Consider the following 68775-nt stretch of genomic DNA (forward strand, 5'->3'; position numbering starts at 1 on the left):
CTGGTGATAAATAATGGAGAAACATGCCTTGTTTTGCATTTTAATCTTGATCGAGTCTTAACAGTTCTGAAAACTCCACACATTGAAAAAAATATATAAAAAATTACTGTAAATTGCAGTGAGAGATTCCTGAATTGAAGTTCAGCTTTCTGGTGCCAGAGCCCCTTGGCTTTGTCAGTACGAGCCACATTTGCTGCATTTCAGCCCTTTTCTCCCATCAAACACTACAGAAACAGCATCCAAAGGGTTATTCCGTGAGAGAATCCACAGGAAGTATCCCAACCCCACTTTTCTGTTGCTATTAAATGCTCAGTGCCAGATTAAACCAAAACCAGCAGCCACATTCCAGGCCGATTCTTAATTTGCTCTCAGCTGGAGTCTTCATCCAAAGCTGTTTGATAGAGCTGGGTGCCTTTCAAATGCCTTCTTGCATCTCTGGAAATGTTTTGAAATGTTAAATTTTGTGATGTTCGCCTGCATGCTTGTTCAGTGAGTATAATGACCATGGAGCTGCCTCTTGTACACTTTAAAGTTTGACTTTGCTTTCCCAAACAATTTGTAACTGTTGTCTCCATTGAAAGTTTTTAGGAGAGGAACACTCCACTACATAAGATCAGCTATCATTAATTTTGTTCTTTTGCATTTATTTATTTTAATTTTTATTATCTTCAAAAAGCCAGATGATACAGCTTCACATGCATTCCCATTCCAAAATGTCCATTTTATTTTCTCCAGCAATGCTACTTTCAGTTAACAAGTAAAGTGTAAATGAGATGAGCTCAAAAACAATTGAGAAAAGTTACTGCTGTGCTCAAAATATTAAAAACTTTATAGAAGGCAATAAAGGTCCCGCCAAAGCAAAAATATGCAACTCTGATAAATTTCTTTGTACAAAGTATCTCATATATATATGTATATGTACACAAACACAAAGATCTTGCCTGAAGCTACTTATTTCCATTGTTAATTACAAAACTTACTGTGGAAAGCAAGGAATGGTATCTGTCTCATAAAAATGCTTAGTAATTATAAAGAATTAAGAAAAGAACTCATCTAATTTAAGATATATCTCTCAATTAGTGCTGTGTTATTTTTGTGCATTATGTTTACTGTGCAGAATTTCTCCACAAGGAATCAGATAATACACATCAGTTATCATTTTGCTTTGCTACATGGACATGACAGAGTTAAATTATGAAGGAACAAGTAGACCCTTGCAGCTCCAGGAGAAAATGAGAGCAATCAATTAAAAATAAAAGTGAAGGAAGACAACATCTGCTGGGCTGGGTTGGATTGGCTTGGATTGGATTGGATTGGATTGGGTTGGATTGGGTTGGATTGGATTGGATTGGATTGGATTGGATTGGATTGGATTGGATTGGGTTGGATTGGGTTGGGTTGGGTTGGAATGGGTTGGATTGGGTTGGGTTGGGTTGGATTGGATTGGATTGGGTTGGATTGGATTGGATTGGATTGGATTGGATTGGATTGGGTTGGATTGGGTTGGATTGGGTTGGGTTGGGTTGGAATGGGTTGGATTGGTCTGGTGGGGATGCCGATGCCCACCTGGGGCAGGTCAGGGCATCAAGACCCGCCAGGGCTTTCAAACCCCCCAGGGATCCTGAATTTCCCAAGGCAGAGCAGCGTCCCCGTGCCACGCCAGCACGGCTCCAGCTGAGGTTTGCATTCGGTTCTGGCTGCAGCCCCCAGGAAAGGCACTGCAGCAAAACCCACCCTGGGAGGGCGAGATTAGAGATGAAAACACACGATCTCTTGCCAGAGCAGATGAAAGAAAAATAATGTTCTGTGGTCATGTCACAGCATTGAAAGCCAGGCGGGGATAAACAGTACTAAGAAATTACAAAATGAGTTAGAAAATAGAAGCTGGAGAAGGGATAGCTATTAGCTCTGGCATTAAATTAATTGGCTCTTCCCCCACCCACTGATCATATCCAGGTTGTAGAGAGTCAATTTACTCTCCTCCAAAGACCAGTCTCAACCAAATTTCTTAATAATAAGAATAGGAGAACGAGAAGAGGGAAGTAAGTAAAATCAAAATGATGCTACTTAAAAATAAGCAGTATGATTTTTTTTTTTTAAATAATTCAGAATTGGAATTCTCTGTCTTAAAACTTAAACCAAGAAATAGGAACAGTTCAAAAAAATAATTAGATGTTTCAAAGAATGAGACTATCTCCATAATTACATAATATTTTCCCTTTATCTTAAAAAGGAGTGAGGATTATATTACAAGGTATAGGTCAACAACTAATGAACAAGATGAAGGATAAATGTTTTTAGAGAGACTCAGGCAGCCATCTGCAAGAGGAGAAGAAAGGAAATGGCAAGCCTCTTAACCTTTACTGTTTTAGCTCACAATTAATCTGGTAGGAGATAAGAGGCCCATAATCCTTTTATGAGTTTTATCAGAAATAATAAGCCAACAAATTTACAAAACGCATATGCAAACCAGTGTATCCTAAGCTTATTAAGGATGAAGCAATCCCAAAAAAGAAGGTCATAACTGAAGCATCCTGTCACAGATGCTTAGAGAAAGGATGTGAGAAACAGGGCAAGTAAAGAACAACCCTTTCCTTGTTCATCCCTCCCAGGTACAATCCATAATTTCAGAACTCCTGTGCTAGAGGTTGCATTTAGAAAATTATTTTCAGCTGCTCCCTCTGGACCATTCTTCCATAAGGGCTGTATATAATTTTTTTTGAACCCATTTATAATTTGGCCTCTGCAGTGCCCAGTGTAAAGTCTTCCATCATTTATTTACACACTGTATGAAAAAAAAAAAACAACAAACTTGTGTTTTCTTAAGCTTCCACATGACAAATTTATTGAGGTAGAGATTAGCTCTTAAAACAGAGGATAGTTTAAATGGCAAAAGTGCTGGGGACAAGAATACTTAGGAATAATCAATACCACCTGTGCCAAAAGAATAATTGAATTGCAGTAGTTTGCCTAAAGACAGAAAAATGAGACAACATTATAGCAGTCATCAGGAAAATAAAAGGCTGTTGCAAAGAGGAAAGGAATTATCTGTTCCTCATGGCCACAGTGAATAAGCAATAGGTTTAAATGGCATAAGGAAGCTCAAAGCTGGATATTAGAGGAAAAAAACATCATCCTAATAATAGCAAGGACTAATAATAATCCAAAGGACTGCTCTGATAGTTTCTCTGCTAGCAAACTGGGGGAGAACCTTTCTGAAAGGACACAGATCATCTGTTCAGCCCAGAATCCATGGTGGGCTTTGCAGAGTTCTCTTGTTTGTTTGTTAACAGTTCAGGAACTGTTGCCTCTGCTTTAACACATAACTACTCTACTCCCTGAATTCCAAATTCAAGTTTGAGAGCAGAAATCTGGCTTTCTGCAGGGAGGAAAGCTTTTCCTTCTGGGCAGCATCACACTGGGCATCATAAAAGCTACAGTTCTCAGGGGAAAATCATCTAAAACTAAAGATTCAGTGGTCATCTAAATCAAAATTCCACATTTTCCTGCAAGGAATTTGCTGAAACCATGTCTGTGGATAGAACATGCAATAAGAACGTAGCTCTGGAGTCTAGCCTCTCTAACTACATATAGTGAAGAGATCAGATAATTCTGTGTAAAACAGAATTCAGTTTAAGTGGATAAATATAGGTAAAGTTGCTTGTTCATAATAAAAGAATATGTTTAATCCAAACACTTTGTTTTGCTGTTCCTTCCTGACCATATTTCACATCAAGGTATCTCAGAGGACAAAATTATTTACAGAGTTAGTTAACTGTAAATATCTTACCTTGTTGGTATAAATCAGGGATATAATGAAACATCAGCTGCTACTTAAAGTGCTTGGCAGGACAGCTCATCTCATATTTATGTGCAAACATAAACTTGGTGTGTCCTGATGTATAATTGCAGTAACAATTCTATTGAATTTATCACTGCAAAGCTGCAGATAGAAGTGTGCAGCAAATCTCATTGTTTCCATCATAAATGTTTTATATGTTTTCCAAATTGTTTGTATTTTTTCCAAATCTTCCAAGCTTGGAAAACACATTTTTAAAAATTGTTATGAGAATCTTGAAAGGATTGAAATATGAGTTGAAGAAATTAGAATAATCTGATTAATAAACCTTTAAATAGAGTGTGTTCTGAGAACAGTTTTTCTTACTGAGAGAGAAAAAACAGATGCTGAGAGGGCTGGAGCATCTCTGCTGTGACAATAGGCTGAGAGGGGAGGCTGTTCATGCTGGGAAGAGAAAACCCCAGGGAGGGCTCAGAGCCCAGAGGAGCTCCAGGAGAGCTGGGGAGGGACTGGGGACAGGGCAGGGGTGACAGGACACAGGGAATGGCTTCAGACTGAAAAGGGGCAGGGTTGGACAGGATCTGGGAGGAAAACCTTCCCCTGGAGCTTGTGAGAGGCTCTGGTGGCCCAGAGCAGCTGGGGATGTCCCAGGTGGAGGGCACTGAGTGACCTGATCAGACAGAAGAGGTGAAAGGGAGCTTGAAAAGGCCATTGAGGCCAGTTCCTAAACCTGCTCGTGGTGCCTGTGACAGAGGCAATCCCACCTTCTCCTGGAGTGAGCTGCCTGTTCCAGCCCTGATGTACAACACGAAATAACTCACACAGAGGCAGAAGAGGGAAGAAAAGAACTACAAAAGAGGAGTTTATTTTCTGACTTTGCAATATATAGAATCTCAAAAGTGACAGTGGACTGGAGGGTGAAATTGCCACCTCTCCAACCACACTTGGTCAAACCAACAGTCCATTAAGTCCCTCCTCCCACAAAGAAGAATGCAAAACAACCATTATTTACATGAACATGTGTGAGAACTCCTGTAGAAATATGCAAACATCAGAAGGCATAAAAATCTTTTAGAAGAACTCTGAAACTTAAAAGAACAAGGACACACAGCCTTGTCCTGCTACCTTCCTCCTGCCGGCACAAGAATTGGTCGGACATTCCCCCATCTCCTCCCAGTCCTGCACCAGGAAACAAATCCAGGTTAAAGCATCCCAACGACCCCCCCTGGCCTTCCTCCTGTCCCAGAAGAGCAGAGGCTGATTGTCCTCACACCCAGTCCAGCCTGGCTCCCCAGCCCCACGTCTGTGCCCCACAGCAGGGAGGAACAGCCCAGCCTGCAGCAGGGAAATGCTGGTGGGCAGAAATCACCTTCTGCACACCCAGGTGTTGATATCTGCTGGGGTTCTGAGGTCAGGGTGACCCCGAGATGGAAAAGAGTCTTTGCTTCCCTGGCCCCACAGCCAGAGAAGGAGCCTGGAATGTTCCCATTGTGTTTTCAAGGTTGTTTATTTCTTATTTCTGATTCTTATATCATTCTTTCTCTGACCTGCCCAGCTCTGGCTGGCAAGGAGGCCATGGCGTTCTGCCCAAGCCTTGGGTGCCTCCCACCTTATATACTCAAAACTATGTCTGTTTACAAATTATTGCCAATTCCCATCACCTATGTTAGACTCTGAATCTCTACCTTAAGCCAACAGAAAAGTGTCACCATCACAGCAAGACATGGAGGGCAAGAGAAGGAGAAGAAGGTCAGGACACGCCCAAATTCCTTCATCTTGTACCTTATTGAACCCCATTCTAAAAATCCCAAATTTCTACTTTTCCACCCTGTGTTAGTTCAAATATCACACTTCTCTAACCCTTGTGGTTTGTAATTCCTCATACAAAATTGACAGCACAAAATTGAAACCACAGGTGTTTGTGACTCTGTGCCCCTGGAGGCAGCCAGGGCAGCCAGAGGGATGTGCTGGACTCACAGGAACCCCAAAGCCTGACCCTGGGCAAAGCTGCTGCACAAGTGGGAGCCCTGAGACAATGAATATCCCTTCACTTCTGCAATGCCCTCAATATCTCCTTGTCTACCAGCTGGGTGTTTATTCATTCCACATTGCTTCATTTGTTATTTTCCTTTATTCCATTTCCTATTTCAGTCTCCTCATTAATTTTTATGCACTTTTATTTTCATTTGTATACTTTTCATCACTTCAATATCCTAATATTTCAGCAGTCCAATTAGCTACTTCCATATCTTAATCACACCGAGACTCCTTATTCAGCTATAAATATAATTTTATTACTGCTGCTTTAATGACTAAGTGTTATAATAACTATTCCATATAAAACAATTTCTCTTAAAACTTTCCCCATTTCCTTCACTTGTCTATAATTCATTTCATCTCTCATCATACTTTCTATTTTGTTCAGTAGATCCTAGAGAATCCCAAAATATTTCCTGTATTGGAAGCTAATTACCTGGGGAGGTGGTAAACTTTCACTGCTTCACCATAAACTTAAGGAGCAAACATTGAAACATTCTCCCCACACTTATCAGTGTCCTAAACTTGCTGAATGAACCAAGTCTGAAGACAGGGAGCATCCCCATGTTAAGAGGAATCATTTTTTAATTAACATGCAAGCACAACCCAGATGGGCATTATGAATATAATACACAGCTCTGTTCTGAATATCAGCATCATTAATAAAATATATCTCAGTAATATATGAAACCATTACTTCTGAGCTGAAAATCCAGCATTATTCTCAGCTTTATTTTTCAGAAAGACCATATACTTGCAATGAAATGGTTAATATTTATTATATTTATTAATTTAGTAACATTCCATCTTCTAAAATCCCCATTATTTCAGGCAGATCATTAACTTCTGAGATGCTGATGCTTCTAACTATCAAATAAACTGCAATGAAAGGCTCCAAGTCAAACCATAAAAATTTCTTCCTTTCTAATTATCCCGTTCTGTGAGCTGGAAGATTTGTCTGTGGCAGGAAGGTGCAGGTGAGAGCAAGGTCTTCTGCAGGAAACATGGACAGAAATGTTCACTCCATCTCATCCTGAAGGTGGAAACAAAGAAGATTTAGGTCATTTCAGAATCAAAATCACATTCTTCAGTATAAATTCCTCTTCAATTTCTACACTTTCTAACTTTAATTTGATTTTATGAAGGAAGAATTAAAAGCATTGAAGGAAGTACAAAGCTATGCAGCTTTAACAGTCTGCATCCAAGTAGCCACATTTATTTATAAAGCCCCATCACCCTGAACTCCTTCACAGGGGGTTGCAGGAGCTTTTTGTATTTTTAAAATTTATATTTAAATTTACATTTAAATTTATATTTAAATTTCTATTTAGATTAATTCCCAGCCCACTGGTGCTGTGTGCTGAGGTGGCTGTGCTTGCTCAGTGTCCCACTTTCAGCAGTTTATTCCCTGCAGAAGGTGAACCCAACCCCTTGTGACTCTGTACTGGTGCAGCCTCCTGTCCCTGCTTATAAAACAAATCCTCCTGTGCACAGACTTTCACTTCTTCTTGATATTTTGTCATCTTTCATCAATATTTCATCAATAGAGGCCTATTTTTGTAGGGGAGAGTATCTTTATATATCTTATTACCCAAAATGGAGACCTAAATCTGTTATTTTAGAATACTATTAAACATTATTATTATTATTATTATTATTATTATTATTATCAATGAGTGTGTTATATATTATATAATATATAATATATAATATATAATATATAATATATAATATATAATATATAATATATAATATATAATATATAATATATAATATATAATATATAATATATAATATATAATATATAATATATTATATATTATATATTATATATTATATATTATATATTATATATTATATATTATATATTATATATTATATAATATATTATTATATATTATATATTACATTAATATATAATATATCATAATATACATAATAATAATAATAATTGCTAGTAGTAGTAGTAGTAGTACTAGTAGTAGTAGTACTAGAAGTAGTAGTATTATATTTTAAGACAAGCCAGGTGGACATTAGACTTACTGATGCATTTTAGACCCAGAAACAGAAAATCTTGACAAACCAGATGGAATTGCATTAATATCAGTGCCAATTTCTATCAGCTGGACATGTGATTGTGTTTTACAAACCCAAAACTCTGTTGCCATCCCCAAAGGATCCCAGAGCAATGGTCTTGTCAAGTGTATGTTTCCTAAAATCAGATTCAGTAAATCCTATCAGAGATTTAAGATAGAAATTGATAATGCAGTGCTCTGTATCTGATAGCTGGTGTAACAAATCACCTGCAGGTCTGGTAGCCATGGAACAGTTCCCTTTCAGTGGCAAAGAAAGAAACTTTATCCCTGCTGAGACAGTTTGATTTAATTTCACAGAAATACATGAGCTCATGCTTGTTTACACTGCTAATTGACATTGCTAATCACTACTGATGTCTGCTTTTAAAAATGCTCTTCTACTTTCCACTAAGTTAAATATTTTAATTTAGAAATTCATGGTATACAAGGTTTGCTGCCTACTGCAAAAAAATGTAGCACTACTATCAAGATATGATACTTAAAAGTTGCTCCAATCTGTTTCAATAATAATTTTTAAAACAGCTGTTAGAAAATGAGAAATGCATTATTTTACAGATTTTTTTTCCTTCACTTTGGGGGTCCTCTCATCCATCAGAAAGAAGTCTCCTCCTCCAGCCTTATTAGAAAACTTTACTGTCTTAACCAAACTTATTATCAGCACAATAACATTTGTCTTGATTTGATACCTACCATTACTCCTGCATGTTTGGATAGGTCTTGTTTTTTAACAATACACAATCCATTTCCTTCTGACTATCATCGCTCTTCCTGTATTCTCTAGAGACTCTTCTCATGTTTCAAATTCAAGTAGCTGGCAAGATGCTGTCAAAAACTGGATGTTTTAGTATTTTCTCAAAACCTTTCAAGACATAAAGATATGATTTTTTTTCATGCTGTTTTGAACTGTGAAGTATTACAAGTCAAAATTTAAAATTTCCTGAGTGAAATGTTTGTTCTGTTAATCAAAGTTTCTCTGTTTCAGTGTGGTCTCTTTAATTTCAGAGTGCAAAAGGCAGGGCACAGGTCAGCTGAGAAGATGAGAAAACTCTACCAAAAGGTGATCAAAACCATTTAAAAGGAGAATAAATTAGCATTTTACAGTAGGTCACATCCACATTCGACATGTGAGGGTAGGAGACCATGTCCAGAAAAATCTGAATGACTGAAAGGCCTAGGTGCACCTCTGAAAAAACCCCAAAAGAGCAATTTGAGTGGAGCTAACTAATACTTTGGAATATTTTTCCTTCTTTTCCTGGAAACTCTGCAAGTATTATCCTTCAGATAATACATCTCACAGACAAATTTCAACAGACATTCTAACCACACTCATCAAACTTACTCCTGATTACTCTTCTCCCCACAAGGAATGTCTGTGCCTGCATTTTGTCTGTATTTTGTGATTATAACTCTGCAATAATTGGTTACACTTCCCATCACACAGAGTTAGAACAATTATAATTATTTTATAAATGGGCTTGGAGGAGGCACTGCTGCAGTGCTTACAGAGAACCTTTGTCTCTCTGCGCACGTTCCTCAGAGGATAATAAGCTTTTGGACTGAGAGTGTGTTTGTATTCCTGGGTCAACAGAAGTACAGTATAAAACTGAAAGAATGGAAATGTATTAATACTGATTTAGGGATGAAACGCTGGCAGTGCTGAGATATTTACTGAGAAAGGCAACGAGATGTTGGCAGGAATGAAAATTGATGCAGGTTTGCTTCTCAGCTTTCTGCAATTCCAACAGCAACGAACTTTAGCGTCCCCTAAATCTGCCACTCCACCAAACCCAAACATCTCGTGCATTCAGGACAACAAAAGCAATGATAAAGAGCATTATTCCCACATTCTCTATTATTTTTTTCGCCGTGGATTCCCTAAACAACATCCCTGCCTCTGCTCTGGAGCTCTGCAGGAGCTTTGGGGCTGCAGGCTGCAGGGCTGATTCCTCTTTGCAGGAAACAGTTGTCACCAACAATGACAACAGAAAATACTCGCAGCATTCTTGCTCCAGCCGTGTCTTATTTCGGACTGCAGCGAGTCATTTTCTCCACGAGATTGTCTTGCAGTGTTTACAAGATAACAGCCAATAACTGCTCAGTGCTGCTTAGGTGGAAAGAAAAGGGTTATAGAAATTTCAAGGCCAAGTCTAGGTAAATATGATCCTTGTATTTCCACTACAGACATCTAGACACTTCCAGCTGTTGAAATTATTGCTAAATATATTTACAGTCTTTGTACAATAAAAAGCTTTATTACTTTTACTACAGGCAGAAGAAAGAAGCTTTAAATCTTTAGTTGTGAAGCAGTATCTCCTGTCTTAAAGGCAATGAAGCCTTTCAAGGGGAAAAACCAGCACACTCTAAAAAAGGTGGTTTATGATGTTGTATCTTTGTTGCAATTTTGGTTCATATATTTTTATTAAGTGTAACCTTTATATGTAAATGAAATGATTATCCAACACAAAGTATGTTTTCATAAAGTAAGAATAGGTTTTATGTCCTCAAAGATAAAGCAGCATAAAGCAGTCAGGCAGCTCAGCATGTACTTGATGGCTGTGAAATGAACTATTTGATTTCCTATTACAGCCTTAACACTCTGCACTGTGCCACAGCCCCCAAACCCACACCATCAGACAGCCAGCCTTTCATCAGGGAGCCCAGCACAGAAATCTGTATTTCTGATAGGCAGAATTCCTCATTTTAAAAGGCTTGGAAATAAACCCTACATGGGGAAATGCAGGGAGAGGGAAATGAGGATCATGTCCTAAAAACCCAGGGAGAGACGAATGTCCTCGGCACAAGCAAAAGGGCTGGGACCCACTGTGCTCTTGATGCGTTTGAGTTTTTGCTCTCTGCTTTTTTTTCCAGGAGTGGAAGAGAATCTCAGGACAGTTCTGCTCCCTCTCCCTGAGCCCCAGAGGGGTTTCCAGCATCCCGGGGAATAAGGGGATCAAAATTCACATTTCAGGTCTGTGTACAGCTCACACGCTATGAAGAAAAGAACCAAAGCCATCAGTTCCATCCACAGCATGACGTTCTTTTGAAGGAGAGAATAGAGTGGTTTTTAAGATTAGTTTTTCTAACACTCACCATAACAAAAAGCACAGCAAGCTTGGCATGAGGCTTCCCCACTTCGATTTGAGTGCAGCATAAAGGCCGCCAAGGAATGCTCTGGACAAGAACCTCACCAATACTGCATCTATTGAGAGATAGGAACAAAATTATAAAATCACAAATCTACATCATGCATGCCTTTATTTTTCTCTAAAACTCCTCTTTGGTTCAGAGGATAAAGTCTAATTCACCGTGGGATCACCTGGAAAGCCTGAGGATGTGTCTCCTTTTAACAGGAGTGAAAGTGGCTAAAAGCCAAAGAATTCGGGGCACTCCAGTCCCAGATGGCAAATTAAACCTGTCACTGAACAGCTTTTTGGGTAAGCAGCTGTCATAAAAATCTTTATTAATAAATTGATGAATAAAATTGTTCTGCTCCTAAGCAAGGTTGTTTATTCCTGAATCAACAACTCCACAAAGGGTTTATACAGAAAGCCTTGCCACTTGTTATATAAATCTGGATCTTCACAGTCCATCTATTTATTAGCTCTTTATTTTCTTGTTCAGCAGGTGTACAGTGCTGAGCACAATGACTCCTCATTAGATGCTGTAAATGCTACAAGAACAAAAAAATAAAACTGACATGCAGTTTAAAAACAACCTACTGGGTCAGTCCTGTATTTTTTCTGATTTTACATTTTTTGTGGTCTTGGGCATTCCTTTAATCTATCATCACAAGAGAATCTGTCAATGGAGAGAGTTACGGAAATAAGATAGGATTGGAGAAAAAAATATAGATTTTTTTTTTACTTTGGGTGATTAAATTCTCGCTGACATTAACATATGACAACCTGTTAGAATGATTTGTTAAGTCTTTACAGTTTTATAAATAGCTTTATCTCTCCATTCCACATGAGGAAAAAGAGAAATATTATTTATTGTACCTTTCTACCTCCACAGCACGGAATATTTCAAAGACTCATTTTAAGTTTTGTGCAAGTCTCTTGATATTAAAGTGCTGCAGATAGAGGATGATGAAACCTCCTTTGTGTCTGCTGGCCCCCCGCTGCACACGTTGTTGCACAGTGTTCTGGGCGAGCTGCCTCTAATCCACACAAAGGAGCATTTCCCTTGCACTGGAGAGCAGTTGGGAAGCCAAGGCAAGCCATCACCATTCCATTAAATCCTGCTGAGTGCCTCAGAAATGCTGGGGATGACTGGAAATATGTAATGTTTGCTTCACAGATGGACTGAATATTTATAATATTTCGTTTACACGGGGTTTTGGTTGTTTTTTTTTCCCTCTTAGAAAATGAAATATTTGGTTTTGTTCTCTTAGTGCAGCACAAGGCAAATTATATTAATTAGTCTATTTACACGATTTCCTAACTTGGAGCAGTGAAAGTTGCCTTTAGCTAGCAAATAATTGAAATTACAATTGCTGGAGATATCACAAGTTTGTTTTTTTTAATGATATCAAGCCCTATCAAGCTCTGATAGGACATTAATAGCTACTTCCCTTCCCTGCTGTTGTTTTTTCTCCCCACTAAGCCATTCCAGTGTACTCAACACCATAAAACAGAAATACATGACAAGAAACAGTAATCTTCCAATTTTATTCCCCAGACTTCAGTTTTACTGGTACATCCCTTTGGGAACATAATGACAGAGCTTTGCTTTCATAAAGGCACTGGAAATAGATTGTAGTCTAAAAGTTATGATAAGATTTTGGGGAAGCAACCAGTTTTCTTAGAAACAAAAGAGAAGAACAAAAAAACACAGAAAAGCCAACACAGCAGAAATATATTTTAGTACTGTAGGAAATTCTTGCCAGCATGAATATTGTTCTTTTCTTTGCTTTTGGAAATCAGAGGGGAAGAAAAAGCTCATTAATTCAACATTTAAATTCTAGAATAGAGGGAAAACTCAGTCAAACACAACGGTTTCTATGATAAGAGAATTGGAGACCATCTCTTATCAGGCAGATGCAATCTGGGCTTCTATCAGGATGGATTTTAATTAAGTAATTGGCATTACAGATGTGAATAAAGCTGTGAATAACATTTCTTCCTCCCAGCCTAACAGTGTTACTCCAAGAACTTCAGACAAAGCACCAAGCAAACTTTGGAGGGAGAACGTGAAGCTGGGTCCAAATGAAACTTTATTTTCTCACTTCAGATTTACCACACAGGGCCCTACCTTGACCCTATGGTTTGCACTGACCATAGATGAAGAGAGAGCACAGAAAAATAGCTGTGATTTTAAAAAAGAGGCAAGAGTTGATTATTTTTTTCAGAGGGGATTATTTTTTTCTGAGTGGATTTTTTTTTCCAACAAAATATTTTCTAGAAATTTCCAGAAGCAACATTCAACAGGTTTCTGTGAACAATCTTTTAAACTCACTAGATCCTGATGAATGCAGAGAAAAACACTTATGCAGTTCCTACAGAATGTTCAGAAGTTTTCTATCTCTCAGAGCCTGGCAGCTGTTTAAAACTTGACATCGGGCTGAACTATTTCAGAAAATCCATGAAACATGAGAAAAACTGAGCAAAACTCCAGTAAACATTATAAGGACTTCTGTTTGGTGAACTGAAAATTCAGTTAACCTCTCAGGAGAGAATGTGCCCAATTTGGAGATTAAAGTCAGTTATAGAGTGAAATGGGCATTTTTATTTCTGCTTCGAGTGCAAGTTGCAGCACATTGCTGAAAATGAAGCTGCTTCCAAAGCCTCCATTACAGTTTTAAGGAGAGGAATTAGGGCTGAACTTTTGTGTGCCTGTTGCCCATTAATAATGTGGTGGCTCAGAGGGAGGTGACAGAACAGGGGCTGGATATGGGGCAGGTCACCAAGACATGAATGCTCAGCAGCTAAACTCATTTTAGCCTCTCAAGCCCACAGTAAATCCAAACCTGTCCATTTAGAGACAATAAATCCCTTCTAAAGAGCAGAGCTTCATTTTCTACAATAGACTATACAAATTGGAATGTTCCAAACAGACACTGGCAGTGACTTTTTTTTCTTGCTGCAGTAACACCAATGTTCTTTTTTCTCTCTGTGCTTTCACTTGTCTGCTCTGTGCCTCTGTCACTAACTCTGTGCTGAGGAAAAGCTCTGCACAGACTAAAAGGGAGCCTTGGAAGGCAGCTGACAACATAACCTTGAACTGGAGGAGCAGTGCTGAGCAGGAGTGCAAGTGGGCAGTGCAGCTTCCAGAAGGTCACTCCGAGCAGAGGAGGGACTCTTAACTCCAGGCACTTTGCTGGAGACACCAGACATTTCTTATCATTCCGAGCCCATCAGCAATTGCTTTGTTTTTAAGGTTGCAGACACTGCTTAACACAAACCTCTGGATTTTCTCCAGCAGTCTGCCTCCAGAGCCACGAAAGCATTAGCACAGAAATATTTCTGTGAGACAGCATCCCACAAGTGCAGCCTCACCAAGGCAAGAGCCCAAGATGTGTGCCCAGCTTTCCACAAGTGTGGAAGCACAAAATGTAGGATATTCCAAAGGCTGAGCTCCTTGTTTCCAGCTCAAAACAGGATTATACACTACTGCTTACCTCTTAATCAGAAATTCTTTTTAAAGATATTTTATATTATTGTATTATTTTATATTCTTTCAACTGGGAAATCAAAACTGAAAATGATATTTCATCACTCATCTGCATGTTTCACCCTCATTAAGTGAATTCTGCTGTATTCTATGCATTAATCTTGCACAAATTAGAGTATGAGGAGCTCTGACCTTTGTTTCCCTTATCCTTGGGAAGAAAATCGATGTGCTTTCTGCCTTCATGCACACATGCATACATGCAAAGTTCAGCTCTGGGTATTCTGATGTAGTCATTCCACAACGAGCTGAAAGTCTTGAATCAAGAGACCATTCATTTTGATAAACAAAATTGAGTGAAGAAATAAAGAAAAAACACATTCAATAAACAATTCAACATGCATTGAGGGAGCCCAGTGATCTAAACTCGCAGAAGACAGCAAAACACTCAGCATTTTTGTGAGGGTGACATTCCAGTTTGAAAATTTTACCCTGAACGAGCTGACTTAACAGCATGAAAAATTTAGAGAAAATGTAGCAGTAAACTTTTTGGACTCATTTCAGTGTAAAAACATCATCAGCAAAGCAGAGGCAGAGCCGAGCCCCAGGTAAGGGAATAAACAAGAACAATATTTGAATGACACAATAGCAAGAATAAAGAAGTGCTTCAGTAGGGGCAGCTGTATAAAAACCCAGTTTGGTAACCATGATGTGAGCCAGGCTTCAGGAGGGAAAAACCCCTGAGACCTTCCCAGTTTTACTGAAGGGTCTGCAGAAAGCTGCAGGCACCACGTTTCTCTGTGCCCCAAACACACCTGGAAAACAAGCACAGCCCTTCACAGCCACAGGAGCTGTTAGGAAGGGAGCAATCAATGGTTCCAGCTTTAGGGAGACACAAGAACAAGGAATGGACAAGCCAAAAGAGGGAAAAAAAAACCCAAATTCTGACTAGAAGTCTTAAGTGTAACAATTTATAGCATGAGTAGGCAATAAAACATGTAGGAAGGGAATATATTAAATAAGGGGAGAAAGTTTATTTTGACTGGCATGTTCCTCTGCTGTAAGAAATAAATCTGGTTTTGTGAGAACTAATCCTGCTACACTGTATTTTTTGCCTCCGCTGCCAGTCTGATGTTCCTTCCCTGATATAATTAAAGAGGTGTCACAGGACCTACTTGCTTTCATACTGGGAATAAGGAATAACTGCTGATACAAGCTAACAGCTGGAAGCATGTAAAATAAACATAAGCTAAGCTGCTGAAATCAGAGATCCTTTTCAAGAAAAATATCTGTCTGCCAATCACAATTTAAACTCACACACCACATGGCCCTAAAATAGCACTTAGGAGGAATAATCAGGGCTCTATGTTACTTTGGGAAGGTAATGGATTAGAAAGATGCATTGTTTTAAATCAGTCATCAGCTGAAGGAGTGGCAAATCTTTAATAAAGCTAAGATTGGTTTTGTAAGTGAACAAACCAGCAAAAAGCTGGCTGGGTGTTAGTAATCTTCAAAGCTTGATTGCTTTTTCTGATAGCTTTAGAAAATTAGTGGATGAAAGCATGTGTAATATATCTGGTCTGAGTAAAACACTTGATGTAGTGTCTTACAAAATCTCTACTTGCAAAATTAATTCAAATTGGCTTGGACATGGAGTACTGTCACTTGGATTTAAAAATGGCTGGCTGAGTGCAAATAAAGGGTAATGAAAAATGGCAATGCATCAAGCTGGTGGGAGGTGTCTGGTGGAGCTCTGCAGGGATCACTGTTTGGTCCTGTTTATTTAACATCTTCATTAACAGTCTGCAAGAGGGAGTGAAACAGCATGTTAATTAAAGTGACACATAATAATAAATCAGGAATTGCTCCTAATGCCAGCACTAATACTTCACAGAAACGCAGAGCACTACCAGGGTTTCTGGAGAGGTTAAACGTGGCACTACGAAGACTCAGCTGAGATGCTCTAATTGCATTCCACCTTTTTGAGAGAGTGGTCCAAAACACACTCTAAGTGGGAGTCAGAAGCCTGCTGGCAACCCAGGAATTTAGAGCATGATTGCCCAGTGTATACAAACTCAGGTAACTGGAAACTTCCATGGAAAGACACGATTTCCTTTTTCCCCCGACGCTGTCAGTGCAGCACATTCAGTGTGAGAAATTAAGCCAGTTCAGCTCACTCATCTGATGGAAAACCAGTGTGGGGGGGGAGTTTTTAAATCGGTTTCCAGTTGTTTCTACATTTCATATTTTGCATGACTGCTAAATGTAATGTAATAGAGAAAAGGGAGGGACATGAGGAACTGGTGGCAGGACTGCATCTTTTTTTTATCTGTTAAATTGGGCCAGTTATAACAGAAAGCATCCCTTCATGCACAGATTTATAGTTTCAAAGGAGAAAATTCAGCATTTTAAAGTCGTGTTTCCACAATGGCAGGACACTAGTCTACTGCTACAACATACTAGACTTACTTTAATTGTAAATACTTTTAAAAAACCTCAGATAAGTAAACATAAAGTTGTTCACTGAACAGTGGTGAAAATTGATCAGACTACATAAGTCACAGAAAAGACTTCTCCAAATAGGCTGGGATGTTGGGAGTCAGTCAGAGACACCTATTTCTCTTTTATAAACATACATAATATAAACCTGGATCTTTAATAAGAGTGTTATTATCTCCCTGCTTTGAATGATTTATAGCAGCTTATCTGGGCTGGCCCTCGGGCTGCTGCACTGCACTGAATCATAAATGTAGACTCATTTTGAAAGGACAGTTTGATGCTACTTCCTAAAAGGTAAGAAAAAGGAAGAGAACTTTTAAGGTCTCCTTTACCACACCGAGTTTAAATTGCTCTGGGAACTTGTGAAGTCCCCAGAAAACACAGGAGCAGTTTAAAGCTGTGAGACTCTCACAGCCATAAAGAGACTTCCTGCGTGAGCAGGAGGGGACTGTAAAGCAATAAAGGGAAGGAGAGGAGCTCTGCAGTGCCCACACGAACTGAGGCTGTTGATGCAGCCAGGAGGGATGGGTGAAACCTCCTTACCTGTGCCACGGAGCTCTGCTGCAGAAGGGAGCTCGGGGAGCTCCTGGAGTTCAGAGTTCACTGACTGGATCCAGCAGCTTTTGCTTTAGAACCAGCACAAACTGGTGAGGAACTTCTCAGGAACAAGGACATGCTGCCCTTGATGCTGTTCCTTTGCAGGAACTGGACAACCCTGGCCTGCAGATTACTGTTACTTTAGTTACTTTAGAAGTATTTAGGATATCCTTGAAAAGACAATAAGCTTTGTACAAACACAGTAGTCAATGCTGGACGCTGAAAATGTCACATACTATAACCTGATGGGGGGCTTGGAACACAAGCCCTGTGAGGAACACTTGGAGGAGCTGGGGGTGCTCAGCCTGGAGAAGAGGAGGCTCAGAGGTGCCCTCATTGCTCTCCACAGCTCCTGAAGGGAGGTTCAGACAGGTGGGGTCAGGTTCTCCCACCTGCAGCACTGACAGAACCAGAGGACACAGCCTCAGCTACATCAGGGAAGGTACAGGTTGGATATTAGGGAAAAAAAATTCACTGAAAGAATAATAAAATACTGGAATTGTCTTCCCAGGGAGGTGGTGGAATCACCATCTCTGGATGTGTTCAAAAAAAGACTGGCCATGGCACTCGGTGCTATGGTCTAGTTGAGGTGTGAGGGCATGGGTGGGACTTGATGACCTTAGAGGTCTCTTCCAACCTCATCATTCTGTGATTCTGGGATTGATTCTGTGATTCTGGGATTCTGTGATTCTGTGATTCTGTGATTCTGTGATTCTGTGATTTTGTGATTGATTCTGTGATTTTGTGATTGATTCTGTGGTTCTGTGACTCTCTGATTCCGTGATTCCGTGACTCTGTGATTCTGTGATTCTGATCAGACATTTGTAGTATAACAGCCAATCAATAAGTGATCTGTATATGCAATTATATTACATTAGCCAATGAGTGTTAATTAGCTATTGCATTATGTAAGGCAATAAGGTATAAAACATGGATAAATGAGACAATAAAGGAGGATGACATCCAGCCACGTTGGTCTGAGTGTCATGACTCCTGCTGGCTGTCCCTGGGACCCTCTTCACAAGCAGAGCTTTGAAGCAGCCAGGGCTGCTGCACACTGTTGGTGCCACATCCACCGGGTGATTTCTGTTCCTGTAGAACACGAACAGGGCAGCCCGTGGGTACAGCAGTGCAATGGGAACACACAATCCCCAATCCACTGGTCAATAGATAATAAAAGATAATGCACATCTAAAGGCATTCAGTATATGGAAACCCTCCTGGCAGCTGCAATCCCACATCCCTAAACCCTCTTGTGAAAAACCACAGGAACAGTAAGGGTTGTTTAGGTGGCAGCTATTGTATTACATTTTTCTCAACTAATTTGACCTGATGGCACTAGTCTTGTTTAGTTTTATTTTTAATCCTCTCTTTTAAAAAATTCTTTTCTCTTGTTGTTCAGTTGGGTGTTTTTTTTTTAATTATTCCCTTATTTTTTGAACTCCAGTAATTTGTGAAGCAGCTGCATTGGTCATGAACTGCTTGCATTTATTACACCTACAATGACTTTTAAACAGAAAGAATCTGCTCGTGGGAACACTAATCCTTCCATTATGGAAATAATTAAGCTCTTTTATTTTCAAGATGAAAATCTTCAGGGAACATATGAAAACTAGCAAAGAGTGATTTTTATTTTTTTGTAAAGATGAAAAAATGATGATATAAACAGACCTGCTAGTGTCTGTTAAACTGTGGCATATGGAAAGGCACACAAACTCTTAGGGAAATCTTTCTCAGTAATTCTTCCACTTGGCTCAGGAAAAAAAGATATTCTACAGAACTTTCTGTACAAAAACACTACAGCACATTTTCATGAGATGTTTTCCAAGCCTTTTCAATGGTAATCTGCTTCTGTTCTTTTATGGTAAATGTTAACCTAAATATTGTTATTCTTACTTTTCTATAATGATCTTTGGACTGTTCTTGTTTGCAAAACAAGCTCTTCCTCCAAAGCTACTTATCTCAGATTTTTACTAATTTTTTTTTTAGTTTTTTGCAGTGGTGCCTTTGGCATGGGGAGTTCCTGCTGTAGCCCTCCTGCATTATTGGTGCTGTATCCTGCACTGCATTTACACATACAGCATCCAGCACATTGCCACTCGAGTATTTTTGCAGAATTTCTGACGTAGAACTGGTGTCCAACCAGCAGATTTTGGCTCAGAGAAGGAGACAAAAAATGCAGCAAGCCCAGATAAAATGATCAGAGAAGAGAAGATCTTGTGATTAATAACACCGTGCCAAAGGGCTTTGAAAAGATCCCTTGCTAAAAGGATAAATAAATAAATAATTTTTTTTGGGGTCTATGTTAACTTTTACAGAGGAGAAGGGCTCCTATAGTCAGAAAAAATAGAAATAAAACTTTACTAAGTTACCAAGTTTTCTGTTTCTCATATAATGATGTTAATAAAATGAAATTTTATTGCAAGTTGGAGAAAGTGGCAATAAAATGTCAGCTAAAATATGATGCTGTTAGACATAAAACAATGCACAATGAGGGCAAAAAAAATCTTAATTTGCATCTACAATGTTGGGCTCTGACCAAGATGCATAGAAATATGTTGCTGGAATTATGATAGACACAAAAACATCAGCTCAAAGGCAAACAGAAAGCAATTGAATTTTTGGAAAATGGAAAGAGAACAAAATCGAAAACATCATTGTTTTAGGACAGAAATCCATTCTGTGCTTTTGAGTCCTTTGTGCATTACAGGCTATTCAGCTAGAAAAAGTAAAATAGTAAAGCAGTACAAGTAACAGTAGCACAGGAAAGTAAAAATGTGGGGAGTTATTTCCCTACAGCTAAACTTGAGAAGTTTTTATTTCTGGTGGGCAAAAAATCCCCTAGGTTTTTATCAAAGCCTGTAAGTCATGAGTGGCACGGACTCTGTGAACAGGGAGTGGCAAAAATAGATAATTCTTCATTTGGCTCCTAGCCCTCAATGAAACACAGACTTTGACAATTAAACTTGTTGCTCCAGACTCAAGGAATTCAGGACAAGGAGAGTTTTGGTGCAGATTAGAGGAACAAGTTAAAAAAAATCCACCAGCACAGTGAAACAGAGCTATTAATTTGGTTAGAAGATGGCAGAGTATCACTATTTTACTAGATTATAAATAAATATATAAATAGATATTATAATAATCTATATAAATATAAATATAGATTATAGTAAATAGATTTCTCCTCATACTTGCTACTGGCCCCTGCTTGGCAGTAAGCAGACCTTTGTTCTCAGGTGGGTTAGCCCTAATTCCTCTTGTTTCTATTTTTACAGAAGAAGGAGAAAAAACTGGCTTCCTTTTTAGTTTTTTTTTTTTTAAGATAAAATGTGATGTAATAAAGTTCTTGTAATAAAATATTAATCTGTGTATGCTTCACTGGGGAAGTATTTTAAGTTGCTAAACACCTAAAATGCAAAAAGAAAAAAAATTCTTTGGTAAACAAGAGGCCCACAGTTGTCTTATGTTCCTAAAAGCTCTTTGTCAGTTTGTGTATTCTTCATTATAAACCCAGCTAATTAAACACTGTGCTGACAAGCAATCAGTTATTAGTTAACTTCTAACTCTTAACTTCATCAAGGCCTACTCATTTATTTTAATTAACTCTAGTAAGGCTTATTTCTAACTAAAATCTTAGCTCCTCTAAAATCTCTAAATTCGTTACAATTTACGTTTCAGCACAGAGCTCCTGGGGCTCTGCAGGGTTCCCTCTCCTCACACATGGTTTTGCATTTTTGGGTTTTTTTATGAGGACCATCACACGCAGGTGAGTATGCTGATCTGACCTGGGGCTCACAGAGCACAAGGATTTCTGATTTCTCAGGCTGGGAGAGCAGCTCTCAGTGAGCAGTCAGAGATCAGATCAGATCTCCTGTGCCATAACTGACCTCCAGGACACAAAAATGATTTTATCAGACTGAAATGCAGATGAGACTTTCACAGGGATCTCCAGAGAAGTGATAATAGCTGCTCTGATTTCCATGGACAGCTGAACTCTGTCCTGGCTCTTATAAAGAGCTCTTCCACATCCTGACACAGCTCAAGAGAGAAAAACAAAAAATCCTGGAATTCCTTCCTTTCCTTCAGTCTTCAGTGATCACCCTGCAGGTCTTGAGAAGAATAAACTGAGGAAATTAAAAATAATAACAATAATAAAACTGTTTGGGAGGTCTGCACTGTTGTGACTTTCTAGATGAGGATCATCATACGTGCACATGAATGGATCCTCAAGTATTTCTCCTGATTTTTAACCAAAACGTGAAGATTTTGCAGGTATCTGTAGCTGTTAATCACATGCTGATGTTTTCTTAATGAGCACCTATTGCCCAACAGCCTCCCTCCCACTGCAGGACGTTTTTATTCCATCCCTTGCTCAGAAATGTCAGATTAGCATGCATATCCTAACATTTGGAGGAGCAGCACAATTTATCTTTTAACTTTTGTGCCCTGGAAACTCCCAAGATAATATTTTTAAATGATTGCAAGCCAGAGCAGCTATTTGAGGAAACAGAGCAGACAGTATTTCCACACCACTTTGTGAGAGAAAGGTATTAAAGCCCTTTTAATCTTGCCATAAAAAGGTCTAAAGTAATATCAGTGTCACAATTTTAAGGATTATACATTGCTATCATGGGCTTGTCTGAAAATTCCGGAATTGCTTCTTTTAGCTAAATAACTGTGATGGAATTACAATAGAAGTTCAGCTCAACTCCTGAGTTTTTAAATGGCTGAGAGCTACTCTGAAAAAAAAAAAATGCATCTGCAACTGCCTTGGCTGCTCAACAGTCTGTGAATTTATTACTTTGGGCTAAGAAATACTTCAGACTACATGGACAAATTAATAATTTAATAATTAAAGAAAAGACAAATATACTCACTAACCTTTATAAAAATTTGATTTAAGATGAAAAATAGCAAATGAAAGCACAGGATTTATTTTTCCCTCTTAAAATCATAAATTAAAATATTTTTCCAGAAAAACTCTTCATTTGGACTCATAATAATGTTTTTCCAACATAATTATGGCATATGCTCTTAAATAGCAGGTAAAAATAAAAAATCAGATTGAAAAGGTGATTTCAGTTGTGTTTAAGGGGAATTGATAAACTATTCAATTCCTGAGAGTGAAAAAATCATTGGTTTGTAATTCCAAACTCCTTTGCTTTTTGCTTATCTGAACAATAGACTGGAATACCTTTAAAATTTATTGAGCTGCCTTTTTATCAAAGTCTCTGGCAAGTCACTATATTTATTCTCTGATAGAACTCAAAATAGGAGGCTAAATTTTCAAAAATGATAGGTTTGATTCTTATTTTCTTTTTCCCCTCAAGCTTGTTTTAATCAGTTTTAATATATTTGATTTATAGAATACCTTACCATTTTAAAAAGGAATTCGGCATCTTAGTCTTTGCTTTAATAAGAAAATTTATCATCTGTAGAAACAGAAAATATTTTAATTCTTATCAAGAAAATTAACTGGAGCAGAAAAAAAAAATTGCTAGGTAACTAAGGCCTGAGGTTCAATAAAATTAGTATTTTTGAAACACCCACAAAATCAGAAAAGGCAAATTCTCTGTTTATGGTTTGATTAAAATGAGATATTTATACAAATAGCAAGATGGAATGAGGGAATAACAGCATTCCAGAGACCCAGAGGGGTACAAAGAGCAGGAATAATTCTCATTTATTCTGAAAATCTCTGGCAGCCAGAAAAGGCCACTTTTCTGCTTTAACCTGTGCACTGGGAGATTGCTTCATTTTGTACCAAGGGATAAAGTTAAGGAGCTGAGGATGTGAAAATGTAACCTTCACAAAATTTTATTTTGATAAACACCTCAGTTTATCTTTCTATGGCAGACTGATAAGGAAAATTAACATAGTTCAGCAGAGTGCAGGGCAGTGGCTGTGCTCATGCAGTGAAAAATGAATTTCTGCCCAAAGTCTCTGCTTTCCCAAGGCAAGTGGCAAAAATAAAAATAATAATAAATTCTTCAGCCTGAGAATTTCATTAGGAAAAAAGGTTACATTTATCTGCAAAGTACCTAGGTAAAGAAAAAGCATAGAAACTTCTGTGTTAACAGCAAATGAACAGGAGGGCTTCATGGCCAGCAGAATGTGCAACAGTCACTTGGGTTTAGGATGGAGAGTTTCCAGAAGGAAGTTAATAATTGTATTAATATTGGAACAGTAAATTCAATTTCAGGCATTCTGAAGCACCAATGAATTTATGTTGTATTTAATATTAATAAAAGCAACAGGCAGGAAAGAGGACAAATATAACTACAAAAGAAACTCCTGAGAACAGTTTAGCTCCACAGCTGAAAGGGGCAGACTTTAGGTCACAAAGGAAGAGTCAGTGACATCAGATCTGGAGAAATATGGGAATTCAGGTGATCTTCCTGACAAAAAACCTGCATTACTGCCAGCAGAGAGATAATTTCATTTGTTTCGTTCCCAACATGCAGCAGGACAATGTTCAAAGCAATGGAAATCTGCTTTTATGTTTGTAAAAACCCAAATTCTGCCATGCAGCCAAGCCCTACTGGGCTCCACATCTTCTGAGAAAATTCTGAATATCACAGCATAACTTCAGTTCCTTTCCTCATTTTTTCTGTCCTCTCACACACCAAGGAGGAAGATCAAATATTACATTTCTTTTAATCAGGACTGGAGTATCTTTTGAGATACCTTTACAGGAATTTATAAAGTTCTGAGGGAAGATGCATTGCATTTCCTAATTAAAAATAGTGGCCAAATTCTGCCGGCTGGTGGAATTCCAATGGAATTCTGTTGTATTTCAGGACTCTTACCTAGATTTTTTTGTCTAGAAGATGAGATTTTGAGCAAACCTTGCAAAGCAGTCATTAAAAACCCCTGGCATGTCCCTCTTCAACTTCTGTACTGCTGAGAAACCCAAACAAACACAAATCCACAAACATTCCCCCTCCAAAAGAGAAAGAAACCAGCAAAACAAAAGCACTACAACCAAACCAAACCAAACCAACCCAACCAAACCAAACCAAACCAAACCAAACCAACCCAACCAAACCAAACCAACCCAACCAAACCAAACCAACCCAAACAAACCAAACCAAACCAAACCAAACCAAACCAAACCAAACCAACCAAACCAAACCAAACCAATCCAAACCGAACCGAACCGAACCGAACCGAACCGAACCAAACCAAACCAAACCAAACCAAACCAAACCAACCAAACCGAACCAAACCAAACCAAACCAAACCAAACCAAACCAATCCAAACCAAACCAAACCAAACCGAACCGAACCAAACCAAACCAAACCGAACCAAACCAAACCAAACCAAACCAAACCAATCCAAACCAAACCAAACCAAACCAAAGCAAACCAAACCAAACCAATCCAAACCAAACCAAACCCTCTGAAGTGTTTGCACTCACAACTGTATTTATGTTGGGGCATTTCTGTAGATGATACAGATGAAAAAATGCAATTAATGGCATGAAGGTGCACTAACATTTCAGCTGGCGTTTCATACATCATTTATGCTTTGCCTACTACTCAGATGATGGATCAGTCAAACTATCTTAGCCTGAAGCACAAAAAAATGAAAATGCTGTATGTCCTCTGGCTTAGAGCTTTCCCTTGGGGTGACTTTGAAAGTGTTTTCTGCACTTGGAAAAAAAGTAAAAAGTGGGGGAAAAGTAGCTTATATAAAAACAGATTTGAAAAAAAAAAAAAAACAACAACAACAACCAAAAAAAAAAATCCAAAAAAGCAGGAGCATTTTAATTTTTGTAAATGTTGTGTAAACTTATTGAGAGAATTATATTTGAAATAAAGGCCCCTGATCCCTGAGTCGATGTGAGCAGCAGTTTATCTCTAAACATGAAAACAAGTCTGTTATGGTAGGATTGTTTAAATGCCATGGTTTTCATCTTGTTTGACTGTTTTTCAGACTCCAGGGTATTGATCTGAAAACAGAAGAAAAACCAGCTTATATTTGGTAGGGAAATGTATTGATCAAAGTCTGAGACCAAGAAACCTCAGCTTGACCTGCTGAAATTACCAAAAAGAGAAAGGACTTGGGGAAAAAAAGAAAAAAAGGACGCAGAGAGAAAGATGGGAAAAGCCATATTAGCAAAAAAACCTTTTTTTCTGGTCCTTCTGGGAATAAAGTTTTCTAAACTTCCATAGTGCAAAGCAGCAGTGATGCCAAGTGAGGGCATTTATTTGGCTTAGAGGAGACAAGGCACTGCCCCAACAGGGCCTGCAGTGAAAAGCCCTGCGAGCTCCAGGTAAAAAGAAAAACTTTTACCTGGGGAGGCTTCAACCAACACTCATCCAAACCAAAACTCTGACTGATTAAATCAAGAGAGTGGGAAATATCTGCATTTATTGCTGGAAGGAATGCTGGGAACAACTCTTCTGCATGTCCAGTGGCTATCAAAATTCCATGGAGAAGATCTGGTTGAGCCAGAAACTTTTCCCAAGTAGATCAAAGCTAAAAACAGCAGAAAAAAGAGGGGGAAAAAAGAAAAAAAAATAGAAAAAACAATGTCCTGAAGCAATGGACAACATACCAACAGAAATGCTAAAAGCATCGAGTAAAAATCAGTCTCTTTTTACCACAAAATCTCCAAGAGTCTGGGTCCATACAGCAAAGTATTGATATAATGCAATTTTTGGGGTAGAGACATATTACAGTCTCTTGGTATTAAAAGCTTCTATGACATCTATGACAGTAAAAAAAATGCAGAGGGAGGAATTCTGCAATTCTGTCCCAAAAATGCATTGAAGTTTGTGCCTTGTGAGCAAACAAGGAAAAGAGCTTTGTTACCAGATGAGTTATTTCAATTCATTTTCATGTGGTGTAACTTCAATTAGAACGAGGGGTTTCTTAATGAATTTAAAGATTGTCTATGCAGGAGTGGGATTGTTTTGGACTTTTATCAAATGCAGATTCAGCTGCTTCCTAATTTCTTTGGGGATTCAGAAATTTCAAACCAGTCTCAAATTCCTTCAGAAGTCTTTAAGTGTGTTTGGGTAACATTATTAACAGAATGTCTCTAATTGCTGGCTGCTTTCAGTGTAATTGTAGGGATGTTCCTGGTGCTAAAAGGAATTTTTTCCACTCCTGGGGGTTTGTGCACTGCTGCTGCCACCAAGACACCCAGAAGGGACAGACACAAGTGCAGCCCTGGGCTGGGATCAGTCTCACCCTGCTTCAGAGGGAGGAAACTCAGAGATGCTTCCCCCAGCTCAAACAAACCTGACCAGCCTCTGCAAGTGCTGGGATTGTTTGGGCTGCACTAAACCCCCCTGACCTTCCCAGGGTCTGTGGCTGGAAGGTGTGACAAAGCTTCATCTGTGTTTAATGGTAAATAGAATTTAGGAATTATTCTATATAATACAGTATAATGCTGTCCAAGTTCCTTTAGAGACTCCATTTTTTATCAATTCTGCATTTTTATCAATTATGACTTTGATACAAATAGAAAGTTGTGGGTTTAGTGTAACCTTTCCCTCCAGCTCTTATCTAAAGCTTTATTATTCCTTATCCCCAGAGGCAAAATCACTTACCTGGGACACTTGGCACATTTCTGGAAAAGCCACCATTAAATCCCCCCCAGCAGTTGGGTATTTCCATCCCGAGCTCCAGCCCTGGAAGAGCTGGCAAGGCTGGGATTGTTTATTATGTTTTACAAAGAGAAGGTTGAATGGAAATGCTCATGAGTCTTCATGAGTTTTCTGTTGTGACACCAGGGGAGATTCGGCCCTTTCCATGCAGAAGAGAAGTAAAAAAAGTATGGGTTTTTTTTGTTTAGTTTGGTTTTCTTATTTTGTTTTGTTGTTGTTGTTGTTTTGTTAGTTTGGGGTTTTGGGTTTTTGGTTTTTTGGTTTTTTTTTGTTGTTTTTTTGTTGGTTTGGTTTGGTTTACTGTTGTTTATTTTTGCTACAGGTTTTTCTCACTTCAGCTTAGAAAGAAAATAAAGGGGAGTAAACACATTCCTATCAAAGGAAGCCATATATTAATCTCCATTACAACCATCACAAAGGGCTCTTGACTCCAATTTCTAGAGAAATTAGGAAAGAAAAAGTAAAAAATAGATATTTACTCTCTATTTCTCTGCATTCCTATAGATAGATATGTCACCAATGAAGACTTAAATTCACAGGAGGCAACTGGGTAGAAAATAATGATCAGTGGAATATCAGCTGCTCGCTTGGTTTGGGCAGATCCTGTTATTTCATATCAGTTGAGCCATTTTGCACATGCACTGATAATAATTTACATTTCTGCAAACAGGCAAGACATCTCCCAAGTCATGCACTAAATGCAAGACAATGGCAAAAGAAAGGATTTAATGGAGTGATTTAAGGAAAACCTGACTTCTCTGTTAGTTGTGTAAGTAGAGTGTTGCTCTCAGGATTATCTGAGATCTGAGCAAATATGACAAAAGGAGTTGTGCAATCACTGCTCCCCAGCACTATTTACCCAATTTTAAGGCCGAGTTTTGCTCGTTTGGCTGAGCAGCTTTCATGGAACAGTCACACCCTTGGAAACAACTGCATTATCCTCTCCAGAAGTCAGCACCTACCAAACAAGCTGCATGCAGAAATTATATAGATCCTGAAAACCAATCCCAAATCAAAGCCCATTGATCTGAGCCATCTCCATGGTGACTTACAGCAATTTCCTTTGCAGCCATGGGCAAGGTGTTCTGTGCCAGCCCTGTGGATAATCATTCATTAATGATGGCTTTGCTTTGCATCCTGCTGGAATCAAAACAGGTTGCAATAGTAACAAAGGGATGGGTTTGGTTTGCTTGTTGTTGTTGTTTTTTGGTGGGTTTTTTTAATATAAATGCTGGAATTATTCCAAAAGAAACAGCTGGAGAAATCACACCAACAGGAATGCCTGGGAGATGGGCCTGCTTGCCCCATTTCCCCCTGTATATTGATATAATTGTGAAATGTTGAACTCTGATTTGCAAATTTGAGGTTTTTTTCTTCATATGTAAAGCAGAACAGGCTCCTCTCTGGTCTGAAGACAATCTGATGTTTTACAAAACCACTTTTAGCCCAATCCCCATATCAATTGTTTTGATCTATAAAAACAAGAATACCTCCTTACCTTTGGAAGAGTTTAATTAGGAGGAACAGTTACCTTGAGAAAAGATAATATATAATTAATAACTTCAGCAAAGGTGGACAAAGAAGAAAGAGATTGCAGGGTTTTTATATCCTTAAAAGCATTTAATTCTCTATTCATCTAGAATTAACAATAAAACTGTGTCATAGAAAAGAGAAAAGCTCAAATTATATCACTGACTGTATTTTTGTTTTCTCATTCTTCAATGAAAAATTGTTCCACTGGCTGACTGGCTTCTTGCTGCCTGAATTATATTTTTAATTAAGAGCTGCACTGTCATGCCTAAGAAATTTGTTTGTCAATGACTCTTTTCTAAGCATGTTGACAAAGAACACGTTATTAATACATACATGATTTATAAATTTGAGATTTGGGGAAGTATTTAGAGGGAAAAACATGAACAAAGAACTGTTTTCCCTTTCACAAGCATTCCAAAAGTTCAGCCTGTAGACTTAGAAAAGGCTCTGTAGAACCACCAGGTGTCTTTTGGGCTCCCAACAGGTGACAGAGGATTGACAGTGAGGACAAAACCAGGCCTTATGCTGATTTCTCAGCTTTCCTGTGTAGCAGACCTTGTATGTAATTGTGGCAATGTCTCAGCAACAATTCTCTTGGTTTTGGGCTCATTTGCTAGAGGAATAAATATGCAAGCAGAGTTCCTGCACACTGTTCTGCACAAAACCCCTGAAGGTGTTTGTTCTCGGCAGGGATGGAGTGAATGGAGCCAGGAGAAAGAAATGAAACAGAGCAACGATGGTTGAGCTGGTGTTTAAAGGGACATCCAGGGTGGAGAAGAGCAAGTCTGCTCCTCCCACTTGTGATCCAGGGCTGGCAGGAGCTGCAGAGAGCAGAGAGACCACCTGGAAAAGAACCTGAGTCTGTGGCACTGCCATACTGCCAGTCTGAAACCATGAGAGCCTCAACTGGTTATGGATGCAAAGCTCAAGGCAAACAGCCGAAAGTTTGATTTGATTTGTTTATTGTTTGATAAGTTTAAAAAAGATTGGATTTTTGGAGACTTTTTAAAGCAACTTCCCCTATAGGAAGTCAGTAGCTCTGTGGTGTTTTCCCCCAGTTCCTGGACTTTTTTCTTTTCTGGAAATTCAGAACATTGATTTAAACAGAAAAAAAAATCAAGAGCTTTTGTCCTCAGTGTCTTTGGATTTTACTTTCTTATCTGTGGAATGGAAATAGTAGCCCTCCATCTCCAAGGAGCAGTATGAAAGGGTATAAATCAAATGAATGTTTGAGAGACACCCCTGCATTGTGTTGAGGAGAGCCACTCACAGACAATGCAGTGATGAACAGCTCCTTCCCCAGACCAAAGCCCTGGGGGATCCAGTAAGCCAGGCAGACAAACAGCAATTAACAGTAAGAATTAAATGAAATATTGAACCTCTGCTCATTGGGTGAATTACATTATCTTGGTGTCTAAGACAAAGCCCAGGTTCTGAGTTAAAAATTGCAGGCGTGTGTGCAATGTGTGGGGTAAGGATCCACTCACACAAGGAACCCAAACAAGGCTGGACTAGAAACATGCATTTTGCTGTGTAATAACTATGCCACCTTTAATTACATATTGCTCTTTTTTTTTTTTTTCTGGGCATATTTAATCCAAAATTACAATTGCCTTCAGTAATCACACACAATTTTTTGCCTGGAATTTAAGCAGAACAAGGTGCTGCTCAACCACTGAGATCACCTCACGTTTGTTTCATTCGTATTCTCCCTCAGAACAACATCAGCAGTGAACAATTCTGGCTTAATTACCCAAAATGTGTTTGCACTGCAAATAGTTTCATTTTTCCTCTGCACTCCCATTTTTCCTCTGCACTCCCGTTTTTCCTCTGCCGACACCAGCCCTGGGCAGGGAGCAGCAGAAACCATTGGTGAGCTGGGGAGATGCTGCTCTCACCAAAAAGGCAAATTCTGCTGGCCCAGAACTGGAATAAAGCTGGGAATGTCCTTGGGAAGAGGCGCTCTGGGATGTTCTGGAGAACCTCTCCCAAGCACCGCAGCACGTGTTTCTGAGCACACACAGTGTCCAACACCACTGAAATCCTCACCTCACCTCAGGTGCCCAGAACTTTTCTGGGAATCTCGGCTCGTGTCCCCTCACTCCTGCAGAGTGCAATTCCTTCTCCACGAAATTAAACTTTCCTGGGATGTTTGCAGAGCCTCAGAGCCACCTGCAGCAGCGTGGGGCACACCAGCTCTGCCATCTGACATGCAGGGAGCTCTCAGAGCTTAGAATGAAACCCAGGCTTTGAGCTGAGACCTTGGGAAAGGCTCCCAAACTCAGGTGCTGGCAGCGAGAATGTGGATTTTTGCTTTGGAGCAGAGACACCTTAAGCTAAGCAGAGCAAAGTTTAGAGTTTTAGAGTTTGATACAGAAAAAATAAAAGTAGTTACAGAGGTAAACAAGGAGTTTAGAGTGCAGCACTGTGGGTTTGTGTGCCATAACATAATTAACTAAGAAAGCTCACACTGTAGCAGGGGTCCATAAGACGAAATATTTAAGGATTGGGTGAAAAACATAAATATCCTTGTTGGCAGTAGTTTATTGGTCAATAACTACTTAAAAAGTCTTTAACTAAGGGTCTTGTGACTTTCTGAATCATGCAGTGAAGATATGAGCCAAGCTCACCCTTCTTGCCTATGTAGAAGACAAGAAAAATAAACTGCATCATCAGAAACAATTCAGGGGTCCCGTCTTGAATTCCTTCAAAATTCCTCACAACCAGCAGGACCTGCTGAGGTTTTCTTGGGGCTGCTCTGCTGTGGGTGCTCTGGACAAACCCAAGGACATCAATCACATCCCCCTTCCCCTTCACCTGCCTGCAGCCCCTGCTAAGGAAGGGAACTCCAGGGATAACAGAAGAGCTGGGCCAGAGGAGCACTGGGGGATTTCTCACTCTTGGGCACCTTGGGGTAGTTTTGTGTGCCTGCCTTCCTCAAAATTCCAGCCCAAGTGTTTATTCTTAGATAAAATGAAATATAGTTATAATTTTATTTTCTCTGACAAGCATAAAGATTTTAATCATAACATTAGATAATATTATGAAAGCATAGGAGGAATCTTTTTTAATTAATGCCCTAAAGTGCAGTTCATTTATCTTCAGCACATCACAGGGAAGGCTTGTCATTTTAGCATGGAACACAACTTTGCCTGGTGTTAGCCCAGCTAATCCATGCGGTGTCTGACAACACTCCTTCCTCTAGTCCATACAAGTTACAAACTGCCAACATCAAGCGAAGCTGGATTTCCCAATGAAATAAATAAACAGAAGGTCTGGTGGATGGCTGATTCAGAGATTTTCACATCAACCAAATTAAAGCAAAGCTCCTGGCACTGTTAGCAGGGGCAGGAATTGCGGAGGAGAGGTGTGGCAGTGGCTGCTGCACCCACAGGTGTGCAGGCACGTTCTGCTCTCTCTCAGGATTTTTCATAGAGCAGCACACAAGACAGAGAAAACAATTTCTATTTCTGCTCCCTGCTTTCCCATGTGGAATGTGTTTGGAGAATTGTTTCCCTGGGGTGTTGCTTGGTTGGATTCTGGTGAGGATTGTTTGAGCCTGGTGGCCAATCCAACCCACCTGGGGCTGGACTCTCAGGGACACGAGTTGTGAGGAGTTAGATTTGGTAGTTAGAAAAAAGTAGGTTTGTAGTTTTAGTATCTCCTTTAAATAGTATATTAATGTATTATAGTACAGTTATAATAAAGAAATCATTCATCCTTCTGAGCTGGAGTCAGACATCATCATCCCTTCCCACTGGCTTCGCCTGCATTTGCAATACACAGGGAAAATTCTCATCCAGGAGCTCAGGAGCAGCAGCTGTAAATAAGGAATTTCACCAGAGCAGCAGTCAGATATTGATCCTGTTTAGTCAGCATGACAATTAAAATATTCACCAATAAAACAACAGGGGTATAAATAAAACCGATTCTAAAGCTGGAAGGGAATTTGGCATTAAGGAAAAAATCCAAATAGTATCCTTGGGAGGGGTGAAATTTAAGTTACAGGAAGCAGATGTATCAGTAAAGGAGTTTGGTTTTTAATTATAAAACATATAATGGCATGTTTCAGAAACTTCAACTAATTATTGACATTGCACATATTTGATGCTGTTTTTTTAGAATTTGAGATTTACACATTGAAATATGTGTAAATTTTTACCCACAGTAGTTCATATTCTAACTCACCAACTAATCTGCTGTTGGCCAAAAGCCAGTTTAATCCATCCAGGGGTAATTTGTGGAATCTCTGTGAAAGGGAGGAGCCTTGACAGGCCCAGGTGAGCTCCAGGACACGAGAAAGAGCAGAGGTGGAACTAGCAGCAAGTACAGCAGCGATCCTCAGTCACAACGTGGAAGGGGAAAAGAAGATTAAGTTCTGCAGAACCAAATTGATGGATCTTAGATCTGAAAAGTGAAGACATTCCTATAGAAAATGGGAAGATGGTTTGCTGTCACAAATTTAAGTAGTGTGGCTTGATGGTGTAAATTAGTTAAAATCCGTGTCCTGAAAATGTCAGATTATGTGCACTCTACACCCAGCAAATCTTGTCACTGCCTGCTTTTCCTCCATCTGATGCAAAGCCTTAAAAATATGGATATGCTGAAATGCACAGACATATTTTAAAACCTACACACAACTTCCTACCAAACAAGGGTTGCAGAGTCTGGGAGGGAAAACCGTGGCAGATTTTCTTAATTTGTTTTGATGTTTCTGTATCACCCCAATTAATTCACAAAGGAAGGGCTCACACAGCACATGTAACAACCTGCACTCTGAACATCTCCCCCAGAAGGAGCTGCCTCAGAACTGCTTTGGAAGCAGCAATTTTAAGACACTTTATTGGTGTTTTTTTTACAAATTATATAAGAATACGGGACAATAAACAATCTCAAGTAAATACTATTTGGAGATTTATTTAATATAATGAATGAGCTGCTTAAGAATTATTTTTTGTCTCCCAGGTGAGTTGAAATGTAGTGATTGTTTCTGACTCCTGCTTTCTCGTGAAAGCAGCAAAGCAAAGAGGAGCAAGTAATACTGTGAGGAGCAGAAATAACAAAAACTGGCCTTTGGGGAGTTTATGCATCACTCCTGATTTATTCTGCTCCCTCACATCCACAACCCATCCCTTTTTAATTCCTCAATCTCCAGCTGCCTCCTTCCCCCTCTCTTTTTGCTACACTCCCATCCCGTTCCACGTGTACAAACAATTCCTTTTCAGCCTGCTGAGTGGCATCTGCTCTGCTTTGGTTTGCAGCTTGTCACACCCGTGAGGCTTCACTGCTGCTCCGAGGTGCAGGAGAGCAGCAGCTCCAGAGCATCTCCAGGAGCACAACCAGCTCCAGGCATCCCCCCTCCCCAGGACCCCAGGCCCAAACCTTCACCAAATGTGGGAAATCGGCCAGCAAACATCACAGCTCGTGGATTCAAAGGGATGAGGAGCAAATAACAGTGGTCAGGAAGCTCTGGGAAAGGTCGTGTTAGATGTAGAAAAAGCAAGGCAATAATGCTGGTTCTGTTTTAGGCAGCACACCTCAGTGAGTGATTCACAGCAGCATAAAGCCACTCAGGCACAGGCTAGCAGAGGATGAACACAAAAGCACTTCCTGGGATTTTGTTTCCCTGTATTCACTTTTTCCATGATTCTCCACACTTCCAGATCACTGAATGGAAACTCCCCCTCCTGCTTTCATCTCAAGGCTGCTTTCAGACAAGTATTTGAATTTAACCTTAATTCCCTTCCGCTGCGATACTCACTTGAGTCACACAAGTAGGACTCGAGTGCTCACTGAAAGGGACATTTCTAAGTAAAAATGGCATTCTCTAAGTCAGGATGACATTTTCAGTGGTTCCCTGGGTTGATACTTTGGTCAGAAAGTAGAAACCTTGAAGCCAAATAAAATAAAATATCAGCCCTGAAATAAAAGTAATGAGGTATTTGAAATCTGCAGAACATTTTCCATTGACTTGCAGGTAGTTCAATGTTTACAAATTCACATTGAGTCGTGTTTTCAGAGAGAATTATAGAGATAATCCATTTTTCTTCATGCTTATATTCTTGATAGAGGTTTTCAACTGAAGTTACAATCAAATCCAATAGACTACCTACCTTATAAAAGCCACTTATTTTTCACATTTTCAGAACTAGGAATCCTGTCTGAATACCAGATGCAAAATCAGTAGAAATGCCTCTTTAATGATTGCCAATTGAGATGTGTTCAAAGTGGTTTCAATCTCTCATCTGCAGCCTGGCTGCTCATTCTGTTTGATACTAGCACTGCATGACTAAAATTTACAGCAGGTTGCTATTCAGTGGAATTCTAGCAGCATTTTATTGCTCTTGAACTCTATCAGAATTAACACCCACTTGTGCTATTAAACTTCAGAGATAGAAACATTATCTTGCCTTAAAGTCAGTGAGAATTAAATAATACACAAACAAACAACCTGCCATTTGAACACTGGAATACCATTTGAATATTTTCTTGCTGATGAGCAGAGCTAGAAGGACTGTGCTTGGGTTAAGAGCATTTTGGTACATGCAGGGGCTGACAGGGACTCCCTTTCTTGCTGGTGCTGTCTCACTGACCCAGGGCAGGACACAGAGGTGGAATTCCAGGTGCCCTTGGATCCCTGGAATGTCCCAGGCTGGGCAGGGCTGGAGCAGCTTGAGGTGGTGGGAGGTGTCCCTGCCATGGCAGAGGTGGCACTGGTTGGGCTTTGAGGTCCCTCCCAACCCAAACCATCCCAGGATTCAATGAAAAATTTAATTTTTAACACAATTTCCCCATTCCACCCAAGGGCAGAGCAGCCAAAACCAGGTGCCAGCCCCCAGCTCTGCCAGGCCAGTCCCCCAGTCCAGCAGGGCAGGACTCTCCCAGCAGCAGATTTCTCTCTCTGCTTTGCTTCCCACCTCATCTGCCCAGGGATATCACACCAGAAGTAATCACATATGTGCTCCTCAAGAATGAGTTCTGAAAGAGGCTCGTGACAGATAAACCAAATCAGCACCGAGGCCTCCTGTCCCTTACATCTGTTATCTGTGATGGCAAGAAAGGCTCCTCTCAAGATTAACAAATGCTTTCAAACAATAAGGTTCCAAAATACTTATATGAGCAGTTTTATCACATATTTTAAAAATGGGAAAACTGTAAGGCAGCATTTCACAGGACTGTATAAATGTGGCAATCTTTGTAGAACATTTACCCTAAAGTGCCTCTGCTAAGGATGTACAGCAAGCAAGAACTAAGAATAAAAAGAAGCAGAAAATCCATCAGTTGAAAATAACCACATCAAAGAAAAATTTTATATAAGTCCCCACCAAAGTGCAATTTCTGGAAAAACTGGAAGCATGAAACTGAACTAATTGGTATTGGTTCAAAAAGATTACTGGAAGGAAAAGCAACAACAAAAAAAAAGTGGTTTGGAACTGCTCAATCGTCCAATCTGGGGCTTTTTTCCTATTAGAAAACCTTAAAAATTCTGTTAATTTCCTTTCATTGGTAGTTTCCTGCAAAATAAACAGCAACTGATATTCTAAAATTGTATAACCTAAATCCCAAAACCTGTGGAGGGAAGGCAAATGCAGAATATTACCATGGAGTTCAACTGGGACCTGTGCTCTGTGAACAAACACTCAGCAAATCTTTCCTAAATTATTTCCAGCTCCAGTGGGAGGCTGTGTCCTAAACCAGCATTCCTCATGTCACTACTTTCAAGTGACAATGCCAGAATTCTCCTTTTCTGGAGCAAAACCTACTCCCTTCACAGGAATGGAAGAGGAAAAACAGCAAAGGATTTCCTTTAGCAGGAATTTTTCGTGCATGTACTGCAAAACATGACCTGTACATCAACACTTCAGTGTTAACAGTGGGAACAGTTTCTTAATCTGACCTTGAGGATATTCCATTTCTTCAAAGTTAATAATAAGTAAATTAAATTTTGGGAGTTTCTGTAACTTGTGAAAGTTTTTATACTTAGCACTTTAAGTAAAATTAAAAACAATAAAGACACAGTAACAGAAAAAAAACACCTGAAAATATCTCTCAGTGCCTTGCTAATAACTACTCTACAGTAAATGAACTGATTTTTTTCTATGCATTTAACAGCTTCTAATTCAATCTGTATCAGTTTCCTCTGTTCTCTAAGGGCAGATTGCTGGGTGCTGTGGAAGGGAGTTAATTAGCTATAAATACCAAACAGCACCCAAATAAAAAGGATCATTATTAACACCCAGAGAACAGCTGGCCCATTTGATAAATTGGTTTTGTTTCTAACAGTGCCCCCATCCATCCCCTAGGTTGGAGAAGGCTTTTCTCTTTTTTTTTGTCCCTATGAAATCTGAACCTGCCCTACACACGAGGGGCCAGCAACTGAATTTCTGTAAGGATGGATAAATCTTCTGTTAGATTGCATCAATAATAATTTATTCACTAACAACACCACAAGTACTAATACAGATGAAAGAATTAGTGGAGGAATCACTAGGTTGTGATGGGGCTAAAAATGGTCCTGGATGATTTTTTACTTATCATTATCACCACAATTTTTACAGTATGAATTTATTTACCTTGCTGACTAAATTTAGAGCTATTGAAAAATAGTAGAGGAGTGCTGCAGTGAGTAAAGCTCTCATACTTCTTCTGTTGAGGTGTGGTAATCTTAAAGTAGAAGAGATTGCATGAAAAAGCAAAGCTTGAGAATTAAGTTTTCCAAGAATGCCACACACCACTCTACCCTTCATTTTCACAAGTGATTGATCATGTAGAAATCTGATGCTAGCCTAAAATTATTAAAACACAAACTGTCCCATCAATAAAAAGTGGAAGCTTAAATCAACATAAAAGAAGTTATCAGAGTTTTAATTTCCTATGCTCACTGATACCCATCGTGGATGTTTTATGATCGAGGTCCAGCACACACCCCTGAAATTGCACTCCAAACCCAGATGTTGTAAATGAAATCACATTAAAAGTTATTTTAAAATACACAGAAGTCATAGATCCAATTAACTGCCAGATGTTCTGAGTCAGCACCACCACCAGAACTTATTAAAGATTAATTTAATTCCTGTTTGATAAAGTGATGAAGACTGGGTTCTCCTGGCTTGGGCACAGGACTGAGGGGGGTTGCAGATCATCTCCCCAAAGCAGGAGCAGGTTTTCCATTCCTGCAGGCAGCTCTGGCCTGAGCTGTGCAGTGAGCTGCAGGAACCTCTCTGCTGTGCAGCCAGATTTCCACGACACCCACTCACATGTTTGCTGTCTGCAGGGCCAAATTGACTTGGTGCATTTGGCAGAGGGAGGTCTGAATAAAGGGTTCTTAACTAAATTCTAAGCTACAATTTCAGCAGAGAATATAATGATTTACCTGGATTGCTCAGTGAATATGAGCAATTTGGTCACACAGTACAGTCACCTCACACAGAATCACTGATATGCAAAGCAAATTTCCCAAATTTCCAGGAAAGAAGATCCTGCAAGGCTGTTGGCAGGTGGGGTTAAACCACAACAAAAATCCAAGCAAAATACAAAGACACGATTTCCTCTTGGAATTCAGTTGTCAAAACTCTTCCTAAATTTGGAATTTAATAATATGGAACTTTTCTATTTCTTTTGTAATATACTGAACATTTTCAAGTTACAGGAATTCTTTTCAGACACAGAAAGCCCTTGTTGCTGGATTTGTTCTCAGCAAAATTTGTCATTAAAAAGTATCCTCCATTCATATAAATATAAAGGTGAAAATTAGAGCCTCTTGTGCCTTGTGTCCCTCTGGTATTTGTAATAAGCACAGATGTCACTATGAGGAGGCAATTTCAGTGTAACAGGTATCTCACTTATTAGTGAAATGAATCAAAAATAAGGAATTATCACACTGAGACTTTTGACAGAGTTTCTATTGGCAAGGATTTCATCTTTCCATTGGCATTCCCAATTTATGCCCACAGCTCTCCCAGGTGCCACTGAAGGAATTCAGCCCTGAGAAAAGACAAGGTGGAGGTTACCACAGCCAAATGTGGGGATTTACTGAAATGCCCTTCCAAAAACACAGAGTGCAGGTGGAACCAACCAGGCAGCACCTGCAGAACAGCACCTGGAGTGTCCTTCCAGCTGTTTTCTTCCCTGGAAAAAATCCCACACAGGTATTGGGGGGGAGAAAAGAGGGAAAAATATCCCAAACCGCTCAGTTTTAAGGAATTACATCAAATTTCCAAACCCTTACACTGTGACACTGTAAAGTCAAACACACTGCAGCAATCCACAGGATAAAGTGTTTTTAAAATGCTCTCTTCTTTGGTTACCCTCAGGATTGTCATAATGAAGATGCATTTTTTTCATATTTTTCATCCCATATTGTTCCCATTATTATGTTTTATCTGAATGAAATATTACAATTGTAGGACATGGCATTTATTTTCCTTTATCAACATAAACATTTTTCTAGACACTCCAACCTGTACAAAATGCCTATGGAGATGACTAAGTGTGATTACACTCACTACTGAAATTATTTCAGATACAATTGGAAATGGTAGTTTTCATTCCAGAAGTGAGCTATAAAATTATCTCTTTCTTAGGCTGGTATTTGATTTTTGAAACCTAACAGAGGAAAAAAGAGCTTGCTAATAAATGACCTTTCCCTTTCAAACAATCTGCAAAACCTGAACAGATTCAGCCCACGGTGTGAGGCTCACCTTTTAATTCACGTGTTTAATTACTCATTATATTATTACTCAACTTGCAGAGCTGTAGACTTGAAATATAATCCTGGAGAGGTTTAATCAGGCTGTAGCTCTTTCCTTGCAGCTGCAGGGAAAGGTGCTGGAGTTTGGCCATGGGAATGGTTTCAGGATTTCAGTCCCTGGCCTGGGTTGCAGACAGGGAAATCGGGACATCAGGAGTCCCTGGGAAAACCCACAAACAGGTGGGGGTGCTTTCATTCCCTGACCCCCCACTGCATTTCATTCTCTGGGGTTTTGTTAGCACAGGACATTAACCAGAAACTAAGGAAAAGAAATTTTTACCTAGGGCAAAAAAAAAAATTTGAAATCTCAGAAAGCAAAAGGAAAATCAACATTTTTCTGCCTCCCTAGTCATAATTATTGAAAGACAGAGGTGGGTAAAAACGGGAATAAAATGTTGATGGATAGAACAGGATGGATTTTGCTGCATCAAAATCCATCCTGTTTCCTCCATGTCACTGATAGCATCAGCTTTGACTCAGTTTTTCAGTCCACCCCACTCTCCTGATATATCAAAAGTCATTGTCCATCTACTGGCATTTCAGAATAAACCAATGTACTCTGAAGTCTAAAGCTAAACAAATACACTTAGAGTGGTGATCTTCAGGCAATTGTGAAAGAAAAATGGCACACCCCACATCTATTCCCCTTACATCTTTACATCTATTTACATCTATTTACATCTATTTACACCTTACTTCTCTGCCCTTTTTGAAACAGGGCTGATTTGTTGCTCGGAATTTGTGCTGTCTGAAATATGTCCTCTCTGAACACAGAGTGGGCCCAGAGCAAAACTCCTGCAGAAATAAAAAAAGTCCTCAAAAAGAAACAAACTCAAAGGATATGAACAGCTGGGAATTGATGCTCCTTCCTCCCAGCCTTTCCAGCACGGGAGGAAACAGAGTTTTATGGCAGCTTCTTGCCAGTCTCTTTATTTTCCCCTCACTAATTCAGTGATTAATTTGAATCCATTAGCTCATTATATATTTTATGTTGCACCAGCCACTCGCAAACTCTGCACAATCGTGTTTTGTTCTGTCATTATAAAAAAGTCTATACAATTATCAATAACTTAGCAGCAAATGGCACCTCAAGTATTTAATAGATAAAGAGGCACTTAGATAATAAAGCAAACACAAAAATCTATTGCATTTATTTGCTTAAAAAATGCCACCTTGAAGTGGGAGCTGAATCTTTCTATGAAATTAAAGTTATTTATTACGTTTCAATGTGTAAATGTTCAGACATTACAGTAGTAAATGCGTTAAGAAAAATATAGGGAAAATATGTTTGATGTTGCCATTATCTGTTCTTCAGTTGGTACAAAGAGAATTTGGAGAATAATTTTTAAAAGTCTACTTCATTTGCATTATGTTTCATTATTAGCAGCTAAGAATGTTACATAGTCTTTTAATTGACACAGAACAATGTTTTATTTACTGTTTCTTTATCATAATATTGTCCAATTTGCCTGATTTTCCAACTCTAAATTAAGTAATATATCAAAAATTATTTCAATTAATCCCCAATTTGAGGTCTCCAGGTAGCACTATTATGAGATTAATATGATTAATTGAAATTTCCTTGTTAAAAATCATCATTTCCACAAGAAACAAAGATGTTTGGTTTCTCCTTGTGGCTCTGCAGTGCAGGTTTATTCTGCTGCTGGAGACCTCTGGAGATTCCTCCTCACCCAAAATCTCCTCTGGCTTCGTGCTAAATGTGACAACAAGAGGTGTGTGGGATATAAAATTATGTTAAATTTAGAATCCACAAATAGAAGGATGTGAGGAGAAATGGGCAAACCAGGAGGGCTGAAATTCAGACAGTGGGAAAACCCAAAGGGTGGAGAGTGGGAGAACGACGGAATTATTAGATGACACAAACTGAAATTGTTCACATTTCTATAAAGCTCTGTCTGCATTTTGCAAATCTGACATTTACAAAGTGATAAGGAACTGGAGGCAGTCTAAACTGAATTACAGAAAGAAATGTCAGCCCTCGGAAAAGGAAACCCCCAAAGAATCCAACCAGGAACTGAGGAAGGGTTAAATTGGCAGGAGTAGGTGCCAAAAATGAATAATTTTCTCTTCCTGGAATGATATAATACTGACCATTTTTGATAACACTCTCTGAAACAAAATGGATATAAAATTTATAGAAATATGAGGGAAATTTCCCGTTCATGGAGGCTTGTGTTCACTTCTTTTGAGATTGTCACAAGAACAAGGGAAATTCAGGTGGATCTCAAAAGCCACTTCACAGAAAATTTTCAGCTTCTTCTGGAAATACAAACCATGTTCAGAATGCAATGTAATGAAATAGAAATGCTTAAAAAATACATTAGAAAATCTCTAATGAAAATAATAGGAGGAAAATGCAAGTTATCACAAGAAGAGATGCTTTGATATTCCCCTTCAAAGAACCAGCATTTCTTTTTGGGTCATTACAAGATTTCTTCAAACTTTTGCTCTTTCATGGTTTTCCTTCTGGATTTTTTTTTTTTTTAATATTAGTGATATTTTTGCTAAAATATTTCTTTTTGGCAACTTAATAAAACTCTTAAAACTGGTGCTTGAGTAGTTTTTTGTTCCATGATGGTATATATGACAGTTTTTTCATAAAATAATGCTTTTAGGAAAAAATTGGAATTGCACAGACAAAAAATAAGGGCATCCTCAAGTGAAATGAAAAACCAATAAATTAAAATCTTTTTACAAGTCATTCTCTTCATACTTTATTTCTCATTCAGTAAATCAGCAATCCATGGATTTTCACCTGTAAAATACTGCTGCAGGAAATTGCTCAATATGAATTATAAAGAGAACAGTTTAGTTAATTAAAAGTTTGAGTAAGTAACAAGTTACTTAGACAACTAAATCCCAATTTGAAGATAATTTATCCACTTTGCCTGTCTCATGAATAATTAATGGAGAAAGACTCATACAGACTTAAAATCACTTCTGCAGATATGACTTGGGTGGGTTTAAATGTGCTTTACCAAAACCCATTTTTAAACTGAATAATGCTGTACCCAAATGCTTTTTTGATGTCACCATACCCTGAACTGCTGCATTTCTGCTGTCAGACTGTGGCAAGAGGCAGCAGCCTAATGACAGCAGCTAATTAATGACAGCAGCTAATTAATGCTGCAGTGCCCAGAATCCTGTCAAACACCAGTGCAAGCCTGCATTTCTGGTGTTATGGATTTAATAACAATTATCTTTTCCTCACAATTACCTATTTAATAACAACTATCTGTTTCATAAAAATTACCTATTTAATAACAATTATCTTTTCCTAACAATTGCTTAATTAATAACAATTCTCTTTTCCTAACAATTCCCTATTTCATATCCAGCAGCAGTTTCTCTCTGAGCTCTGGTGCAGTTGGATCCTGGCAGAGCCAGCCAGGACAGGAGTGCTGAGAGCATGGCACAGACCCTTTGAAATGCTAAAAAAATACCCAATAATCAGATAAATAAAACCCAGGGTGCTGCTGTGGAATTAAAATAGTTCCAGCCCTTCTCCAGGTGGGTTTTTTGGGGTGTTTGCAGCCAGGTTGGCTTCACTCTGCACAGAATCTGCTGGGCAAGGGCTGAGAACTCCAGGATTTAGTCCCAGACGTGCAGAAATGGAATAGAATTCCTTTGGCCTCTCCTTATTCACCCCTGGAGCTGTCCCAGGCTTAAGCTCAACAGATTTATTTTTTTTTAAGTTTCCCACTGTTTTTTAAGTTCTCCTCTGTTTTTATCCTAAGTGAGATGTTTTATCCAGTTCATTTCTCTGCACTGCTCAACACACTCGAAGTTTTATAAAAAGCAGCATTATTGGCTTCCTTCCCTTGATTTAGCTGCAAACTGCAGAGCAGAGCTTGGAGCCAGCACTTGCTGCTGGAAGGCATCCACAGCTCAGAGTGAAATGGGAAATTCTGTGCAAACCTTCTCCAGTTGTTCTTCACAGCTCCTGAGAGCTTCCCTGCTCTGCTGCCCACTCCAAGGGTATTTCACTCTGCTGTTCTGGCACTGTGGAATTACTCACAAATAAAAACTTACCCCAACAGGAAAGTTCAGGCTTTGCATGGAGCAGGAACAGAGAACAAATATTATTTGAAAACTCTAAGCGCTGATAATTGTATATGAATATTTGTAAAGCGGACACTGAGCCAAGGAAATTGTCATCTAAACAGAACTGATTGAAGCAAATTGGTTTTCTAAAATTAACTTTTAAAGGACTTCCATTATGACCTTACAAAGTATAGGGTTTTTCTGAAACATTCATTGGAAGGGTACTAGAAATTCAAATTGCATTATTACAAAAACAGGGCAGAAAGAGAAGCCAGAAAAATAGGACAGAAGGATGAAAAAGACATAAAATTAAGCCAGAGGAAATAGCAAAATGCTATGGAATCTATAAAAATATGCAATGTATGTGTTCAATTCCTCCAGTAGGATGATTTTTTTTTTTTTTTGTGACATTCAGGGAAATTTAGCATTTTCTTATGTGGGAAAATAAAGCTTAAACTATTGAGTTGTTCCACATCTGGGCAATGGTACCATAAAAAGAAATTATCTCAATGGTGTCCCAGTTTAATTCATTTGTAGCAACCTGAGCTCCACCAGGTTTGATGAGGAGAGCACTGAAATGAGGGAAAACAGCACAAATGACTCTGCAAACCCAGATTTTACCGTGCTCCACAGGACCCTGGGGCTGTGGTGAGACTAAACAGAGCCAGCCTCAGGGAGGCTCCCAAAGCTGGGCTACAAAGGGGCAAACATCCAGAAATTCTCCATGGAAATTTTAGTATTTTTTTAGTATTTATTAGTATTTTTAGTATTTATTTAGTATTTATTCCTTGGAAGTCTAAAATGAGTATAAAGAAACCATTTCTGCATAGGAAACGTCTCCAAGCAGGAAAAACTTCACATTTTGCAGGTCAGCCTTAACCATGAGGAGCTTGTGGAGGGAACAGGAAAAGCAATGACAGCAGATCTGCACTAGCACCAAAAATCAGGGGAAAATGAGATCCCCTCACTCAGAACTCCTCACTCCACCCTTTATGGAATCCTCCATGCCAAGGCCAAAAACACAATTAAACTCAGATTCCACCCCTTGCTTGTCTCCTGACTATTTAAAAGCTGATTATTGTCATTGTCTGTGAGGAAACAATCTTCCACTCTAGCTGAAAACCTGTTTGGTTTTCTTTGCCCTCCACTGAAACCAATGAAAGTGTGCCAAGAATCATCAAAACAAGTTTCTGTGAATACTGGCATAAATTGAGATTAAATCCCTTTTTTTCAGGAATGTCCTGGATATCATAAAAGCATTTGTGCTACAACTGCAGTTCACAAGGATGTAAATAATATCTCAGCCACATCTAATAATACTCATCTTTACTTTTAACAGGTGAAAGGCATTGGCATAAAACCTGCCTTTCTGCCCCAGTTTTGTGTTTTAAAAACTCCTGGAACCAGAGAGCCCAGCAGAAAGTCCCTTGTCACCCCTCAGTGCTATAGATGAACAGAATTCCAAACCCTGCCTCATTTTTCACTCTGTGCACTGGTACCAAAAGAAATCAAATCTGCTGATCAAGACACAGGATTACTAACAAGGCACAGTCTTCTTTGCCAAATTAGACTCCAAATATCAAAGTTAAAAACTAGAGAGTCAGAAATAACTGAATATCCAAATATGCTGCTAAAGAGGTATGATTAATATTCCCTGCACAAAGTTATTTATTTAAATGTATTTATTTAAAATATTTAACCAGGAAATTACCATCAAGATTAAAAGAATTACACGTAGCCTAAAGCAACAATATGCTAACGTTTCCAGCACTTAAAGGCTGATAATTTACATGAGGGACATATCCAAGCACAGCAGATATTAGCAAGGATGTCATCTTAGGGATGTTAGGAGAGAATTTACCCACGTGTGATGGGAGTGAGGCAAAGAGCAGCAAAGGCACTGCTGGGGAATTCTCCAAACAGTGAAATCCAGCAGGATGCAATGCCCATGGCAGGGAACTGGAGGAGGTTTAAGGTCCCTTCCAGCCCAAACCATTCTGGGATTCTGGGATTCCAGGGATGCAAATCCTGCTGGAGAGTGCCAAATGTCTCTGAGGGGAAGGTTCAGGGTGCAGCATTCAGCCTGGGCATGTTGGACTTCATTCAGTTCTACCTTGGAAAAGGGCAATTGTTGCTATAGGACACGTGAAAGCATGATTTGAGCTGCTGCTACTGCAAAGGTGAAAAAGAGGGAGTTTATTTCCTGACTCCAGCATTTAAACTTTTCCAAAGGTGACAGTGGATTGGAGGGTGAATGTGCCACCTCTCCAATGACATTGGACAAACCACCAGTACATCAAATTTCTCTGCCTCTGTGGAGGAAGGCACTTTGCTATTAGACAAAACACGTTTTAAATATAAACAAGGAGAGGTTCTCATCGCTCCCCCTCTATTCACCTCACTCCTTAAACTAATATCCTGTTGAACTATAACACTCTGCAATTTCATGTACAGACTGTGTCCTCTGGAAGATGAAATGTGTGCTCTGTCATTGAATGCTGCTCTGCATCACCTGGAAAATCCTTCAGTGACAATTCCTGTGCATTAATATCAAAAGAGTGCCCGTGAAGGGAAGAATATATTTAAATTTAAACATATTTTTTCACCCAGAAATTTACAAAAGCTCAGCTCTGGTGCAGGAAATGCCTCAAGAACTGATGGCTGGAGACTTGAAAATGCTCCCAGGGACCCCACTGGCTTTGTCCCTGTCATTGTGGTCCTGTCGTTGTCCCCACGTTTTCACTGCTATCCCTGTAGCAGTGTCCTCTACACAATAATATACAACACTAAAGCCACAATAAATGCTGAAGTTTTTGATAACAAATAGTTCAGACTCAGTTGTACCACCATAGTATCCATATTTTGAAATGATGATTTTTCCAAGTGGAAATTTTAGACAATGAGAAGAGGGTGAAGGTTGGATGAGGCAGAGGAGAGAAAGGAATCTATTTAATTTTTGGTACCAAATGCAGGAATGTGATTTATGGACAGCAGGTAATGAAGGACTCTGAAGTCCTGTGAGCAAGAGAGTACTGATAACTCAAAACTTCAGAAATACAATTCCCCTGGGATATTCCCTGTAAATACTTCCATTTTCATCAAAGCCATAAATGTTCCTGTTCCAAACATGTTTTGCTCCAGTCTCTAATGTTTGCACTTGACTTTCCAGCCATCACCCGAGTTTTTAGTTCCCTGAATGCAAATGGGATTCTCAGAGCAAAAAGATGGAACCTGGACTCTTTCTGTACTCTTTTCCTTTAAGAAAATCATTTCAGGAGAAAGTAATAAATTTGACTTATCTCACTATTGAGAAGATCTCTGCTCCATTGAAGTTGAGCTGTGGAAGTGCCATTTGGCAGAGATTTTCATAAACCCAGTTGTGCCCTGAGTCGTTTCATCCCTCCCACCCTGGGGCATGATGAGCAAGCAACACAGCAGACAAATCCCAACTTCAACACAGATAAATTATTAACTAGCACTTCCACAGGAGACCATTTTCTGAGAGTGCTTCCAAATGATAGAAATCACTTATTTTAACAGCACTTTCCCCCCTGCATGTGTTCATATGGCCATAACACAATACTGCATTCACGTGGGCTAAAAAATCCCATTTTTCAGCTCCTACAACAGGTAACACTAATTATGAAAAGAATTGATTTGGCATCTCCATTTAACACATCTCTAAGCATAAAACTTAATTATCTTATCTGGGGATATTTGGCATTTATTAATAAATGCAATACAATTTATAATACATCATTCTGGACATGTTTCAGTCTACCTTGAAGAAAAATTTACCTATTTCAATCTTGTAAATTCTGCTTTATCTCCCAATGTCACCCAGCAGAATTGAGAGAGTAGTAAGAAATGGAGTAGGGAGCTCATAAGAACAAATTGGATTTCTAATTTAAAACTGGAATCAAACCCATTATTCAGTGCTATATTATTTTATTCTTTTGGAGAAGGGCAAAACCTTTCAGCTTCTAAGTTATATATAGTTTTCTACTTCCCCTCCCTTCTGACAAATAGATTAGTTGAGGAAATTTCTCTCCATTAAAGGTTTTGCACCTGACACTGTAATGCAGCCACTGCTCGAGTTACCCTTCAGGGGAGCTCTTTTTAATCCAAGGTAACAGAGGGATTTGCATTTGTCACTTCAGCTGAGCACAGCCCTTGTTGTTCCCTTCCCTTGTCCCATCTGATCCTGCTCAGTCAAGGAAACAAAACATCGTTGGGGATATTTTTTGGTTAGTAAAAGTTAATATGCAAATTTATGCAAAAAAAATTACAAGAGCTTTTGATGTACAAATAAAATGAAGAAAAATTAATTTATTTTGGAAATTTAATTAAGGAAATTAAATTAAATTTAAATTAAGGAAAATTCAAATTATATCATAATTACAGAATAAGGGGCACAAAATATGGACAGCTGAGCAGGAGAGAGGGACAGGAAACTTCCTAACACAAGGAGAAAAATTTGATTTTCCTAAGAGCTGCCCAAGTTCAGACTGGAGCTGGAAGAGCAAAACCCATAATATATTATGTAATACACAGTGAGCCTGGAAAGAGTTGCCCTTAAAATTACTTATTTAAAAAAGAACAGATTTTAAATAAAAACATGAAGCAGAGAGAATTAATGCAATTAATATAGAGAGATTCTAAAGATGTATCTGCTCTTCATGCAAGTATTGACACTGAAGCTGATATTTTCCCTCAGGGAATTTTGGATGCCCCAAATGTGCCAGCCCAGGCCACTGTCCCACTTGCTTGCTTCTAAAAACAGATTCTTATTAAGACTTCACCAAGAAAGCACGACATGAAAATTCACTGCCAAAACCTTATTTCTTCAAAATTATTTTTCTCTTAATTCTGACTCCGAGTAGACATTTCTTTTCTGCTTGCTATCAGTCACAGATTTTGGTTAGTGGCAGCTAGGAGCAAATAGTGGATTAATCATGATGGAAAATGTGTTTTTTTTTCTTTAAGATGCAGTTTGCAAGGTTTCTTTAAAATCAAACAAAAATAAAACACACGATTCTCTACTAAACCTTACATCAGAAAGAAGAAACAATTATTTGATCTGTGATTAATTCCATTATTAGTGGCTAGATAAACAGAAAGGAGCATTTGCCCACAGAAATCTTGTGTTGATAGAGACTTCAGCAGGGAGAAGCCTCCTGGGCCAGTGAAATTCCTGCAGTGCTGGCTCAGTAGAGAAAATGAAAATGTTCCCTGCTCCCCAGTGGGCAGCTGAGCCACCCCAGTAAATGCCCAGTCTGAGATCCTCTGGACACTGCTCAGTTCTGCTCTCCTTGCTCAGGTTCAGACACAGAACACACAATTCTCAATTGTTTCAGTACAGACTTGGCATTCGTGATCTTCATCGTTTAATGGCTCACATTCATAGGGCAGCAGGGATAATATCTTATAATGAGATATAATAATAATATATAATTATATTACATCTAATAATATCTTATAATAATTATGTGTAGTATGTACGAGCTAATGCAATTATTACTCTGAACCCCCATTCTCAGAGATCACAGAAGCCCCTGGCAGTTCCCCTTTAGTCCTAGTACAATTATGGGATTTCTTGACTGCAATTCATTTACTTTGCCCCAAAAGGACTGACTAATGTTGCCCTGATTTTTAAAAGTGTTAAGCTTTCTTTTAGAGTTTTTCTGAAAGTGTTAAACTTCTCATAAAACTTCTTTAGCCTTCTGATAATGTTTACATATTTGAGTCAGAGTTCCCACACCATTTCATGTATAAATAGAATAGTTTTCATATTTCTCTGTGGGTGGAGAGAAATGATTGATTGATCTTTGGAGCAGTGTGGTTGGAGAGGTGGCAATTCCATCCTGCAATGCACCTTAAAATCCACCTTAAAATTCACCTTAAAATTCTATAAATACCAGATGTTCGAATAAAAAAATTCTCTTTTTCTCCTTTGAACTTACCAATCTTCTGTGTACACTTTTCATGTCTTCATGTCCAATAGTGATAGACTAAAACTTTTCTAGGTTCTCCACAGAGAGACACATGCAAAGATTCTCTGGATTCTTTCAAAGCCACGTTAAGGGCTGAGAAATGCTTTTGTCTCTCGCTGAAATTCTGACTCCAGCTTCTCACGACTGGCTCCTGGTTTTGTCTCTGCCGGGTGAATCTCATTCCACTTGACATGGAGGTATATATTCAATAACCATGTCGAGTTTGAATTCTACCTTTGCATTAAATTTGATTTTGCGCGATATTTATTAAATCACGGGATAAATTGCCCACACAGTACAATAACCAGGATTATGCCCTTCGTCTCTCAAACAAAACTGATTACAGTATTGATTTAGATGAAGTAATAAGGGGAACAAGTTTTGCACACCCTAAAATGACTTGTGTGGGAGTGTAGTTATTGTAGGAGATATCACACCTATCCCACACTGCTCTGTTGTTTACCAGTGCTGCTGTGAGATCAGTAAGAACAGGTATAAAAGGCACTGTAGGAGAAAAAAATGCAAATCTGTCACAGTAACTTCATCTATATGTCAGAAAGAAAATTCACATTTAAAACACTTGAAGATTTTCTGGTATGTGCAAGGAACTGGGACATGAACAAGAAAATTTCTTTGAAAAAAATGCATACTCAGTTATTTTCTAATTATACTAATAGCTCTCCTCTGTACCTATTTCAGCTTGAAGTGGTTTCTTTTAAAAGATCATGACCAGGACGGTGAATAAAAGTTCAGCAGAGTTAATCACAATGTAGATAATAAAGTTATAGTGGCAGTATTATCCTGATACCAAACACATTGTGGTATTTAATGCTGAGCTGGAAAATATCAAATTTTTTGACAATGAGGGCACAGAACGACCAAATGGCAGACAAAGGGCACCGACCCTGCAATTATTCACTGTTGATCACCAGTTTTCAGTGTGGTCCATGGGGTTGGAGTCCTGGGCAGGGCTGAGATGTGCCCAGCCCTTTACAGGCACCAAGATCCCCCCAGAGCAGGATTAAAACCCCCAGCACTGTCTGGAGCACAGCTGGACCAGCCCCAGGACGTGCAGTCTCATCCTGCCCTGGGCACGAGGCAGAAATGCACAATTCTGCTCAGCAGCCTCTGTAAAATCACAGAGCTTTGGAGAAATGAGCTAGCAGGACACAGATCCAGGAAATGCTGGCAGGAGCAGTGCACTTCTGGGGGATAGAGAGACTTTTAAACACTCACAGGCCTAATTCTGAGCTCTGCCTTACTGAAAAAGGTCCAAACCTTTACATCCCAGCTCCCAGGAGAGGCCACTCTCTCCCTCTCACTGACACAAAGCAAATCAAAGATACGTTTAGACCAAAAAAAAAAATAAAGATAGCAGCAGGGGAATTTAAGCTTTGTACCCTATGAACTTGAGATTTAAATCTTTGCTACCAAGACTTGGATCTTTGAAATCCCAAGGTGCAGTCTAAGCCCTGTATTCTCATCCTCCTGTGTTGGGAATCTCAGCTACAAACTGGGTACAACTCAGTGGAAGTCCAGGGTCAGGAAGATTTAATTCTTACCTATTAATTGACAGCATCACAGCCAAGTAAGATGGGATTTCCAACTGCTTTGGAGTTCTCTTTAGCCAAAGAAACTTTAAATGCTGAGCATTACTAGTAAGAGTAATTTATTGGTTTTTTTTAATGATGAAAAATGGAAGCTATAAGCACCTTGGATTTTGAAATAAGATTTGCTGCCTCAAGAAGAAGAGCAAAACAGGAGAGCTCCAGTAAGTTATTAGTGATTAGATCTTTCATTAAAAGGCACTTCTAGCAGGAGACAACCCATGGAAATAGTCCAGCCAAAGGTCAGCTGGATCCTCTGTGCTGAGAGACACCCATCTTTTGATGGGACGACTGCAGTATTTCAGAATGGAGCAGTCAGTCAGCCCTGGTCTCAAACCTCTCCCAGTTTAAATTATCCCAACGTAAAAATAAAATTTTTATATCAATAGCAATAAGCCACAAGTCTTGCTAATGATGACAGTCAGACAGACATTAAGCCATAAATACTGAAAACAGCAAAACATTTTAGTAACAACAGAGAAAACAAAGAAGCCCAAAATCCCATCTTTTTCCAGGAATTGACCAAGCATCTCCAGGCAGCAGCCCAATGAACAGGATGGGTGATGAGCTGATGGTTTGGAGAGAACATTTTATTTTTCAAACACGCTGCAGGGGCTGTTGCTGTCTCCCCATTTCCCTCAGGAGCTGCCCAGGGGCTGCTCTGATTTTGCTGCAGGAGGGTGAAGTCCTCGTGCAGAGCTCGGGCAGGAGCAAAGGATGGCCATGAAAACAGAGAGAACTTTGGAGGTGCTGCCCCTCAAACCCTGCTGCACGTGGGGAGCTGCACCAGCTGCCCTGGGACAAAATCCCGGGGACAAAATCCCTGGCACCTCATTGGAAGCAAATTGAGAAAAATGAAATATTACCACCATTAATAGATAACTCTGTGAGTCAATTACAAAAGAAACACCTCCAAGGACATTTCATCCATAAAGATTTCTGAGAAACAAATAAGATCATTTCCAAGTGATAAACTTCACTGTTGTTATATTCTTTTGCTAATTGCTTTGCTTTCTTGTAAATTGTTTTGATTTTTCAATTTCAATTAGTAGCCTCAGCAAGGTGTGAACTCAGACAACCTTGCTATTCTGTTTTTCTGCTCCAACAAGAACATGTCTACATTTTTATTTTGAGAATGCTACTCAGATTAATTACTGGATTATTTGTCTGGAAGGCTGATGGAAGTAATATTTTTTTTTTCCCCACATTGACACTATGAAGTGGTGCAAGTCCATTGAAATGGAAGGAGTTGAGCCTATTTCTACCAGCTGAGAATCTATCCGTGTGAAGCAAAGCAAAATTTTCCCCCTGGGCTCTATCTTTATTGGTAACTCAAACTAGTACCTAAAATCTATACTATTAGAGAAATATTCCCTAGAAAATTTTCATTAAAAGATCTGTTCCTTCTGCTCAAAGATTCTTCTCCTTATGCCCACCCCAGTTAATGCCAACAAACTCAGCTTGATCACTCTGAGAAAATAAATGTAGCATATTTCAGCATTATTGGCATGGATCAATAGAAGAAGCACATTATAAATCCAAGAAAAAAAATAGAAATAAATCTCAAATACCATTAAAATCCATAATGCCATTCTTTTACAAGCCATTTATCAGAAACAGTGGGTGTTATAGCCCACATGTGAAATTCTACATGGGAAATTTTACAACACCGTGTACAGAACTTCAGGGAGTCAAAGAAAAAAATTAAAACTAAGTTTAAACACCAATTAGTATTTGAATTATTTTAACTAGAATTTTAATTAATTATCACTGTTCAATCTATGACTATTTACTGCTCCATATTTGTAAGCAAGTTGAATGGATTTGGAAAGGCAGAAATATTAACATCTCCTGAATTCTCCTACTGAAAGACATGACAACTGCAAGAGCAAATTCCCAACCTTTATCTTCAATGAACTGTCTTTAATGGTATCAGGTAATTTCAACTTTGATCAAAAAAATCAAACCCCTGTGCTGACAGAACAATTTTTAGCTGTAATAGTGAGGAGGAGAGACCACAGCTCTTGGCTTTCAGGTGAGTTAAACCACGACTGAACACAAGCCTTGCAGCAACCCAGCTTCTGCTCACCTCCCAGTTTTACATCAAATCCTTTCAACCCTCAAATGAACAGGTATTCCTTCCACTTTTCTGTATAAATGCAGGAGAGGACAGTGCTCTGTACCGAATGATCCCTCCTAAACCCCTTTTTTGATGTTGATATACTGATTTATATTCTGATAACTGCTGTCATACAGGGTTGGTCTCGAGTATTGAGTAGAGATTTCTGAAACACATTCAAAAGTGACACCTCAAACAAGTAAACAATCCACTTTTCATATCCAGGCATTTCATGCTGTAAATAAGAGAAGACACTTCCACCAAAATAATCAGCAATTTGCATCGAGAACACACAAGATCAAAAGGGTACTTGCATGAGATTTCGCTGAGGCCAAGGCAAGAGGGAGCGAGTTCCTCCAGTCAAACTGCACTTCTTGATTTATCTAGAAACCTCTGGCCTGGAAGTTGAGGACAAGATGGAACAATTTTAGTTCTGATAACATTCTTCCTGTGAACTGTGGCTTCAGCTAAGTAATTACAGTGGCCTTGACAAATATGAGTTAAGCAGTGTTGCCATGCCAACACACATCCTTCTCCTTTCAAATATTTCACTGCTACCAGACACTCTGAGCTTGGAACACACTTCCCACCAGTCAGACTCCTATAGGAATCTGTATTAGACTTCTTCTATTATAGATTTCTATTCTATTAATTAATTAATTCTATGAATAGAATAGAAATCTATAACAGAAGCAGTCTAATATAGACTCCTATAGGATAGAAATCCATAACATTGTATTATAGATTTCTATTCTATTAATCTTCTATTATAGATTTCTATTCTATTAATCTTCTGTTATAGATTTCTTTCTATAGAAGAAATTCTGACCTCAAAATTATGTTAAATGCTATGGATTTCACTTCACAGGATCAAGTATAAGCATTAATCATCAGCATATTTCCATTTCTCATAATTTTTTTTTCTGAGGAAGAATAGCATGAAGTATCAGCTGTGATCAGCATTGCTGGTATTCAGAAATATAAAATATCCTTGTTTACTGAAATTCCAGCTGGAGAAAGGTCCTTCATTTTTCTGGTCAAAACATATCAATATTGCATAACTGATACAAAAGGAGATTGTACTCAGATGATCTTTTTCAGATGAAAAATGAAAAACATGTGGAGATTTTAAATTCTGCATTAAATTTTGCCAGAGTAACCTTGTAGCCAGTTTTAGGAATAAGAGGAAAACAGCAAGAGTCCAATGAATGTAACCCAAACCTTGTGTAGCATTCCTGGATTTAAAGTGAAATTCCAAACCAAACAAGAAACATCAAGTATTAGAGCATTTTAATAAATATATTGAAAATGAACCAATGCAGATTTTACCATACCAGGGAAGACTGTATCAATATCCTAATTGTCCCAGTACACTATTGATTTTCTGTACCCTGTGCTCATGCCACAAGTGAAGCTGTTGACTTCAGGACTTAGAGGTAGATGGGAGGTACTGCACTATTTGTATTTATTTTAACTGCACACAATTTGCACAATCATCATAACACAATTAATGATGGTTTTAGTGTGTTAAGGCTTCAACTGAGATAATGATAAAATTCCAGCTTCAAGCATGAATTGTGTTTCCTTTTTTCTTTTTTTTTTCCCATTACAGGATTCTGCCTGTGAAATTGATGGAGGATCCTTGCAACATATTCCATAACTTGGATACAACAAATTGATAGCACCAGCAAAGGCTATTGATCATTAAAAACCCTCTTAGATAAGCAGAAACTTCAAGCACATATTTTACACAATATGTAGTATAATGTCAGCCTGATCCGCATTTTTAGTCCTTTCCTACTTCTTTCTTTATTTATTTATAAAATATCAGCATGGTAGAATTACAGTAGCATAACCAGCATGAGCTGTTGTTTTGGGAAAACGTTACTTCCTGCAGCTGCATTTGCAGTGCTTTTACCAGCACCACCAATCATGAAAGGACAACTTTGAAAACAGTTTTGCAGTCTAAAAATAGATCCTTCTGGATTAGCATTCACCTATACATGTAAATAAGTCAGTCTGATTTTCAGGCAGGCTTTAAGGGAAATGAGATTAACATAATATGAAAATAATTCAATTATTCACAAGAAGATGCAATTATCATACAATCAGTGTTTGGGAATCCAAATAAATCAGCATCTTCATATTTATATTTAAACAAAGAGATCCATCTGCCAATGATAGAAGATTCAAAGACAATTAATTTATTATAGAACAAAAGACATTGTGAGGATTTGAAAATCAGGTACAAGGAAAGCAACAGAGCTGATAATGACTCTAATGCATGCTTTGATTGCTGGAGATGGAAATTGTCTGACAGAAGCCAAGCAGAGCTAAGTGACAGGTTGCTCTTCACACTGGGGGCCAGGCTTGTGTCTGCTGGGATTGTTTGATCTCGGGGGGCTCTAAATTAACCCTTTCTGCAGGGTGCAGGGCTGGAGCTCTGGCAGCTCACGGCAGCCCTGTCCTGTGGAGATCCTCTGCTGGAGATTTCTGTCACCTGCAGGGAAAGCAGGGTCCCTCTCCTCTGCCCAGCTGCTGCTGACTAAACCTGGAGGAATCTGACACACTTTAGGCTGTCGACACCTCTGAGATTCTCCTGTGGACTAAAATGTGAGGGGTGGTTGCAGTAATACACACAGGGACATTAAAACCCCCAAACCAACCAACAAACCAACCATGGAACTAACCAACCAACCATGCAACCTTTCAACCAACTAACCAACCAATGAAATAACCAATGAACTAAGCAACCAACCAATCAATGAACTAGCCAACCAATCAACCAAGGAACTAACCAACCAACTAACCAAACAGTTATGAATGAACTAAGGAACCAACCAATCAATGAACTAGCCAACCAAGCAACCATTCAACCAACCAACCAAGAACTAACCAACCAACCAAGGAGCTAGCTAACCAGCTAACCAACCAACCAACCAACCATTCAACCAACCAACCAATCAATGAACTAACCAAGGAACCAAGGAACCAACTAACCAAGCGACCATTCAACCAACCAACCAAGGAACTAACTAACAAACCAACCAAGTAACCAGCCAAGCAACCAACCAAGCAAGCAACCAACCAACTAACTAAGGAACCAACCAACCATCCAACCAACCATTCAACCAACTAACAAACCAACCAAGGAACTACCTAACCAACCTACCAACCAAGGAACTAACCAACCAAGCAATCAACCAACCAAGGAACCAACCAAGCAACCATTCAACCAACTAACCAACCAACACACCAACCAAGCAACCCACCCAGTCAAACCTATTTTTGGTGGAATAACTAGGTTAAAATAAAGAGTTACGGGTTTTGGATGCATTAATGAGATTTGGTAACTTGAGTAAAACAATATTTGTTCTCCAAGCCTATCCATAGTCACTGAATATTTATGAATTATTGAAAGGCAATAAAGACATCAGAAAAGTGCCAGTTTGGGGCCTGGAGGTTTTACAGTCAGCCAAGTGTGTAATGTACATTATTCCTTTGTGAAGTATGGCCAGTGCCATCTCCACATCACTGAACTAACTGGATTAACACCACAACAATTACAAACCACGTTTCTTAGATTAATTCTCACCACCTATGAAAACTGCACGTCTACCAGTCAAAACAATAGGCTGTTAGTCCAATTTAAAAAAAAAAAATTAAACTAGATTAGTCCACCATGAGTTTTTCTCTGATTTTTTGAATTAGACTTTCGTTTAGCTTTCAGCAGTACCAGTCACCACCAAAAAATTAAAAACTTGTCTACATATTTGCAAGACCAGAGCTCACAGAAGCCATCTATCAATCAGAAAAGCCAGGTTTTTCCCTTCTTCTTTGAAATTTGAAATGCTAATGTTAATTTTTAGTCCATATTTTCTGTATCATTTCAATGAAAGCTTAAAATATTTGTTGTTCCAATAATAAAATAGAAATTATGGCAACTACTGTAGTTTTTCATGGTGTTCTTTAGAAAATATTTAGTATTTTTTGGTCTCTAAGTCTGGTATTTCCAATGGCAATTTTGCCTGACATCTCTGTATTTCTTTGGGACTGATGTTTGCCCTGAATATTATTAAAACACTTATTAATCAATCCGAAATGCTGAACTAATTCCAGTTAGTGCAAGACAGATGAAAAAAGGCATTTTGCAGGCGACTGGGAGACAACTCTGGGCACGCAGCTTTTTGCAGCCAGCTGAGTCTGACACCAGGGTATTCCCCTGGATTCTCCTGAGAGAAGACGACCCAGCTGTGCTTCTCATACAGCACGTTCTGCCAGATGATCCAAGGGCTGCCAATTCCAGGGAGACTGGAGCTTCCCCTGTCCTTGACTATGGAGTGCTAAAATGATGCCATGCTTGCTCCAGCACGAGGTGTGTCTTGTCATTGCCACTTACTCCTTAGTTATTATTAGGAAACAATTGAAAAGCAATTAGAGAGTCAGAGCATGATTTTGTTTGGTTTTCTCTTTTTTCCTCTATTCTAAATGGTGATTAAAAATGAGAAAGAAGCAGGGAGTTCTACTGGCTTCACCATCACAGTATCGCTGAACAGAAGAAACAGACTCCATTCTTCCTCCCTAAAATTTTCCTTATTAAAACCACCAGACACAAAGAACATAGAGTCTTTGGTAATCAGGACAATACTCATCCAAATTTTCAGCCTTCACTTGCTGTCCTAAAAATAGGTGAGCTTGAGGCCATTCTTTCCAAAGGGTAAACTGGTTTTATGCTCATATTTCATAAATAAAGAGAGGGGCAACAAACATTCAGATAAAGTCAAATAAGGAAAAGAATCCTGTCAAAGGAGGATTTTAAATGAAAAGAAATTAAGTCAGTTCAAACTTTCCATCAGAACCTAGATGAAAAAGCAGCTTTGGAGCACCTGTTTGAGAGGAAATCTCAATTTTTTATCAAAAGGTTGATCAAAGTGCTGTTGATGGCAGGGTTTTCCTGTCCCCTCAGCCCAGAGGGTGTTCCTGCAGACAGGGAGGGGAGCAGGGTCTGCCTGCTCTGACCTGAGCTCACGTTTATTCACATTTATTTACCCTGCTCTGACCTGAGCTCATGTTTACTCACATTTACCCTGCTCTGACCTGAGCTCACGTTTACTCACATTTCTGCACACACTGCCTGAGGTGGGCTATTGATGCATGCTTTTCCTATTATCCCACACTGAGTTATTCCACCCTGCAGGGATCTTTAAGGCCTGGAGAAGAGGCTGATAGCTCCCTGCCACATTTTCCTAGGTGAGTTACCAACTTAGTGACTCATTGCTTCTCTAGCTTGGAGTTTATTTAAATATTTTATACAAATGTATTTGCTGGCTCTAGCTGTAAAAGTTCAGAAAAATCCATTTGAAATTACAACTTCTTTAACTGGGTAGCAGAACATACACCTCAAAATCCACTCTGCAGCTGGTTCAGAGAGGGGATTTGGATAAGGATTTGGATAGACAGTGACTCTGTATCCTCCTGAGAACTGGGCTTGGGTCTCTCACATCTTGGTGAGAGCTGCTGATCTCCCAGGGAAATTCTAATAATGCTGTGTCTAAAGCAAAAAGGAGCTTTCAGAGAGCTGCTTTTCTGAACAATTTCAGAAATTGTTCAGTGATTTTGGCCCAGATAGTTTTGAGGCAATGGAAGGTTAGATTCAAATTTGAAATGTTTTTTCTCAGTTTTAGAAAAAAAGAAAGATCTTTGAGTTAGTTTGTCACTCTAAAGAATCATAGGTTATCATAAGATACAGAATTGGGCAACTTTCTCTAATTTCCTTGTATTCTATTTGCAGCTGCATTCAGGCACCTGACTCGTTCCCTTTCTATCCTTACACCTCAGCCCTGACACCAAAGAATGAGTATAAGAGAAAAAGTCCTGGAAAAATAACCTAGTGATACCTATTAACAAACAAGGCAATTAAAACCAGATGGTTAAGCACGAAATTTTCAGCAGAGCCCAAGCATGTTCCAGAGGAATCACAAAAATAAACATCTGAATGTAAAACTGTGAAACATATGCTCACATTAATATTAAAGCAGCAGCACTGGTGTGTGTATGTGTATTTATATAAATACATGAGACTGGGGGTACTTCTGATATCCTGGTTTATATGTTGATTATTTGAATGGACTTGTAGGCTATTCTGCTGTTGTAAAGTCAAACATTCCTTTACCTGCTCTAGCTTTAGGAGCCATATGTTTTCATTTCCAGTCCACTGAGAACCTCTGAGTTCCATATGCATGATGTAAATGTGAATTTACATTTGTAAATTGAGTAAGCACACACTTCTGTTATTTAAAGCAACATATCAGAACATATTTAAAGCACACACTTGTGCTGTTTAAAGCCTCAGGTTTCATTATTCAGAGCAGAACTGCAGGAGTTGCAGTCATGAAGAAAAGGCCTGGTCTTAGTCAGTGGCCACATATGGGAGCTGCAGAACCTCCAGTCAGAATTTTGGTGTGTCTCACAAGAAACAGAGACTCTAATGGCATCTCCAGTGTGTAAGTGGCCAGAATTTTGGTGTGTCCCACAAGAAACAGACTCCAATGGCATCTCCAGCCAGCTACGGGCACTGAGGAGGGGTTTTGGCTGTTCCAAGGGGATCTTTTGCTAAGATCATGATGTTTTCTCTCTCAATTCCCTTCAGCTCCATGTGAAAGCAAGATCCAACATATGCTGTGTGCATCCTGTGCCCCCCTGCATGTCACTTTGAGTTATCCCAGAGCCTCCTGAGCACTCGGGGAGCAGAGCTTCACTGGGCTGGAAATTCATGCTTCAGCACATGCATTGTCAATTTGGTGACCATCTGTAACTCACAGGAGCCTCGTTTGATGCTGTGGCAATGAGAAAGGCGGGTTGAGATTTCAGAGCAGGCCCAGGGATGCTCTGGAAGCCCTGCAGCTCATGGGTTTGTAAAGCCCAAGGATGAAGTGCTGGATGAGATCTCACTTCAGGGAGCACCTCCCAACCAGACACAGTTACACCCACAGGTGAATGTTGCAGAGCAAGAGTAAGAGACAGCAAACTTCCAGGAGAAAACCAGATTTTCAGTGGTGGTCAGTTAACAGACAGAGACACAATTTGCCTGAGTTGTTTCCTCGGAGTGCAACTGAAATGAGCCATGTACCTGAGCAATATATACAACAAAAAATCAATTATGTCATAAGGAACTTTGGCTTTACAAGTAAAACTTTCAAAGAGCGATTAGGGATGAGTGAAAATGGGATTTTTCAGTGGAAAAAGCATTCCCAGCATTATTTATAGATTGTTCTGTCCAGAATTCAGGACATGGACACCCCTGAGCAGCCACCACTGCAAACGCAGAAAACTCAGGGGAGCATGACCACCTTATCAGAGGCAATTTAGGAACTGAATTGTTGGCCATTGTTTCTTTTATTAACAGCAGCAGCCACCTTCATTGTCTCATTGAAACAGAATTTCCAAGGAGACAAAAAGTGCAGTTCACCTAAAGCCCTTCCTAAAACAGCTCCACAACAGTTTTCTTCCTTCCTGTTCTCTCTAATCCCCGATGAGATGGTGCAATATTAGTGAATTACATTCATTATTCACCTGTCATCCTGATAAATGATTTTTCAATAGGGGAACCCACATAATACATCTTTACTACAGTGAATTAGGGAAACCCAGAACAAAGCAGTGTCTCCTTAGCTGCATTTGCATAACCCGGGGAAATATCTTCTCCTAAATCGTTTCTGTTCCCTTTCTTGTTTGTTTTCTTATAGCAGGGTTTGAACACTGGCATTTGGGAGGGATGCTAATGAATTCCCAGAGGATTAAAATAAAGCTACGGTAAATAGAGTTACCTTTCAGGCACCTCTCCAATGCTTACATCTATGTGCAGAAAGGAATTCAGATTTCCTGAATGGAATCATCTCCCTCCTCCTCCACAGCTTACTGGGCTGATTTTGGAGGGTTTGGACTGATCTCACTGTCGAGGTGCTGGCAAAGCACAAAACAAACCTGGAGAATCCCAGAAGCACTCGGGGGAAATCCCATGCTGGAATCAAACAAGAGTTTGTCGTTTCCCATTGAGAACCACGGAAGGGTTTGGCTTGGAAGGGACCTTAAAAATCCTCTCATTCCATGGCAGGGACACCTCCCACTGCCCCAGCCCCAGTGTCCAATCTGGCCTTGGGCACTGCCAGGACCCAGGGCCACCCCAGCTGCCCTGGGCACCTGTGCCAGGCTGCCCACCCTGCCAGGGAACAATTCCTGCCTGAAATTTAACCTAAACCTGCCAGTGGGAGCCATTCCCCATGTCCTGTCCCTCCATCCCTTGTCCCCAGTCCCTCTGCAACTCTCCTGGAGCCCCTTCAGGTCCTGGCAGGGCTCTGAGCTCTCCTGGAGCCCCTTCAGGTCCTGGCAGGGCTCTGAGCTCTCCTGGAGCTGCTCCAGCTCTCCCAGGCTGGCTCCATGGTTGAACTTCCTGAGGTTTCCCCCTCTCCCCTCTCCAGCCTCTCCTGCCTGCAGTGCCCATGAGACCAAAACCATTCTGTGCTGTTCAAAGCTCCTCAAAGGACAAAGCATTCTGCCCTAAAAACAAAACTTAAAAAAACTCATTCCCCTCCGAAATCTGCTGCTGTCCCTTGAGAGGAGGTTCTTTTTTGGTTCCAGGGTTCCTAGCATTGGTTATCTGAGGAAAAGGCACCACTCCTAGAGAACTCCTGTTAATGCTCGTGTCCTAAGCACAGGCACAGAAATCCCCCACTCAGAGTGAAGGGACAATGGAACACTTCCAGGAAATTCAAGGAAATGCTTATTTTGTAACCTGTTTAGCATAGATGGAAATAGAGCCCTGTGTCTGGATCGGTGCCATGCTACCCAAATCTACAGCATTTATACATATCCAAATTATATAATTGTGTTTAGCTGTTTTGCAGCAAGCTGCTCAGAAACTTGGAAATTTTGACTGTTATTTGTTGCAGCAGGGCAATCTTATAAACCTTATCAGTCTGTAGATAGGATCTTGGGAAAATTTGCCATATCTTCTGTTATTTGTACAGCATTTAAAAACTTTTTATTCAAATAGACCTATTTTACTGAGGCTTAAAACTTCCTTAATCAGGTTTAAAACTTTCCTAATCAGGTTTTCTAACCTTATTTTTCTTTGATTTTTTCAAACTTTAAAGTGCTTAGGCTCAGTCACATTTATTCAGTCAGAAGCCTGGTCTGATTAACCACTGTTACCAGAAAATATTTCATCCACAAACAAGTATTTTGTAAGATCCTAAACTGGACTTAAAGTTTTCTGTTGTGGAGACCTGCACTGTGATAATGGGTTCTGCTTGGAAGATCTGGAAATTAATTTTAAATTACTTTCACACTCCCTGGATTTAAAAACTTCCATCAGGCTGGCATTGGGCTCAAGTACAGCTAAATAGCCTAATAAATATGACTTTTGCTGATATTAGCAGATGGCAGAGGGCTCTGCAGCCTGCTCAGCCCTAAGCACTGTGATGCCACACACAATAGAGGCCTGACAAATATTCAGTGCCACACATTCAAAGGGTAAAACTTTGATTTAGATGCAAACTTAAGTGTGTAAGCATTGATATTTATCACAGAACTCTTCTATTGACTTAAAGCACATTTATTCACTGTTTCTTCAGGGTGTAGAGGAGGTCCAGTTCCCTTTATTCAAGTGGCAAACTCCATTAAAATGAAAAAACTGTCACTGGTAGAAGGCACAAATCAGGTTCAGCAGTTGTTGAAATTCAGCAAATACTTGACTTTAAAGCTCTCCTCATTTTTGTCAGTGTAATTGCACACCCATAACTAGGCCAGGTGCACCATATTAGCATGCATGTGAACATTTGCATAAGGAAATTTGGCTGTGGCAGGAAGTCTAGACAGATTTTTAGGTGCTAACAAGAAGCCTGAGTTCCCTGGATTTTATTGTGAGGTTGGCTCAGTGTTCCTGAGCTCCATTTCTGAATTGACACTTCCATAAGCAGTGGAAATTGCTGTTTTCTCTAGTTTATCCCTTACAGTTGCCACTGATTTCTGCAGTCTTACATTTCTTAGTTGCCTTTAATTTCTCTTTTTTTTTTAAATAAGAAATTGTCCCAGGTATGCCAAAAGAAAACCAAAATCTCAGCAGGTTAATAGAACCATCAATCTTTTACACATAAACTTGTATGTGTATATATATACACACAAATCAGTTTGTATACATCCCAGAATTGGTGAACTGTTACAAGCAACAGCAGAGATCTTAATTGAGTTCTGTACTAATAATGAGCATTAATATTGCTACTTAACTAATCAAAGAATTAACAGTGCTGGGCAAACTACATCTGTATAACATTTATATTGTTGAGCAGGAATTGTGAAGTGTTGGGACGATGCTGAGGAAAGGGAACAAACCTGATTTTATTCTGCTTTAGCTGCAAGACCACAGTCTACAACAATTAATATAAAAAAAAATCCTGTACAGCTCTGTTTTTAAAAGCTGATATCAATGCTAGCATTTCTACTGACACTAACAGCGAGGAATTCTCATACAAATGAAAAAAGCATTTTCAAAGAATTTCCCCTGCTATAAAAACCCTTGTTTATGTGATGCAAGAGAAACAACTGAAAGGGAAGATAAGGCAGATGCATCTTTCTACATCACATTTTAGAGCTGAACTCGCAGGGTTGTACACCACAAACAATTTCCAGCAGCACTCCATCAGGGTGATAAATGCTGCCATTCCATCACACGCAGCTTTGACACTCCCAAAAATCAGTTCTGAGCTCCACTCACTGCAAAGGTGAGATGGGTGTGAGAGCAGAGTGAAATCAAAGCCACAGAACAGCACATTCCTGTACAGGAATTAGCATTTCTTCCTGGCATTGGCAGCACTGCTGAGACTTGTAAATTATTCAGCATCTACAATCAACATGCCAAATTTCAGTGGAAACCTTGGTGCCTTTGTAAGTAAATTTTTATCTTGCCTGATCGTGTTTGTGTCATTGACTGAGGTGTTGCACAAAGGCATCTCTGCAGCTTGATTGGGAACGCTGCACTTGTGCTTTCCCAAGGAAAAATTAGCTGCTTGCATTTGAAATTCATGTCATAAATTCCTCACTATTCAGATTTACCATCTCTCTTATAGCCTCATTCTATCTCTGGAATCTTTGGCTTTGATGAAGGCAGGAGGAACTACAAGGAACTACAAGCAGATCTGTAAGGACCATCCATTTATTAACTTTAATAAAAGTTATCTTGATCCACAAGGCTCAGACATTTAATTAAAGTAAATGGAAAAGATGCAGTAAAAAAAAAAAAATCAGAGTGAAATTTAATATTAGATCAGCCTAAGAAAATTCAAGAGAAACCAGAGGGGACTGATAAAATACCTGCTGGATGGGGAAGGATGTGGTAGTTCAAGGAGAGGGGATGTCGTGCAGTATTGTCCCAGCTGCAGTGAAGGCAGAGCACACAGCTGTGGTAACTCATTTACAAGCACAAGTGCTGCTGCAATGCCACACTGCTCGGGAAGAAAAAGCCTGAGATCAATTATTGAAGGGCTGGAGATGCTGCTCACACTTCCCCTGCTCTGACTCTGGTTCTGCTCACATCCATCCTCCCACCAGCTCAAAGCAGCAGCTCAGGAAGGAGCGCCAGTGCTGGGGTAGCAATGATGCCTGTGGCAGCACATTTCTCTCCCTCTCAAGATTCTTCACAGAGGTGCACAGAGAGAAATGAAAGAGAAAACAATTTCTATTTCTGATCCTTGTTTTGCCGTGTGGAATGTGTTTGGAGAATTGTTTACCTGGGGTGTTGCTTGGTTGGGTTCTGGTGAGGATTGTTTGAGCCTGGTGGCCAATCCAACCCACCTGGGGCTGGGCTCTCAGAGAGGGATACGAGTTCTGTTAGAGTTAGAAATAAAGTCAAAAAAAGTAGAATGTAGTTTTGGTATCCTCCTTTTATATAACATATTAATATATTTTAGCATAGTTATAATAAAAAAATAATTCAGCCTTCTAAATTATGTCAAACATCATCATTTCTTCCCATTAAGTTCACCTACATTTACAATAAATGCCTTAGCATTTGAGCTTTTCGATTTTTCCTGTATTTGTGGTCCTGCAGCTCTTTAGTGTGTAACTCTAAACTCCATGCACAGTGTGAGCTGCTGTGTCCCATTCTGGGCAGACACAACAATTCCTCTCCAGGCCTGGCAACCAAGGACACCTCACTGCCTCAGGGTACAAGAAATTAAACAAAAGTGAGTTTAGGGGGCAGCAAACTTGGTGCAAATGACCTCATTAGCTGAAGCTGATTTGGAAGATGAACCCCCAATATGCAAATGGACCAAATTTATAAAACTGTGCAAACCTGTGATCCATAATCCATTTTTGGCTGCAGCCCCTGGGGATTTTTTTCTGCCCTAAACATACCTGAAGGCTCTTCAGTAAATAGAAATGCTTTTTATTCCCCTAAGTCTGCCTGGCCCCTGTTTTTGGCAGCCCCAAAAGGCACCAGCAGCTCGTGCAGACTGCAGGTCCCAGCCAGGAGCTGGGGCAGGAATTTCAGGGTTTTCAGGGATTTTTACCCCTTCAGCACAAGCTGGGCACTGGTGGCTCCATCAGCGCCGCTCTCCCCCCAAGCCTGGCTGTTATTCCTCTGAGACGTTCTCATTGTTGTGATTGCCTTGTCAAGCCTTCACATTCCTAATTTCTCAGTTTTGATGACTGGATCTTTGCTATAATACTGAGAACAGCGCAGGAAGTGAGTGAAGGACTGACAGTCTTTCATTTTTTAAGACACAAAATAAGTCTTTCCTGTCTACAAATCAATCCTGTTTTATTCCTAGCTTCTCTGGAGCACACTTCCTCCAACAAGAATGAAACTCTTTTGTCAAAGACATAAATACTGTGGCAACGTTGTTCAAACCCTTCCTTCTTGGGTTGTGGTAGCAGATTGCAATTTGCCTGGTACCATTAAGGTTCTAAAAGTTTTTGTTTAAAATGTTGCCATTGAGTAAAAAAAAAAAAAAATTGAAATCTATAATTTAAATTGCATAGAATTCCTGAAGGCAATTAATAATCCAAACATAAGCAACAGCTACTATGTAACATTTTTCAGTCAACATCAAACGAGATTAAGAAGATATTTCTTAAAACAGTGAAATAGAAAATTACATTTTACATTGGAGTTTGATTGATGATAAAGAAGAAATATTTTATATTCCTTGCACAAAACAAGCTGAAACACAAATATTAATACTATCTCAGACTTCAGTGTGGCTAAATAATTCATAAAAGTTAATTGAATTTTGTTGGTTGGAAAGGGGGTAAGATTGATTCAGCAGTGAGACAGATGAGATAATCCCCCTCAGCCCTTGATATGAGGATTGCCCTTTTCTACAACCTCCTCCAATTTGTTCCCTAATTACACAGGATCAGGCAGCAAACATCTCCTGGGGACTCCCAGCTGCTGACCCCAGCATCCCTCCAGTGCATCCCAGGGGCCTGGCAAAGTCAGCACCAGCTGAAATGGTTAATTTGTACATAATTAGTGGTAAATACTTATTCTGAGGTAAATATTTTCGTGGTCCCTCCAATCACCAAGAACTGTTTAAAATTTTCCTTAAGTTTTGCATACTCCAGTTATTTTGCCCTGTCCACTTGCATATTAATTATGATCCACTTTACCTTGCAATACAGCATTCCAGAAATGCAGAAACAAATGCATGTGAATTTAAAGAAATCTGAAAAGCAGATCAAATAACACTCAGTGGGCTGAGAGAGATAAAAATTCTCCCCAGTCTAAAAACCTAAGAAGAAAGAAAATTTGTGCCACTGATGTGAAGAATTTACCCCAGTGTTGGTGTCAGTACCTCCCACCACTTAGATTATGACAGAGAGGTATAAAAGCAACTTAATAGAACTTTCATGCACAATTTCAATGCTATTGATTAAATAAAAACTCTGATTTACAGGAAGAAACTGTAGCAGCAAGAGTTGTTGAGGAAGAACATAAAATTGCAGTCTGGAAACTGTGATTATTTAAACTATCTCATCTACAGATTAAGGAAATTTATTTTGGTCCTCTCCTACCTAAATCCCCAGTTCAAATCCTGAACTGCAGTCACTCATTCACTTGGTGAAATACTGCAGCCTGGTGAACACTGTAAACCCAGAATATTAAAAAGGTCAAAATAATATTAAATGTGGGGCTTTGCAAAATTAAAGCTGAGTCTTCCCAAGCACTGCCTGGGCCGAGGCAGAGGAATTCCAGCTCTGTGATCTTTGCACTCGGGAGGATGGTGCTGGCACCACACACTTGTAAGGAAATTTAGTGAGAAGTGGCTAAATATTAATTCGTGTCAGTAAAGATTACAAAAGCAACACGGAAGAGGGATTACTGTGAGAAACATCAATCCTCCTCCTGTGCAATGGTCAGGAGGGAAGAGAGGAGAGCATTGAGGAGAAGTGCTGGGATCCCCCAGCTCCCTGGGGGTCACCCAGGGTCTAACAGGGTTCCTGCTCATCACTCAGGGAAATCCCCCAGCCCATCTCTCTGCCCAGGAGTGTGCTATTTAATAAAGCAAATAATATATAGCTGTTCTATATCATTATACCATTAATAATAATTACATAATTAACACATTATATATATTACATATGCTAAATATATAGATATAATTAATTATACAGATATAACTAAAATAGATCTGATTACAGGTTCTTACTAGAGAAGAGTTAAATCTTATTAGATCTGTGTCTCACTCATCCTCTGCTTTTAAATCACAGTAGAGCAAATACACAAAACAAAGACTTCAGACTGTTTCCAAGGTGATAAATCAAGAGGCAATATTACATGTGGCAATAAGTTCACACTGCAGTTATTCAAGCATTAAAATCTTCTTTGCTAGAGGATCTTCAAACCCCTTCCCTCTCATGCCCCTGCCCACCTTCCTATTTTTTTTCCAAATGAAGGATTATGCAGGGTAAGGAAACACAGGTAGATATTTGTATTGGCAAGAGCAGAAGAGGCACCTAAATGCACAGACAAAGCCCTTTTTTTTTTTTTTTTTTTTTTTTTTACCCAAAAATACTTTTATACTGCTTTATTTAATTTTTTTCCCTTTTCTGGCTGCTTATGTCCTGAGCAATTGCTTTTATGAGCACCAAGTGCTGTTTTTAGTGGCAGTCTGGAGGGGCCTGCACAAGAACATTAAGCAGGGTTGTGACCCAAGAGACTGAAGCTTTGATCCAGTAATGAGATCATCAGAAATGCTCCCAGCAGTGCTGCAGATGTGCTGCACAATAAAACAGAACTAACTGCAGCATCAAGAAATGCAGATCTAGAACAACCACACACACAGAGTAACTGGGGAACAGGAGGGTGAGGAAATAAAGGCTGCAAAATGACTTTCACTCCAAGGACTAAAGGATTATTATGATTTCAGCTTCAAAAATACAAACTGCATA

The 68775-nt window shown here is 39.3% G+C and overlaps 1 long non-coding RNA gene across 1 annotated transcript; it reads right to left on the reverse strand.

The window, feature by feature from the left end:
* Positions 1–4632: 4632 nt before the first annotated feature.
* On the reverse strand, positions 4633–53959 carry LOC110469603 (uncharacterized). The gene is made up of 3 exons (XR_013340815.2): positions 53640–53959; positions 11023–11131; positions 4633–6869 (listed from the first exon to the last, which is right to left on the reverse strand). It is a non-coding gene; the product is annotated as an uncharacterized LOC110469603 (long non-coding RNA).
* Between the last annotated feature and the right edge of the window lie 14816 nt (positions 53960–68775).

The sequence above is a fragment of the Lonchura striata genome, chromosome 4A (assembly GCF_050655825.1).
Source record: "Lonchura striata isolate lonStrDom1 chromosome 4A, ASM5065582v1, whole genome shotgun sequence".
Lineage (NCBI taxonomy): Eukaryota > Metazoa > Chordata > Aves > Passeriformes > Estrildidae > Lonchura > Lonchura striata.